The sequence below is a fragment of the Diabrotica undecimpunctata genome, chromosome 5 (assembly GCF_040954645.1).
Source record: "Diabrotica undecimpunctata isolate CICGRU chromosome 5, icDiaUnde3, whole genome shotgun sequence".
NCBI classification, from domain to species: Eukaryota; Metazoa; Arthropoda; class Insecta; order Coleoptera; family Chrysomelidae; genus Diabrotica; species Diabrotica undecimpunctata.
This window is the reverse complement of record NC_092807.1, coordinates 116,367,271-116,439,359: the sequence shown is the minus strand read 5'-3', so window position 1 is coordinate 116,439,359 and position 72,089 is coordinate 116,367,271.

The following is a 72,089-nucleotide window of genomic DNA, read 5'->3' as shown; positions in this document are numbered from 1 at the left end:
ATTGAATTGTGACGTCCATGCAATGAAAACGTACATTCATCGGTGAACAAAACGTTCTATAAAAGATGTACATCTTGATATGACATTTCCATTGCAGTTTGACAAAATTCTAAACGTTTATATTAATCCCCAGGGAATTGATCGTTGGATTTATGAAGTTTATAGGGACGGTATCCATGTCTTTTCAAAATTTTACCTACTCTAAATCTTAAAATTTCATATTGTTCTCCGAGACGAGATGTTGATTGGGTAGGATTTTGCTCAATACTTGCACAAATCAAAGTGTTCCTTAGTTCCAAATCTGGATTTACCTCCTTTCGTCTACGAACTCCTCTTGGAGCGAACACTGATCCATAAGTAAAAAAAAAATACGGATAATAGACTGAATTGTTGATTGTGCTGGAGCCGGCCTATTTGGAAACATATTTACAAATTGTTGTCTAATCATGTTGTCTGATAATCCATTTACACCAGACAACAATTTGCACTTTTTTCTCGACCGTTAAAACCATTTTTACGAATTGTTTTTTCAATAAAAAGTTTCTGTTTACCGTGCAAAAACACTTCTCGATATGTTATTATTTGATGGCTGAAGGCTTGATGATTTTTTTAGCTGTAAAGCAGGCAGATGTTCGCGCGCATCCATTCCAATGTTGTCAATCGTTTTGAAAATCATTACCTGTACAGAGGAATTGATATTATCACTGAGAATTTAGTGATGGATTTGACATTAAACAGTCTTCACCGGATTATTTTGCATTCACAACTGAAGACTGTAAAACTGGAATTGAATTTGAATAATTTGTATTTCTATTTTATAACATTGGAATAAGAATAAATTGTAAATAATGAGTTTTTCGAAAACTTGTTACCTAATATGTATCATATTTTCTATTATTTTTTGATTAAGTAAAACAAAAATTTTATCCTTGGTGTGATTTGAACCCCAACCTTCTTGTCAATAGACCACGTCTCTAACTATTTCACCAATTCCACACACAATAATTGTTTTCAGACAAAACATACCTACCTTTAGTTTAGTAAAATATTTCAGTTGAGTTATTTTTATTATTAACTAACTTAAAGATTTATAATTTAAAATCGCTACTAATTATTGTTTTTTACTATAATATATCTTAATTTATTTAACCATTTTTTCTAACATCAGAAATTAATAAAATAAAATATGATCGAGGTCATCCCTATAATTATGACTGAAGTCAAATAGCCACGTCTAAAACTAGTTTATCTCGTACTATCTCACAACTTAATCTATCTTCTATCGTTTCCGCTATTTTGCCGGGTGGTAAGACACTCATCACTGTATATTAATCCTTTCTTTCTGATGTCCACGTATTTTATATAGAGGCCATCGTATGTACAGAAAGCAACAAAGATTTAATTTTAAAATCTAAAAATGGCAGATTTCGGGATTTAAACATGCACTATTATTAAAAAAAGAATTTATTTTGTTTGACTGTCCCACATTATTTAACCAGATTATTATTATCACTAACATTGCTTTTAGTGTTCAAACATATGTATCTCTAAATGTTGTAGGTAGATTTACAGTATTATAAAAAACGAGAATAAAACGCTTCATTTCACCAGATTACAAACATTATATCTAATAGTCTTTCACGGTTTACGGTTTTTCACATTTGGTAAAAATAATGGAATTTTGTATTCCGTTTTTATATCTTCGAGGAGCAACGTAAACATAAAATTTTAATATTCCATAAAAAAGGATCGTCTTCCACTAGTCCTACGTTTATAATTGACGTATGTTTATGGATCCCCATTCAGTAATCTTCTTTTTATTTTTAGATTGCTTTATCTTACTCCTGTCTGTTCTCTCGAGAATGATCGAAAATTAAAATTTATGTATTTGTGTATGATGGCATATTGTCTGTGACTTTTTTATTTTTATGGGTATATTAGTATATAAACATAGGCAAATTTAAAGGAATGGAATAAATTAATATATTATTTTTATTGGAAATAAACCACAATTTTACTTTAAAAAAAGTTTATTTTGGCTTTTCAATTTTCAATTCGGAAATATTTCTTAAAATACAAAATATTGATAAATAAAAAAAGTTATTGTTACATGGTAAAAACATTCTTCCAATAATTTTTTTTTATCTGACTCATTTACATTGATAATTGAACTATGTATTATAAATTTTAAGTAAATCATGAAGAAAAAATCAGAAAAAAACCTCTTCCTACTATAGCAACAAGTATTTGGTCTTGAATTTGGTTTACTCGCAATATTAACACCAAGCTCTTATTTTTATAGTGTATGTTATTTTAATATACAAATTAATGACATATGCTCGATATGTTATGACTTTTTAATAGTGGAAGTTCCTTTCTATTGATTTCTTCTTTTAATATGGGTAACAGCATCGTACTGCATGCTGCCGCGTATTTTGATATGCAGTTGATTTTATTTAACATAATTAAATCCGCTTTTTCTCTTTTTAAAATCTGTTTTTTTTTTCAGGACTATATTTGAGTTTTTTTTTCATTTAACTTTGTGTTTATTTTCCCATGCGTGTTTATATATTTGAGATCTTTTAAATTTTTTTGATGTAAAGTGAATATTCACTTATTCTAACATTTAATGGCCGTAATGTTTCATCTAAATAGAAATTTTAGCATTCACAAGGTATTTCACGAATACAATTTTTTGTTCTTTTTTGTTAATTGTTAGATTTAGTTTTAGATAAAATAAATCTGAATATGTCTGTTGTTTTGAATGTTGTTGAAGTGTTGATTTTGTTTGCTCTCTTTTTCCGATATTCCTTTTATGTATGGTATTGTTATTTTGCTCTTATTTCGTGTCAATCTTATAGGATCCCTTTCTAAGTTGTTCTGATTATCTCGTTTTATTCTTGAAATCTTCCATATTTATAAACCGCAAAGGATAAACGGATCATCAATAAAACAGAAGTTAACAATTGTTTGTCCTCTAGAAACAATTTAAAGGTAATTTTGGCTCTATCATATGAAAATTTAATGATTTCCTTACCTACCCCTAAAATAACTCTGAACCATAAAAGGTATTGAAATCTATTAGAAAATTAAAAGTAATTTATTATTAAACGCCAAATTATTAATTAGCTTTTTATTATAGCTCAGGGTTCTTATTCTTTAACTAGAGTTCAATGCTAACGTATGAATAGACAAAAATAAATAAATTTCAAGTGATTTCGTTTACCACAATTAAATATAATGGTAAAATCCTTGATATCCCATTGAAATGTTCTTATCTTAAAAAAATTAAATTGCGCAGTAGCCACACTCTTTCCTTTGGCTTAGTTTGTATTTATAATGAATACTGAAAAAACTTAAACTACAATTTCTCCCAATCAGTATTCATAGAGCTAGATTAGAATATATAAAACGGTGATTAGACCGGTGATCATGTATGGGTGTGAGACGTGAACCCTGACCAAAGAAACTGAAAGAAAACTTAGATGTTTTGAGAGGAAAATCCTCAGAAGAATCTTTGGGCCTTATCACGACATTAATAGCAACCAATACCGAATGAGAACAAATGCTGAGGTCAAGCAGATGTATGGAGCGAGCGATATAGTCCAAGAGATTAAATCCCAACGTCTTAGATAGGCTGGCCATGTCCATAGACTCCCTAATAACAACCTTGTCAAATTAATATGGGAGGAAGCACCAACCGTACTTTAAATCTAATACTATGTACCTAGTATAAATTAAATTAATTATAAATAGTCTAAATTAAATAAAAATAAACAAAACTTCACTATGTAAGTCCATAATAAATTGATTTACTTTTAAAATACATAAAAAAACCATATGCAATAATAATTCATTTCTCTAGATGTAGAAATAACAATTTTTTAAAATTTTGGCTTATTTTCTTTTTAACCCTCTTCTAACCTAGAGCTAAGATTCATACTATTACAGGAATTAATATTAAACTCAACAGTCCTCCAGATTGAACCGCGTCGATTATCATTGTGCGCCGAGCTTTCAACATCCTCTTCGATGTCTTCTTCAAGGCTTCCGAGGTCTCAGTCTCTCGAGGCCCTAGACACTAACACACTACTCAGATCAATACATTATTGGCATTGAGAATAGAGGACGAAACATTTATACCGTTAATAGTGGTGTGGTTTGGGTGTCTATTGCCGGGGGATTGGCGCGGGGGTTGGTGCGAACATTTCTAACAGTAGGTTTTTAATTGACGGTGGAGTGGACGGTATTTTCTTTATGAGAGTTCTCTAAGTTAAAGGTAACCGAATGCCGTCATCTCTTTTATTGTGACAATTTGACCTTTTTCAATTTCTATGGCTTGGATTATTGAAGTAGATGGGGGCTATGGTTTTAGAGTTTTCAAAATCAATAAACCAATCTATAAACCGAGAATTATCCCAAAAGTCATAGAAAAATGAAAAATTTTCTCAATAAAAGAGATGACGGGATACGGTTACTTTCGATTTGGAGACCTCTTATAAAGAAATTACTGTCCACTCCCCTGCGCCAATCCCCGCGCCAATCCCCACGCTAGCCCCCACGTTAACCTCCACCCAAGCCACGTCACCATCGCTGGTATAAATGGCCCGTTCTCTATTTCCAGCACCAATAATGCACCAGTTGAACGAAAGCTCGCTCAAAATCCGAAAGACTGTTGAGTTTAGTATTAATTCCTGTAAGAGTATTTATTAGTCTTAGCTCTAGTTTTCATTTTACTTACCGCGGAAACCTTTCAGAACTTTATATATATATATATATATATATATATATATATATATATATATATATATATATATATATATATTGATACGATTGGGGTTTATAGAAAATAATTTATAAGTTATAAACTACATAATATTAGATATAAAAAAGTATTTGATTATTTTAAATAAGTTATATACTAGAGAATTTTATAAAAATATATTTATGTGAGGGCATTTTAAGAAATTAGCATATAATAATTGTAAAAAGTTGTATTTTAATGTTGTAAATAGATTTAAGTGAGCCATGTGACTAGGCAACCAACTATACAGTGAGTAATTGACAGATAGAAATTAATCATAATACGAATATAAGTGGGGTTATAATAATATATTGTTTGAATTGTGTATTTTATTAAATTAGAGTGTTAGTTACTAATTTGAATGTTTATTCTGATCTGAAAAGCCTAAATGTCAACAAAATTATCAATGGAACATTAACGAATTCTCCAGAGTGCATATTGTGACCATTGTTTACGGTCGAACATTCTCGAAATAATGATTATGGCGGTGGATCGAACAGATATTTTTTTCGAGAACATCTATATGGAAGTAATGGAACAAATTGGAACATGATCTCTTACCAGATGGTTCTGGAATATCCAAAAGATATAAATACCCGTGATTTGGATTCAAGATAAAAGTTTTTAGTCAGAAGTCAAGCAGTTTATTATGAAAGTTAGTAGATTAGTTAGTGAAGTCAATTGTTCACAGTTTTAGTAAGTCAGTCAAGCAGTTTAATAAGAAATATGAAAATTAGTTGGAGATAGTCCAATTGTTTAATATAGTGAGTTAAATGAAGATTAAAAATTATGCATATATTTAATGCACATTTATAATTATACACAAATAATTATTGAAGATTATAAAAGTATATTAGAAGAATATTGGATGGACATTGGAAGGAATTAAAATTATATTATGATTGGAGATTAGTATAAATCAACTTATAATAATTGGATATTGGTATATTGAAAAGAAGAATAAATATAAATGGTGTTTGCTGGTTTGCTTGGTGGTGTAGAAATGCTGGTGAAGAAAACTATATCTTAAATTGGTAGAAGCTGATAATTGGAAAAAGTAATTTCAAAAGTACAAAATTTTGTTAATATAATTTAGTTAATGTCATAACAATTTCAATTTTGAAGATAGTTTGTTTAAATTTTACATTGTCTATAGAATTTAATTAGTTTTATAAGAGTATCAATTTAAAGATAGTTTATTTTAAATTTACATTGGCTAGGTTAGATATATATGTGTGTTTCATAATAGTTATAATAAAGATAATTTAAAAAAGTACTTACAAACTAATTCTTTGAGAACCGCGATAAAAACCCTATATTATTAAAAATACTCATTGCTCATCATTCAAACAAAAAACACATCATAACAATTTGGCACCCAACGCGGTGGCTCTCTATTTAAAAGAATTAGTTTTGAAAGATAAGTGCTCTCATATAATTAAATTAATTTTCATTAGAAAATAAAAATTATAGATTTTAATTTTAATTATATTTGAACAAGTAAAGTCTCAAAATGTCTCAAGGAAAGAAAGGTACAAGAAGCAAAAAGAATGAAGAAGATGTGAAAGTAGAAACACAACCTATACAAGAGGAGAGTTTAGTTCAAGTTCCACAAGATACTGCAGAAATGAATCCAGAAAGAGAGGAAAATGTCAATATGGCAGCTTTGATGTCATTAATGATGCAGATGAACAAGACAATGGAAGAGAATTCAAAAGAAATCAAAGAAGACATGAAAAAAATGGAACAGAAAATGGAAGAGAATACGAAAAAATTGGAAGAGAATTCAAAAGAAGTCAAAGAAGACATGAAAAAAATGGAACAGAAATTGGAAGAGAATTATAGAAAATTAGAAAAGAAAATAGAAGATAATAATAATAAAATTGTAAAACAAATGGATAAAAAACTTGAAGCTGCAGAGAAAAAAGTAGCAAATGAAATAAAAAGTATACGGAATGACTACAAGAAAAGGATAGACAATGAGAGGACAGAAGTAAAGAGGATTATTCAAGATAATAAGATAGATATAGAACAGAAAATAGAGTTACAGAAATGTAACTTGGAAGTAAAAATTAACGAAGACAGGAGAAACACAGAAGAAAAATTAGACGATATACAACAAAATATCCAAATAAATTGTAATCAAATAAGAAATGTGGAACAGAGAATAGATGATATTTCACAAATGAGAGACATAGGGAGACCTTACTTAAATTTAACAAATGAGACTGGGATTAAATTCTCTGGTAATATAAAAAATTTGCATCCTAGAGTATACATAAATAGTTTAAAACATAAATTAAGATTTGTGAATAATATTAATGATATTAAAGATTATATTAGAATGACATTAAATGACAATGCAGCAACTTGGTTTGCTAGTATTGAGAATGATTTAGATAATTTTCAAACATTTGAAAATAAATTTTTAAATTATTATTGGGGTGAATTAGAGCAAGCCAAGTTTAGAGAAATTCTATATTTTGGAAAGTATAATCAAAATTTAAAATCAAATATGGTAGATTATGCATTGAAATTGATAACAGTTGCAAAATATTTAGAACCACCACTTAGAGAGGATGAAACAGTCTTAAATGTATCTAGACATTTTGATGCTGATGTTGTGCAAACCGTAACTGTACAAAATATTCAAACAATAGATAGTTTTATTAATTTTATTCAAAGAATACAAAGAGGCAATATGACAAGTAATAATAACAACAGAAAAAACAATAATAACTTTCAATATAATAAAAATGATAATCAACAATATAGACAATCATATAACAATAATACTAGGTATGGTGATAGTTTACAAAATTTTAATAATAATAACAGTAATCCAAATAGACAGAACTTTAATAATAATACTAGTTATAATAGACAAAATTTTAATAATAATACTAATTATAATAGACAACATTTTAATAACAGTACTAATAATAATAGACAAGATTTTAATAATAGAAAAAATACAGAGCGACCTAACTATAACAGACAGGTAAATTGTGTTCGAAGGAATAGAAGCTGCGAAGGCAGGGAACGAAGTAGTACAAGGCAGGAAAATGTGAGTAGAAGTCATAGTAGGGAAAGACATAGGACATCAGATCCAAGTGGTCAGATACAATCTGACAATTCTAATAATCAAAATTTTGTGCAGTAAACTTTCTGAATTACAAGTTAGGCCATTGCTATTATGAAAAACCTTCTGAATTTATTTCTTTAGATGAGGATAAAATTATTGACTCTATTAATTTAATTTATATAAATGCTTTGGCCAAAAATAAAATGATTAAAATTATGATAGATACTGGTTCAGAAAGTACTTTAGTCTCGGAGAATTTTATTTTTAATACATTAAAACTATCAGATATAATAAAGATTCCAAAAATTAAAATTGTTGGTGCAAATAATAAGAAGTTGGGTGAAATTGATAAACTAGCCAATTTTAAAATTAATATTCTTAATAAAGAAATTAATATGCAAGGATTTATTGTCAAGGATTTATGTGTTGATATATTAATGGGAAATGATGAATTGGAAAAGAAGAAAGTAAAGATAGATTTTGAAGAAAAAATGGTAACTTTGGAAGGGCAAATAATTAAATTTATGCAGAAAGATGAGGTGGAAGAAGGAATAAGAGTTGATAGGATATTATTAAAAGAAAATAATGATGTTTATGAAGAAGAAATGTATTTTGATGATAGGGAAATGTCCCAAAAGAATGTAAAGAATAATTATTGTAGTGAATATTTAAGGAATGGAAATTTTAAGCAGATGGATGCCTACGAGGCGGAGTGCGTAAAATTGGAAGCAAGGAATAATGAGTACATAATGAAGAATAATGTTATTTGTAAAGAAGAAGATATGATGAAAGTTGTAAATTGCCCTGAAAAACATAAATCAATAATCGTTTCCATATTGCAGCAACACAAGGGACTTGTCAATAAAGAAAATAGAATTGCACAAAATTATATCCATAGTATAAAAGTTAAAGAAGAAAAAGATTTTAAAACAAAATCATACCCAATACCATATAAATACAGAGAAGAAGTAAACAAAACAATTAATAATATGTTAGAAGATGGAATCATTGAGAAGGCAGACACACGTTTTATTAACCCCATAGTAGTAGTACGAAAAAGATCAGGTGAAATCAGGTTATGTTTGGATGCAAGGAATATTAACAAGATTACTGAAAAGCAATTTGAAGCACCAATGAGTATAGATGGAATACTAGGAAGAATTACAGGAATGTCATTTTTCACTAAAATCGATTTACAGCATAGTTTCTGGTTAATACCTCTAGAAAGAAAAAGTAGACAGTATACAGGATTTCAGATAGATGGAGTAGTATATCAATTCAAAGTAGTACCATTTGGACTTCAATCATCTTGCAGTGCTCTATGTAGATGTCTTCATGATATTTTGGATCAATATGAACATTTTGTAATTCACTACATTGATGATATATTAATTTTTTCTAAAACGGCTGAAGATCATGAGAAACACCTAAAAATTATAATAAATAGATTAGACAAAGTTGGACTAAAAATAAATCAAGAAAAATGTACATTTTTTCAAAAAGTAGTGATATATCTAGGTTATAAACTTAACACTAACAGCTTACTGATATATCCATTTTATTCAATAGACTTGATTTGTTAAATGGTAGATGGTAGATTTCATTATTTTGAATCAATTTGACATCATACTTGTTGAATTTTGTATATATGGAAATTAATTTGTACCCTAAAAATCATAATTTGGGGTTAGACACAAAATTGATACTATAATTGCTATAAAAATGTCTTTCTAATATAATAAAGTAAAAAAAAAACTTACCAATTTATATTGATGAAAGTTATTTTGAATGGAAATAATTCCTAGATTTTGTCTATAAACAAACAGAACACCATATCGATTATATTTTTAATTAAGGTTATATTTTATTCTCTGATATCGCATCCATTGCCCCATTTGACATGACAGTTTGACCATAGAATAGCCGAACTGTGCTCCGTTGTTCTCTGCTTTGACATAGACAGCGAACAGGGATGTATTTAACACATTTTAAATAAAAAAAAATTGATTTATTAAATTTAATAAGGTATGAGAAAATTAATATTTAAAAAAATAATAAGTAAATTATTTATTTTAAATATTATTTTGGGGTATTGATACGATTGGGGTTTATAGAAAATAATTTATAAGTTATATACTACATAATATTAGATATAAAAAAGTATTTGATTATTTTAAATAAGTTATATACTAGAGAATTTTATAAAAATATATTTATGTGAGGGCATTTTAAGAAATTAGCATATAATAATTGTAAAAAGTTGTATTTTAATGTTGTAAATAGATTTAAGTGAGCCATGTGACTAGGCAACCAACTATACAGTGAGTAATTGACAGATAGAAATTAATCATAATACGAATATAAGTGGGGTTATAATAATATATTGTTTGAATTGTGTATTTTATTAAATTAGAGTGTTAGTTACTAATTTGAATGTTTATTCTGATCTGAAAAGCCTAAATCTCAACAAAATTATCAATGGAACATTAACGAATTCTCCAGAGTGCATAGTGTGACCATTGTTTACGGTCGAACATTCTCGAAATAATGATTATGGCGGTGGATCGAACAGATATTTTTTTCGAGAACATCTATATGGAAGTAATGGAACAAATTGGAACATGATCTCTTACCAGATGGTTCTGGAATATCCAAAAGATATAAATACCCGTGATTTGGATTCAAGATAAAAGTTTTTAGTCAGAAGTCAAGCAGTTTATTATGAAAGTTAGTAGATTAGTTAGTGAAGTCAATTGTTCACAGTTTTAGTAAGTCAGTCAAGAAGTTTAATAAGAAATATGAAAATTAGTTGGAGATAGTCCAATTGTTTAATATAGTGAGTTAAATGAAGATTAAAAATTATGCATATATTTAATGCACATTTATAATTATACACAAATAATTATTGAAGATTATAAAAGTATATTAGAAGAATATTGGATGGACATTGGAAGGAATTAAAATTATATTATGATTGGAGATTAGTATAAATCAACTTATAATAATTGGATATTGGTATATTGAAAAGAAGAATAAACATAAATGGTGTTTGCTGGTTTGCTTGGTGGTGTAGAAATGCTGGTGAAGAAAACTATATCTTAAATTGGTAGAAGCTGATAATTGGAAAAAGTAATTTCACAAAAACAAGGATAACCGAAGTACGAAGACATTTAGTGATGATTAGAATCTATATAGTGGAAAACATTTCATTTAGGCATTCAGTGAAAGAAAGGTACAAAATTTTGTTAATATAATTTAGTTAATGTCATAACAATTTCAATTTTGAAGATAGTTTGTTTAAATTTTACATTGTCTATAGAATTTAATTAGTTTTATAAGAGTATCAATTTAAAGATAGTTTATTTTAAATTTACATTGGCTAGGTTAGATATATATGTCTGTTTCATAATAGTTATAATAAAGATAATTTAAAAAAGTACTTACAAACTAATTCTTTGAGAACCGCGATAAAAACCCTATATTATTAAAAATACTCATTGCTCATCATTCAAACAAAAAACACATCATAACAATATATATATATATATATATATATATATATATATATATATATATATACAAAAATTTTTCGTAACAACGGAATTTCTTAACAAATTAAAAAAAAAACTGATTTACAGCAGTAATTTCTATGACGGTCCCGTCCATAATTCTAACAACAAATCAATCAAATATAAAAAACTCCCCTTTATTAATGGTCGTACTCCTTCTGTCATATCGACATTAAAAAATGTTCCTAATGTTAGTATAGCTAAATATAATACCATGAACAGCAAACAACTATTTTCAAGAATCAAAGACCCAGTACTTTATACCTTATGAATATTCAAAATAGCATTCACCTTAATAACAATTAACCGTAATAATGAATCAAAAAAATATCATTCTTCTAACGTTTCTTTTATTGTTATTTTTATTTTTACATGTTACAAGTAATTTTATTTTTTTTATCGTATTGCTGTAACTAACTTGCTTAAGACAATTTACTCTTGACATTCACTACATACCTCAATGTCAGTTTTTATTTGTGAAATATTTTAATTTCTGTAAGTGTTTTTTTTTCAATGTATTTTTACGCCTTTTTTGTATTGGTGAACTTGTTTTACAGTGTACTCCTGATGAAGCTATCAAATAAATAGCGAAATATTGAGTTTCTTAGAAAAAACAAAGGTTTTTTATTAGAGACCATATATATATATATATATATATATATATATATATATATATATATATATATATATATATATATATATATATATATATATCCAATCTACCAATGTAAATGGGTCCTACAGCCTCTGCCGCATCTCACATTTTGATCTCCACGTCTTTCGGTCGGTCTATTTTTTCTTGTTTATGGTAATATCCTTATTTTTCTAATTCCTTCTCTTCGTTCTAATGCTGGTCTTCCTCTCCTTATTTTTTATGAAACACAGTTTGAGGTTTGTTTTGACCATCGTCTTCCCTTCGCATTATATTCTCGTACCATAAAAGTAGTTTGGATTACATTGTAGTATCAATAGAGTGTTATAACGTTATTTCTCTTACGTCATCAGACATTCTGGCTAATACAAACTTCTACCCGTCCGGCCAACGAAGGTGTCCTACTATTTCACACTTTAAGTGGTAGCTACAAAAAGTGCCATCTACTTTGATAGCCATGAAGAAAAACGATTTACTACCATCGCTTTCTATCTATGTGAGCTATACGAAATCTTTAAAAGGTTTACAGATTTCAACAAAAGCTTTGCTATCGTTTTGATGAATTAAAACGCTAAATATATGGCAAATATACGTAGCTATTTTTATTACTATCGCTATTTCAGCACGTTTGTCGAACCCTATTAGTACGGTCGGCAGAGAGTTAAAACCTAAAAATCATACTAACAAGCTGAGTTTTGCAGAGCATTTTAAGTTTGGGACCCCAAAGATGCCAAAAAGTTTACCACTTTTACCCCCGGGCTTCCCCCTAAAACTCCCCTCGCAGTGGGGTAAAAACGCAAAAAAATCGATTTATTAAGAGTCTATACACCGTAGAAAATATTCTTTCAAATAAAAAATGTGGCTGAAATAAGTTTAAATAAGAATATTTATTAGCTTTTTTTGTGTAGAATAAACCGTTCTCTTAAAAACAACGCTTGAAGCGACCGTCGGTTTTTTCATGTCAGTTACGCACGCGGAATTAATGTTCAATAAAATTTGTATCCGCTCGACGGTAAAAATTCGATATCTTTTGATTAAAATGTCCTATTGACAACACTCTGTTATCGAGTGCCATAATCTGTCGACTAGTACGAACTTCGATGCGCATCGCCCCGCCTCGAATTTTCCCATTGGCTCTTGACCTGAAAATCCCTATTTATCGCTCGAACAGCGGATATAAATATTGGCGATTTTCAGGTCAGCCAAGTCAGTCCCTCACGGGCTCTCCGAGAGCTTAGTGCTCTTGCGGCTATGCTTCCTGTATTTTTCCATACTACATGGCTGAGAGTTATTATTTAACTACAAATTTGGTATTATTATTTCGACAATCCTTTGTCATGTAAGAAAATATCTTGTCTTTCTCAAGACAAGCCATCGGAAGATTACAACCAGGTGTTTCATTTTCGACAAAGAATTTGTCATGTAAGAAATATCTTGCCTTTTTCAAGGCAAGACACCAAAGACAGAAATATTTTCAAGTCCATACCCTGAAAATGGACCTAAGTAGAGGAGCTCTTGATGTTTACTCTGAAGCCCTCTACAGAACATCCGGGGATATCAGAATTTGTTCCCCGAGGTGACAACTCGCGGAGGAGCAACTATGCGTTTTAAAGGTAAAGAGTGCAGCTTTCGTGTGCAGTTTTTATAAAGGTGTTAAATAAATTAACGTGGCGCGATTTTTTAGCGTTTATTTATTTAACACCTGTATAAAATCTAAGTTTATTTGCGGTAAAATACAAAAAACTGCATACGAAAGCTGAACTATTTGCCTTTAAAACGCATCTTAATTTTTGTCGATAGGTCACTTAAATAAAAAAATATCGAATTTTTACCGTCGAGCTAATACACATTTTACTGAACATTGATTTCGCGTGCGTAACTGACATGCAAAATTGACGGACGCTTATTTCTAAGAAAACGGTTCATTCTACACAAAAAATGCTTATAAACATTTTTGTTTAAAATTATCGTAGCTACATTTTTTATTTAAAACGTTTTTTTCTACGGTGTACAGATTTTTGGTAAATTGATTATATTGTGTTTTTACCACACTGCGAGCGGAGTTTTAGGAAAGCCCGGGAATAAAAGAGGTTAACTTTTTAGCATCTTTTTTGGGGTCCCAAAATTAATATTTTCAGCAAAATTTAGCTTGTTCGTATAATTTTTAGAGGTTCAGCGGCATTTTTGTCTCTGGCGACTGGAGTATGTTAGATACATAGCTCCACATTCAATTTAACATATCACAAAACCAATTCATCTTTTTTTAATTTTTACCTTTAACCTCGGCCCATACTAATTCAATTAGAGTTAACTCGCAATGATACGGTGGTAGGCGAAGTATTTCAATTCCTCGTTTTTTGGCTATCTTCTCAACTGCATTATATTTTATAATTTTGTTTATTAATTTTAACAAACTCTAATAATTCTGCTTTTGTCATTGTATCGTCAAAGATTAAATTCTTAGAAGTTAACCACATTGCAATTTCATGTTTCCTCCATTGAGTAGTTGGTAAACGTTCAACTAATCTAGAGTGGTAATTTGCATTGTCCATCACAACAACTGAATTTTTAGGTATGAATTCAATCATCTGATCAAAATATTCTTTAAACACGTCTCCGATCATCTGTTCGTGATAATCACTGGTCTTTTTTGATTCATACAAAAGTAAACCCTCCTTAAGAAATCCATTCATACTACCTATGCGGGTAATAATTAATCGTCGACCTTTACCTGTTGGTTCCTTGAAACCAGTTGAATATCATTCCAGAAATGCTTGTCGACATGTTTTTATAGTTTTGTTTTTTCAAACTCTCCCTACAGTATGCCCTTCATTCTTATTTTATGTCCTCATTTTTTTTTTTTTTTTTTGAGGTAGTCTCGTCTCCAACACACAATTTCTTCGAAATCGATAAGCATTGACTGTCTGCCAAAATTTTCATACTTAAAGTTTAACTCATGCAAAACTTTCCAAACTTTGTTTCTACTTATTGTGGGTAAATCGGGATCATCGGTAATGGCTTGTAAAACTGTATCTAAAGTTGGTATTTGTTTGTTAAAAAAAATGAGTGGACCATTCTACGAATTGTATTTTTGAAAAATTCATCATCATTCAGTTTCGACAATTTTGGTCTTCCTGTTCCTGGGTTTGGATGGGGTTATACCAGCTGATTTTTCCTTATTTAAAATGTTATATACAGTTGATTTTGAATATCCCATTACTTTAGATAAAATTTCAACTATAGGTACCATCAACAGTATTGGAAGGATTGTGTTGCTTAAAATAATTGTAGACATTGAGGATAACACCCCTTTCGGTAAGTGATAAATGATTCAACTTTATTTTTTTAACTGGTGTATAATCACACGTTAATTCCATATTCTAAAAACTCACCATTCACTCTTCCAAAAAACAACTGTATCAGATCTCTTCACTCGCTTATAATCGACTGAAAAAAAAAATATTCCGATCTTCATGAATGACTATTATATTAATCATTGGTTTTCCAAACAAAATCGAAATTTATACTATTTAAAATAGCGTTCACATTTATCGGAAACCATCCTTCGCTAATCGACTATTTCTTTTTAAACTATTGTTACGATAAATATTATGACGCATAAAACTGTAAATATATTATTTCTAATTCTATTCTAGTAATTTCGGCGCTCAGCTGAAAGACCTGTTTGACAACTTGAATTTTCAAGAGGGTCGCCGTCCGAAATCGAAGGGATTCTGGAATAACTGTTATTTATATTTAAGGAGGGAATTTTGTTGGAAACAGTTCGCGCCGAGTTTCGAATTGTAACGCGTATTGTAATAAATATAAAATTATATAATTATTAGTGTGAAATAAATTAGTTATATTGTACAAATAAAGACTTTAAATAAACTTGTAAGTGTTATAAATGTAGAACCTTTAAAATAAATAAAGACAATAAATTAGATTAATAAAAATACTACACTATCAAAAGACCATTAACTAAATACCTATTTATTTCAAGAGTTTCTTTATCTCTTGTTATTTAATGGATCATTATCATAACGACAAAAATATAAGTAAGGTTACTAAAATAAACAGATTTATATAAATATAATATGCTTTGAAAATGGTTTAAATATCTAATAAACTGAAACAAATAATGTAATTCCCTTAAAGTACGTGTATAGCCACCTGAATAATCCCTAGCCTACTGTTCTAACAATAGTAGGTAACTAAACTTTACGATAGTTCATGTGATGTGGAAAAATTTCTATCTAAATAGTCAAACCCAACGTAAAATAAGCTAAAATATTGACGTTTTACGAAAAACACACGTACTAAAATATACTTAACAATTTAGTTTTTTTTTTCTGAGAATTTACTCCAGCTTATTTTTCAAATATACTATACCGTTCAATTTTAACTAAGTATTAAAACTTCCATTACTGGAAACAACATCTTTAGGAGGTCGAAAGTCACGATAATTTTAAAACGAGTACTGCAGGAAAAGGTTTAGCGATTCCGCAGAGTATGTCACATTAATAAAATCTCTCGCCGTTTACGTCTACAGTTTTCCGAATCGAGTGAGCCGCATGTATGCGTCATTAGCCGGCTGACGTAATGTCCGGTCAGTTAGTTGGGCGCACAAACTCGGGATACTACTTCCGGTATAGCAGCGTTTGTCATTTGTCCTTGTGACAACCGGCACTCATTTCATGGATATGGAATTAATTTATCGTCCACTGTGTTGCCAGTTACTCGCCGCATCGTTCTACGAGTTTACAATAGCCAAGACTTTGTTCCTATTTTATGACAAAATTTAAAGGGAGCGAACAAGAGAGAGAACATCGATGACACTTTTGGCTGAATTAACACCTCATATTTTATGATAAGGTTTTTGGTCCAGACACTATGGATTTATTTCCGTACAATATGAATATTAATTATGTTTCGGACGTTTTTTTTTTGCTGGTGGGTCTAAAGAGGACTTTTTAGAGTGCCAGGGTACAGAGAACCTCGGCACTTTTGTTAAAATGGCTTTAGTTTAATTGGCTAAAGCTTTGAAAGGAGGTAGCTTTGGTTTTGGTATGGTAAAGAAACTTAGTTCAGGTGGTTAAGAATAAAAAAGATATGACTAATAGAAAGGTAGCAGATCAATCTAAAAATAGAGAGATAACAATTAGATAACGAAATATAAGCTTGACAAAAGAGAAAAAATACTAGATTCTAGAAACTGCAAAACTTAGGGCGTCAATAAGTTTTGACGTAAGAATTATAAACGACTTAAGGAGGGCGCGCATTAGATAAGCTCAGATCAGTTGGCTCGGAACGGTACGATCAGATCTGCAAAGTGTACCGTGCATTGACTCGATCTCCTTGGCACCGGCAGTTTCGTATCGGCAATCGTTGGATACAGTCTTAAATTATTTTAAAAATGAGTTCTAGTTCATCAGAGTCTAAGGAAGATAATATGATTGCATTAGGCAATAAAATATAAAAACAGGAACCAAAATATTGGATTCATAACATTAATTTAAAACGAGAAACTTACGAAGAGTTTTATCATTTGTTTCCCAACCTAGAGAAGAGCGGGGTAATGGCGTCACCTTAAAAGATCATCTTTTTTGTGACTTAATTTTGAGATGATAGAAATATGTAACTATGCTAGCGATCTAAGAACTAAGTTTTTAAATTAGTTTTCAGAAATTTTTCATTCGCCTTGATTAAGCGACAATAAACGCAACACTTTTTTGTGTAACGTGACGGCACTGCCCCAGGCCTAGGGGGTAATGGCGCCACCTACTGAACTGAAATGATGTATCAGCCTTCTCTATAAAACATGTTCTAAACAAATATCTTTATTGAAATTTTATTTGGAAACATAAAAAAATAACAATATAATGAATGATAAATGAAAACATAACCTAAACACAGCCTACTATTCTATTCACAGAAGTCACAAACATAATTTTTGGCACTGTCTTTTCCACTGCATTGAGAACGGGCCCATTTCGAGCAAAGTGTACAGCGATACCAAAGTTCAGTGTCTCCAAATTCTCCACAAATTAAACATTTCTCCTCATCGGCAAACACAGTGGGTAGGGAGATATCATCATTTGAATCATGATCACAAAGTTTGTCGTCATCACGAATTTTGGTCTGATAGTTTTCTTCATTTTCTTTGTTTTTTTATTCTTAGAAAGCTCGTCTTTAGATATAAACGTCCTTCTGTTTTGTTTCAAAGTTTTTTTATTTTTTTCCAATATTTTTGTTATTATCGCAATCTGTAAAATTTCGTTTCACTGCTTACGCTTTTTGCTTCAACTCTCTTTTTTCTTTAGCATCTTGCAGGATATATTTCATTGGTGTCGAAGTCAGGATAATAGCATGTTGTTTTCTATCCTGACCTTTTTGTTTAGGATCGGACTTGTTAGTTGGCATTGTTGAAATGTCGAGAATGTTTTTTGAAAAATCTACTTTTCCTGAGGAAGTCCCCGGTTGACTACGATTAATATTCTCGATAGCAGTAGCAGTAGCAGGACTTTCATCGGGATTAAATCGATTCGATTTAATTCAATAATCAATTAGATTCGTTCCGATAATCGATTCCATCAATCCAAAAAGCATAAAGATGATAAGAACTGTTATATACGCGCATTTTAAATATCAACAAATCAATCGTAGGTTCCGAAAAGACCGCTTATATATGTAAAGCTGCAATATTTGTGTATTTTATCACGGACCTACCGCTTTTTCGGTCACATCCAACTAAATGCGTTAGAAAGAAATCGAAAAACTGTGACGCACTGAAAGAAGGCTCTGAGAAGAACTTTATAGTACATTTTGTGGGTTCTCAAAACAAAGTTTTCAGTACTTTATTGTTTATTAAAGTTAAAGTGCCTTTCTCAAGTGATAAACACATACCAAAAATAGATCTAGACTCACATCCATCTTCGGACAACAAGTTTTGCATATTTTATGCAAAAATTATGAAACTATTCGATAAGGCATTTCCTTTGCAAACGGTGGATACAAGACGATTTTATAAGCAGTCTAAAAATAAGGGCTGATTGACTTCTAATTTAATAAATGAGGGAGATTTTATTAGAGACATTTTCAGATCTATAAAATATTCAGAAAGTCATGAGCTCAGAATACGGTATAACAGTCTAAAAAAGAATCATGAATACAAAGTTAAGTTAGCCAAGCAAACTTATTTTAATAATAAAATGATAAATGCGCAGAATAGTACGGCTGAGGCATGGCGCATCATAAATCGTAACACTGTCGGAGGTAAAAATCGAAACTCTTCTAAATATCCAGGTAAATTTAAAATTAATTTGGGAATTTCTGTTGATGACCCTCATGACATAGCAGAACCTTTCAGTCAATATTTTCCGAATTCCGTAAAAAATTTAATTAGTCAAACTTCACCTGACTATAATCCTAAGAATCTTTCTTCGCCTATATACTCCCTTTTCCTTTATACTGTTAATGATGAAGAAATAAAAGTATAATTAAAGATATCTTAAAAAAATCCTCGGCTGGACTGGATGAGATCCCCTATTCTATGTTAACACATGTATAACATATATAAACAATTAACATTTCTACTAAACCTTTCATTTCAGGAAGGGATTTTTCCTCAAATTTTAAATACTGCTTTAGTTGTGCCTATACATAAAAAAAGTGACAAATCAAAATTTAATAACTATCTAGGCGTATCACTTTTATTTGTGTTTTAAAAAATATATGAGAAGGCATTTCATACACGTGTCCTCTCGTATATTAACAAGCACAACATTCTAGAAAAGTCTAAATTTGGTTTCCGTGAAGGTATAAGTGTGCAAGATGCACTACTAGCGCTGTGCAATCATATTTTATTGAACTTTGATAAGGGTAATAAAGTTATCTGTTTGTTTTTTGAGTTCAAAAGCACGAGCTTTTGAAACTGTAAATAATCCAATACTGCTGGAAAAACTTTATCATAGTGATGTGAGAGGAACTTCTTTAAAGTGAATCCACACCTTTTTATCGAAAAAGTTTTAAAAAATTAAGGTCAATGTGCATGGGAATATAATATTTTCTTCAGAAGTAAGTGTCCTCTCCGGAGTTCCACAGAAAACTATCATTGGCTCTCTTTTATTTTTGATTTTTGTCAATGATTTAAATCAACGGATAAAGGATAGCTCAACATATTTGGTTCGGAATCCATTAGATATATTTTCTGATGCAATAAGTGTTCGAGTAGAAAACGTGGAACTGCAATCAGGCTGTTATGTCACTCAATTTGCTGACGATACCACAGTTGCACTAATTTCCAATAATTTTTTTCATGTAGTACAAAAAGCAAACTGTCTTGTAAAAAGGATGACTCATTACTGTTTAAATAATGCCCTAATCATAAATGGATCAAAGACCAATATGGTAACCTTTTCACCTTCTACTATGCAGATGAGTCCATTAGTAAATTTTGACAATGGGTCAGTGGTAAATAGCCACTTCACTAAGTTGTTAGGTGTTTACCTGGCTTCTAATTTGTCTTGGAGCTTTCACGTTGATTATGTAGTGGGAAGATTGTCTGTGCACTGTTATGTTCTATGGCAACTTAGGAACTGTCTCTCTAGATATCTTAAAACTTTACTATTTTGCTCATGTACAGTCAATTTTGCAATATTGCTTAGTGTTTTGGGGAAATTGCTTACGAATTAATGAGGTGCTTGTTCTTTAAAAAAAAAATATTCGTACCATGACGTTTAGAAGGCGCTTGGATTCCTGTAGACCAGTTTTTAAACAATTAAATATTTGAACTGTAATTTCGCTGTATATTTTCAGTTGTGTTGTTTATGTAAAGTCAGATAGATGCAATTTTATTTGCAGAAATGATGGTTTCGTAATGAGTGGCTACAATTTTCGTTACAGAAATGATTTGGTGACACCTGTTCGTTACTTGACCGTTGTGGGCAAGGGTCCTTACCCAACATGCGTTCGTTTGTATAATAAATTACCTAATTATGTTAAACGGGTCAAATATTTATGTATTTAGGAGAACAGTTAAGGACTTAATTCTGGTAAATACTTTCTATTCGTTAGAGGAATACTTGCAGGCATCTTTTTAACAATTTGTATGTTTCTGTTTATAATTTATATGTTTTTGTGTTAACTGTTTTTCTGTACTTATAGTTTTTACTGATCATAGATTGTATTTAATGCATTTTAATACTTGTAAAAGTCAGATGAAATAAAGAATATTGATTGATTTATTGAGATCACTTGAGAAAGGCGCTCTGTCGAAACAGCTGTAGTGATAATATATAATAAGTTTTCAGTGTTTTATTATTATATAAATTTCTCTATATTTTTATAAAATAATATCCTTTATCGCTTCCTATTAAGTAGTTTGTATCTTACCAAATATGTACTAAACAATTTATCGTGACTTCCATTTTAAAACTCTATAAACGCGGCATAAACGATAGTAATGCTTTGAATAACTCACCATCGTAAGTAGATCCAGGAGATTTATTAATCGGAGAATATCTCCTTTGTATGCAACTGAAATGCATAGGTTCACGATTAAAATTGAAAACGGTCGGCTCCCTTTAAGCAATCAAAGAATAATCATGTTCAAGGGAGATTTCGATTGCTTATTCACCGAACATCCGATTTCTTTGTGAACTGTAATTAGAACACGTGAAATACTATTGATCCTTTTCATCTAACAATCTGTAAAATATCCTCTGAAACTAATAAAGTAAAAGGCTTCCGGATTTCTTTCCCGGTAAGATTACTAGAGCGGTGATCGTAAATACACGTCAATTAGAAGTAAATGGAAAACGGAACCCATGTTTTTTATGGATTATTAAAAGTTTATGTTTACAACCGGAACAAATACTTATTTCATTTTGTTGTTTGCCGTTGTTACACAGGTTATTTCGAAACGTAATTATCTTTATGTCCACCTTTTACGATTGTTACAAACTTATTGTTTGCTATTGGAAAGGTTTTGGAAAAAATCACATTCTAGAATTTACCCTTATATTTATAAGCTATTAATAAGAAAATATTTTTATTTAGACATTTAGTGATTGTGTTGTAGTTTTTGTTATAAAATAACTATTTTTGTTCTTCCGTTACTGTTTTTATCAATTAAACAGCGACGAAAAAGGAAGATGAGAGTAGTATTTCGATCATATTGCACAATTCGAATTTTAAAATTCCAAGTCGTTTATTTTGAAAAAATATGTATTCAATTATTATTTTGGTATTATTACTGTATAATAAGAAAATCAAAGAAAATGACAGTTGAGTCCATGGTTCTTTACCCGTGCGTCATTAATACCTGGAGAGATAAAACAAATACTGTGATATATTAGATTTAAATTATTTGTATTTCTTGTGGTTTGACATGATATATGACAGTGATCACCCCACTACACTGTAATTAGTATTTAAGGAAATTGGATCTTGTATTTGTCTCTTGTTTGTTACTTTATTTTATTAAATAAAATTAGTCCGTTTAATGTCCGCCTTTAATTTTTTTTTATTTAAAAAAATAAAGTCGCATCCACCCAAAAGTTATTAGCGACATTCCTGTAACATTTGTAAGAATATTAAATTTAACATTTGTAACAATGAATTACAATTTGTGAACAATAAAACATTTGTAATAATTAATTAAGTTAAATTTTTGTAACATATTTATACATTTTAAGTAACCTAATAAATTGTTCGGAACTAAACTTTTGTTGAGGAGTGCTTTCAGGTTATTTGGCAAATTGTAAGACTGTCTTTGATTTGCATATTTAGGACAGTCTATCAAGAAGTGCTTTATACTGTCTACTGTATTGCATGTTTCGCATTTTGGAGGTTCACTCTTTTAGAAGAGATAGGCATGAGTATACCTACAGTGTCCAAGTCGTAGACGTGTAATAATAGTTTGGCATCTTCTACTTCTTGCTGTGGACTTCCATAAAAAAATATTACTTTTGATGGTTCTGAGTTTCGAACTAGTCATTCCACTCCCGATTCCACGCACTTAACACCTTATTTTTGAAATAAACTTTTAGATCGCCTGCGATACTCCGACACTCTGTTTCTGATGTGTCACTGGTGATAGCGTTACGCGCACTAGTATCTGCTTCTTCATTCCCTTCTATGCCTATATGAGATGGTATCCATAGGAAGTGGACTCTTCTGAAATTTTCTTGAGCTTTCATTAATTCGGCCCTGATAATTTTCTCAATGGGGTGTTTAGGGTATACATTTTGTATAGCTTTGACTGCACTGAGAGAGTCAGAAAGGACTAGAAAACAAGGTATGTTTTTAATTAATGTTGGCTTAACTGAGATGTGAGTAGATGTGACAGGTTCGTTCTGGAGCGGAAGTGACGTCACACGTCGATCGTCAAGCGTACGTATCCTCATGGGTCAAGGCCACGCCCCCCTCGTGACGTAGGAACGTGCCTAGGGTCTCGAGGCCACGCCCCTCGACCAATGGTGACGTAGGTACGCCCCTTGTCTATAGGCCACGCCTCTCGACCAATGGTGACGTAGGTACGCCCCCACGTAAACGCCTGACCAATGGTGACATAGGAACGCCCCCACTCGTGACCTTAGAAGATATCCTCGACCAATGGTGGCATAGGAACGCCCCCCTCGTGACGTAAGAACATATCGTCGACCAATGATGGCACAGAAACGTCCCACTAGTGACGTTAGAAGATATCCTCGACCAATGGTGGCATAGGAACGTCCCCTTGTGACGTAAGAACATATCGTCGACCTATGGTGACACAGAAACGCCCCACTCGTGACGTAACAACATATCCTCGACCAATGGTGGCATAGGAACGTCCTCTCGTGACGTAAGAACATATCGTCGACCAATGGTGACACAGAAACGCCCCACTCGTGACGTTAGAGCATATCCTCGACCAATGGTTGCATAGGAACGTCCCCTCGTGACCATAGAACATATTCTCGACCAATGGCGGCACAAAAACGCCCCACTCGTGACGTAACAACATATCCTCAACCAATGGTGGCACAGGAACGTCCCCTCGTGACGTAAGAACATATCGTAGACCAATGGTGACACAGAAATGCCCCCAAGTAAACGCCTGACCAATGGTGGCATAGAAACGTCCCCTCGTGACGTTAGACCATATCCTCGACCAATGGTGATACAGAAACGCAACACTTGTAACGTTAAAACGTATCCTCGACCAATGGTGACACAAAAAAACCCTACTCGTGATGTCAGAACGTTTCTATGTCCAATAGCGGCATCATGACATCGAATTGAGTTCATGCTCGTATCTCACCGATCAATGGTGACATAGGAACGCCCCCAATGGGAAAGTGTGCATCGACGTCCAATGAGAACGACGTACATCAATGGCGGAGGCTATTTCCCCACTAGGAGTGGAGCTGTGCCCCCCTCCCCCCCATTCCCCCAATAATAACGAAGATACGCCTCGACAAACACCAATGGCGACAGCCGAAAAGAAGACGAATTGACAGTCGAAAAAAAGAAGACGAATTAACGTTGACAGACAAAGAGAAGAAGTGTGTAATTTTTAATTAACCTCGTATATATTTTATAGACGATGATTAACGTAAGAACTTTTAAATTTTCTCAATTTATATTTTACGAGTAATTTTTAATCAAACTCGTATATATTTTATCCACAACGAATAGTGTAATAGCAAAAATTCGTTTATTTTTCAATTTATATTTTACTAGTAATTTGCGAGTAACTTCGTATATATAATTAAACTTATAAATCTTTATAAATATTCTAACTAGCGGATGTGCATTTCCTTTTAACATTTCTCACACGGTCGCCGAAAACACGTGCAACAATTTTTTCAAGAATCAGCTTGTTAGTTATAGAATCACCAGACGTAATATGATGCGAAATACTGCTAACGAAAACTTTAGCGAATATTATTACATTCCTTTTTAACATTGTCTCACGATTCAGCGTTTTCACAGTCGACAATATCCGGTGCACGTGTGTACAGACAAGATTTGGCTTGCAATTCTCGATAATTTCCAGTCGAGTTACGTCATACCAGCCTGACTATTTAATGAACGGATCCATTCTGTTATACTCAGTCTGCAGTTCACCTTTGTAATAACGTGTTCGTTTTGTGTTACAAAAAAATTTGTGCTACAAGTAAAACAATTTAAAAAAGTAAGTACTATTTTATATATTTTAGAGGGCTTGTATTTTATTTTATACACCATCATTCTAAGTTTGTCATTATGTTAATTTATTTCTGCATTATTTAAAACGTGCAATATTATTTGTAAATATATTTAAGTTTCTCGTTTTTAAAGTAGAACAGTGCATTTCACAGATAATAAAGTAGATGTTGATTAAAAAATAGAAGCACGCAAAAAAATATTTTTATGGTAAATTAAGAAAATACATATTATTGCAGATGGATCTAGCAAAAATTAATGCATCATCTTTGGTTGCAGAACGCAAACCGATAAAAAAATTGGTAGATTTGCCAATTGGGACACCCTTTCCAATTCACTCAGGAAAAGTGGTAAACACAAAATTTGGGGAAGCAGTTCTACTGGATTTAGGTACTGAAGTCGTGTTCCTGCCTCATCGGGTGACCGAAGTATACCAACCAATCATCGGCGAACTTTGTGGAGGAAAATATTCACTAATCTTCGAAGGGAAAGTGGACGTAGGAAAAAACCAGCCTCTGACATCATTTCAAATAGCTGAGCATTAATAAAAATACTGGTGAGTTTTTACATTTATTAATTTTTTATTGTTTATTATCATGAGTGGTGACATTGGTAACCTCAGTAGCGATATTGTACAACATTTAGTTAAGGCGCGAAATATTTTGTTTCAACATTATACACTGCGAGAAGCGAATATTTGGTTAAAACACATCAAGAGACATTTGACTTTGTTTACTAAAGCGATTCGGTGTGGGGGCTTGGAATTAGCCAAGTTACGACAAATACAGAAAAACGCAGGTCATTTAAAGACAATTAAATTGGAAATTAAAAATTTCGGTTTTCGCGTGGGTGGCGGAATTAATAATAAACATCGTAGAGTTAAATGGGAAGATATAAATTCCGTATTTTCGAGTAGAGTCAGAACGGGTATAATTATTAATTTAGGACACAAAGATTTAATGCAATTTTTTGGGGATTGTTTTAAGTTATTTAAAATTCGAGTTAAAAACATCTTAAAAAAATTAAATATGATAAAATGTAACATGACATTATGTGGAGAATTTATTAGAAAATCAAATCAAGGTGATATTAACCAATTTAAATATTTCAACACCAAAAATGCTGTCCTGGACGGAGGAACGGACTTAGTTTTATGTATCAATGCATGTATCAATATCAAAAACGATGATGAAGCATGCTTTTTGTGGAGCATAGTTTCAGCGATTTATCCAGCTAAATGCAGTTCAGATCGTACATCTTCATATCCTCATTATGCGACTGTCTTAAATATCGATGGGCTAGAGACACCTATGACTATAAAGGGTATTTCAAAATTTGAAAAGTTAAATAACATTTCTGTAAACGTTTACGGGTTAGAAATGAATGTTGCTAAAGAGAGAACATTTTACGTAACAACACCGGTAAGGCTATGCAAAACCAAATTAACTAAACATGTAAATTTATTGATTGTGCAGGATAAATATTTTCCAAAATTGAATGACTACGAAGCACCTATGGCTCACGATGAATCTGTAGAAATTAAATATCATTATTGTATGATTAAAGATATGTCTCGACTTATGTCTAGTCAGTTGAGTAAGAATCATAATAAAAAAATTTTATGTGACAGGTGTTTAAATTATTTTTAGCAGTTTTGACAGATTAAACGATCATACAAAATATTGTGAGAAAATCAATGAATGTAAAGTTTCGTTTCCATCATATCAGAATGTTGAATTTAAAAATCATATGTATAAACAAACGACTCCTTTTGTCGTTTATGCTGATTTTGAGTCAATGTTGCACAAAGTTAAAAACACTCCGTTAAAATGCAAAACAATTAAATATCAGCAGCATAAGGCCTTTAGTGCAGGTTATTACGTAAAATGTTCTTACGATGAATCTCTGTCGTTTTACCGAAGTTACGCAGGTGAAGATTGCATGGAGTGGTTTGCCAAGGAAATGTCTGAGTTGGCGGCATTTGTGCAAGGAAAAATTAAAGATATTGTACCTGTGAATGTCACACCCAGTTTTAATGCATCTAATTGTCACATTTGCGAAAAAACGTTTTCAGATAAGGATGTAATTGTTCGTGATCATGACCATTTTACCGGAGATTTTCGAGGATTCGCACACCAAGTGTGTAACTTAAATTTCAAAAAACTTTTCGTTGTCCCAATTTTTTTTCATAATCTTAGCGGCTACGATTCGCATATGATGATTAGAGATCTAGCGAAAAATGGTAGTATCAGCTTACTACCAATAAATAAGGAAAAGTATATTTCATTTACAATATACGATTCTGAGGTCAGTATTAGGTTGAGGTTCGTTGATTCACTGAGATTTTTAAATTCATCATTGGACAAGTTGGCTGCCACATTGCAACCTGAGGATTTAAGATATTTAGCTAGCGAATTTCCAAATACCACTACCGAACAAATGGAATTATTGAAAAGAAAAGGCATATTCCCATACGAATATATTGATTCTTTCAATAAATTGAATGAAACGCAACTACCATCAATTGATAAATTTTACAGCTCATTATCGGGTGAACACATCTCCAAAAATATGTATCATCATGCTTAGAATGTTTGGCAGTCATTCGGTATTAAAAATATTTTGGAATATAGTATGTTGTACATGAAAACTGATATTATGTTACTGACTTGCATTTTTGAAAATTTTCGACAAAAATGTCGAAGTACATACAGTCTTGATCCTGCATGGTACTATACCATGCCTGGATTTTCTTGGGATGCAATGCTTAAATATACTGGATGTAAACTTGAACTGCTGAATGATATCGATAAAATCATGTTTATTGAGAAAGCTATCCGAGGTGGTATAAGTCAAGTAAGTAATCGGTATTCTGAGGCAAATAACAAATACATGCATAATTATGATCCATCAAAGCCTAGTAAATATGTGCTATATTTAGATGTCAACAATTTGTATGGTTGGGCAATGTCTCAATTCTTACCATATGGGGGTTTCGAGTGGGTCGATACCAATATTGATGTCTTGTCTATTCCTGACGATGGAGATACAGGATACATACTACAAGTGGATTTGGAATACCCAGAACACTTGCATGACTTACATCGAGATTTACCGTTTTGTTGCGAACATCGTGTGCCACCAAGTAGTAAGCTTCCAAAACTTATGACCACCTTGTACCATAAAAAAGAGTACACTTTGCACTATCGCAATCTAAAACAAGCTCTGAATGCAGGACTAACACTAACAAAAATCCATAAAGTGTTGAAATTCAAACAGAGCGCTTGGCTTAAGCCATATATCGATCTTAATACAAAATTGCGAACTGCAGCAACTACAGCATTTGAAAAAGACTTGTACAAGTTAGCCAACAACGCCATATTTGGTAAAACCATGGAAAACATTAGGAAACATCGCATTGTAAAACTTGTATCAAAATGGGATGGAAGATATGGAGCGAAAAATTTGATTGCTAGTCCACGATTTCATAATAGAACTGTGTTTAATGAAAATTTAATGGCAATCGAACTTAACAAAACAGAGCTCATTTTCAACAAACCATTGTACATCGGCATGTCAATTTTAGATATATCCAAAGTGTGTATGTACGATTTTCATTATAACTTTATGCTGCCATATATGGGAGTTGAAAATTGTAAGCTAATGTATGGGGACACTGATAGTTTTATCTATGAATTAAAATGTGATGACGTTTACAGAGATGTTATTAAAGCAAATTTATCCAAATTCGATACATCAGACTATTCTGAGAATAATATTTATGGAATACCTCAAGTCAACAAAAAAGTTCTCGGAATGATGAAAGATGAGGCAAACGGTCGCATTATGACTCATTTTGTCGGACTTAGATCTAAAATGTATTCGTTTAAGATTAGTACGACGGATGAGGATCGAAATGCATTGTGGGATAAATACAAGAATAATATGGATGATGCAAATATTGAAAGACTTGCAAATAATTTAGGCGTCACAAAAAAATCTAAGGGTGTAAAATATTCAACGGTAAAAAATGACATTACTTTCGATGATTATGTTAAGTGTTTAAACGAATTTACAACTAAAAGTGTTTCCCAATCAACGTTTCGTTCCTACGCCCATGATCTTTTTACAATAACACAAGAAAAAATTGCATTAAGTCCGTATGACGATAAACGTTACTTGCAACAAAATTCTCATGACACTTTACCTTGGGGTCATTATGAAACCACAATGATTGAGTAAAAACAAAAATTAATAAATGAAAACATAACCAATTTTTTTTATAGCTTTATCAATCTCCACACAAAAATGGGCCGGCTATTTTTAAATGAATATGTAGATCGATAATTGTAATTTTGTTAAAAATCAATTTGTAATCATAAGTAGAAAATAAAAGCTTTAAAAAATTTACATTGTTTTCCTGTAATTTTAAGTCTCAGCTTATCTTTTCCAGCGTTGTGAGACATTCAACGTGAAAATAAAAAAGACATGTTTGCATAAATAGCATTTATTTTGATTATTACATAAAATCATTTACAACTTTAATTTTATAATAATATAAATATTCTCTTAAAGCATTACTTAACAAAGTGTCTGTGGAAATTTCGCAAAACGCAGTTAAAGCTTCAAGTGGTCCATATAGACTGCTTCTGCTGCAAAAGTTTGATTGTATCAAATCGATAACATTTCTATAATAAGCATGAAAGTGTAAATTATCCAATAACGATACACGATGACACACCAGACTGCTGTTTACTTCTAGGATTTGGTTGACATCACTTTCATCTAGATAGTATTCCAGACCATGCTTTTCAATAACAAGAAACTTGGTTGAATCATACACTATTTGTTTAATTTTACAATAGTCTCCACACTGAAACTCGATAGGATTGTAATCATCTTCAGAGGTGCTGTTAAAGAAATCGCTAATCTTCTGCTTAAAAACTCCGATTATATCATCCCACTCGAACGTGTTTAAACTAATTCTTGCATTCTTGTTGTGCTGACACAAAATAATGGCTGATGAGAAATGACGAGCTGGAGAAAGGCCAACTTTGATTATACAGTTGTCAAGCGGAAAGGATGCTTCTAGTAAATAATATGGTTCATTGTTGGCTGCTTCTTCGAATTTCGCCAAAACTCTATCTAATTCAGCATCATAATCGATATCATCTGATGGTGAATCAGCAGCTACCACCATATCGTCTGATGAACTATAACCACTATCTTGAGAACTCATATTGATGAACTGGCAGGAACAACTGGGCATGAGCTTGCAGCATTTATGAAATTTATACTTTTTGTCGCCCCCCACTCATTTAGTGTATATCTACGCGGTGTATGTAAAAGTAGATCCTAAATGATATCTTTAACGTTAATCCAACTATTATGGCTACTATCGAATCCCAACCATTGAACATACATCTTATTTCCACGTCTGCGCAGTACTTTCTCTTCTAAATATATGTCTTTATTTTTTGTTTTCTGTAATTCTTCTTCGTAGAATGCTCCTTTGATAGGCGCTCCAGTCATATCTTCAATCAAGTATGTTGTGGGATTCGTTATTTTAATTTTAGTAATTTTAAACAGTTCTGTTGTCCAATTCGGTTTATATCCCTTATCGAAAATGTGTTTATTTTTACTAATGCGAACCACGTCACCAACTTTCAATTTTCTTGGACCGGCAATTTTCAAGTGAGTATAATATTTTCGTAAAATTTCATTTTCGTTAGATTTATTAACATCAATAGGTCCAAGTCGAATTTTGCTGTGTTTCGTGTTGTTGTACTCTTTTGTAATTTGAGGCAAGATATCAATCCATTTGTAAGTTCCATTAAGACTGAAATACTTGTAAAGTTTTTCCTTCAATGTTCGAATAACTCGTTCACATATGGCTGCTTTTTTAACACTAAAGGTATTATAGTGATTAATACTATGCTTTTTCATGAGATTTTGAAACTTGGAATTGAAAAATTCTGTGCCTTGGTCTGTTTGTAAATTTTTCGGACATCGTCGAGTATGAGCGAGAATATCCGAAAATGTTCGAGTAATTTCCTCCCCTGTTTTCGTCTTTAATGGTCGAGTCCACACAAACTTTGAAAAACAATCAATTACAACAAGAATGAGCTTGTAAGATTTATTTTGACTGGCATAAGGTCTCATCTCAGCAAGATCCATTTGCCACAAATCGTCTAGTCCTTTAATGATTGTTCGTCGACGAGGATAATTTTTTCGTGCAGGCTTGTGTAGCTCGTTAACTAGTTGTATCTTCTCCTCGGTAAATGCCATGTCTAGCTTCCAACGATTCGATTCTTTGAACTAACGCTAATTCGTTGTTCCGTTAGCTTTATTATGTAAGAGGTAATCTTCCATTACATTAAGACGCTTATCTAAATCATGTGAATTAAGATCCGCTGTTTTAATCTTTTTTTCTATTTCCAACGTTTTCATCATAATTTGTGCATTTTGGTTGGCGGCATCTGTAATATTCTTCGTCATTTGTTGTTTAAATATATCAAGATCATTTTTAAATTCATGCATTTGTTTTGATAAATCAGATATTTTCGAAGCAGTCATTTTATTCTCATCAGACAACTCGTTAACTTTTTTACTTAAATTAACTTCTATTTTACTAATGGAGTTTGAGATTTTTTGTTCGAGTTGAGTATCTTTTTGAATTCTATTTTTTTGTATCAAATTAATCTCTTTTCTTAGAAAAGTTTTCGCACGAACAATGCTGTCATCTACATATTTATTATTGGAAAGATGAATACCTGCTACAGGAGGATCTCGTGTAATGTCCTTATGTACTTCATGTATCTGGTTTTGTAAATCCAAAATGGATTGCTTTAAGCCTTCACGTAGCTTTTTAACAACTTGTTCATTAGAACGGTAATGATGACGACCAAACTTGTCAACACTCATGTTGGAAATGATGTTCCAATAATCCAAACATTAATATATAATATCTGCTTCACGTAATTCGTTGATAATGGCAACAATTTCGTTATTGTGTGATGTGTTTCCTGCTTCTTGGGAAGCAACCAGCAATTTGAGTCTGTCGCATAGTTCGTTTGGATCATCCCAATATACATATTCAATAGGATTATCGTTGTAGATCAAATGAGAATTATCGACGAGCCCTGACCCTTTGGAGCTAGATGGTGAAGATAACGATGTTCGAGGAGACGTTGTTATCGATGATGAACGAGTCGTTTTTGCTAAACGAACAAGACCTTCGAAAGGTTGTCTCTTTAATGCAGTAGATCGAGTTTTCGGTGGCGATTTTTTTGTTGTTTCATCGGTAGGTTTAAATAGCGGTTTGATAATATGATGATACTTTTCTCCAGGTACACCTTTAAGACGACCTGTGGCATTCAGATGAGCTCCTGTACTATTTAATAAACTTTTATAGTGTTTTAAATCATTATCATCATAATATTCTGGACTATTATAGAAAATTAGTTGGTATAAACCTGGCGTTCCCGGTACCCATTCTCCTTCCTCACTACCGACACTGATGACTTGTACACTACCTTTGTTTTTGTTAAAGTTTATTCGCCGTTTACCCAACATCCAGCCAATTTCATCATTGTAAATAGGTCCATAGTTTTTATCAATTTTATTATCTTTCATCCAAAATTCTTTTATATACTTATGGCTCATTGGAGGATATTGCTCAATATATTCATCAATAGCCTCTTTCGAAACATTATTAGGATCAAACATTTCATGTTCGTTAACTTGGCCGATTGATACTGCATCGGAAAATACATCGTCATCGCCGGCTTCTTTTTTTATCTCTTCCTCCGTTTTCACCTCTTCTTTTTTAACGTGTCTAAGCTTGTTATTAATAGCATGATGCAACGTTTTTGACGATTGCGCAATATCTGTTAGAGGTTTAGCTATGGGCTTAAAGAGTTTATTTAGCGACTCATCTTGTTCTGTTTTACCTAACTTTAATGCCAAATACTTTTTGCGAATGACACGAGCTAGTTCGGCAACTTTACGCTTGCGCGCAGCTACCTCTTTGTCTGACATATTGTTATACAATGCGTGTTTTTCGATCATACCTACAGTTTTATAAACTTGTCGAAACCTTTACGATATCGTCCGTTAGAAATATCGAAATCCTTAACAATGACGAATGTCATTGTGAAAAAACCGCTGCCTGGTTAACTACTACAGCAATGAAAGCTAAACGAAAACTGGGTATGGGTATGAAACGTGGTAAAGGTGTTGGTTCATTTAAGCGACATGTGTTACAGCCAATTATCAAAACATTGAAACGTGCTCCTCCGTCACCAAATCTGCGTAAATCCGCTCTATTTGCACTTGCAGCAGCTAGAACAGCCGTTAAGAATGTAGGTGGCAAGAAAAATGTACGTGTTCCAAGAATTATTCCATTTGAACCAAAATCTGGTGGCATTTTACCTTTAATCCCAATCTTTGCAGGCCTATCAGCTCTCGGAAGCCTCGCTGGGGGCGCAAGCGCGATAGCGAAAACTGTTATCGATTCAAAGAATGCTCAAAAGAAACTAGAAGAAGATAAACGTCACAACAATGCAATGGAACATCTAGGCAAAGGATTATACCTGCGAAAAAACGCTAAAGGTGGCTTTGGATTATATTTAAAAAAGGCAAAAAACTTTCGCTGAAGCTACCTAATAGACCTTTAACCAATGTGGATTTAAATAGATTTGTTAAACTACTTAAAATTTCAAATTTCCGCGGCGTGTTCATGCGAGATAATTTACCACGTAGCCCTCGTAAACATGAATGTGCTATTATTAATCTCGACATTTCCACAAACCCCGGTACACATTGGGTAGCTTACAGAAAAATAAACAACGATATAGAGTACTTTGATTCATATGGTTGCTTGAAACCACCGCGAGAACTAGTATCCTACTTGAACGGTGTAAGAATTTTCTACAATAACGATCAATATCAAAGTTATAACCAAATTAACTGTGGACATCTTTGTTTAAAGTTTCTCTACAATGGAACCATCTAACGATATATTGGGACGTGCAATTTGCATTTTTATGAAAAATATAACGAGCGTTGTTTGGTATGAACTACCTCAAGATATTCGTCGCGCACTAGAAGATTATTTACCCTGCAAGAAAGACTATGATAGACATGAATGGAGTGATGTTTGCGGCATGTATATGGAAAGTAGATGTGTATTTTGTAATGTGTCATATTATGAGAAAAATTTGTAACAGTATAAGAATAAATATAGGAATTTTTAACATATTTTGCTATTTAATTTCATACACCTATTCAAATGTATCAGTCATGTCTCGATTGTTGACCTTGACAAGTACTTCCAACGAGTTTTCGTTTACTCCTCAAGTACCTCTTGTGCTTGACCCTAACCGACAGTATTATGTAGCAGTGTTGGGATTTCATACATTTAATTCGATTCCAAACATCGATGGCGAAAAGTTTTACTACTACGAGAAAAATGATCGAAAAAAGTTGTGTAGCATCGATATTCCGTCTGGATCTTATGAAATTACCGATACCGAAACGTATATTCATAACGCATTAATCGATAAATATAATTCGATTCGAGATAATGAGTTCATCTTAAGACCCAACAACAATACGCTCAAGTGTGAAATCGTTAGTCAAGATCATGCTGTTACTTTCGAGAAAGATGACAGTCTCGGCAAAATATTGGGTTTCTCATCAAACAGAATATTGGTGCCAGGAAAAATGCATTCTTCGGACCAACCTGTAAACATTATAAAAGTATCGAGCCTACTTTTTGAATGCAACATTACCGAAGGAGCCTTTTACGAGGACAGACCTGCGCACACCGTTCTACATTTTCCGATAAGTGTTGATCCTGGTTTCTCTATTGACGAACGTCCTCATAATCCTATATACATACCAGTAAGCAATAGCATACGTGAAATTGCCAACATTACCGTTAGCGTACTCGATCAAGATTTAAGACCAGTCAACTTTAGAGGAGAAAAAAGTACGCTGCATTTGGATTTTAAGGAAACGATATAGATGGGTTTAATTATAAAACAAAGCTCTACACATCAATATCCATTAGTCTCACGCAAATCTTACAAGCGACGTGACGTGTCTGCTGTCAATAAAGCCTTTCTTGTTTCCATTGGATTACAGCTAAAAGATGTCAAAACGTCAATACATTCGACGACAGGTTCAGGAACCTCAACCACCTATTTTAGATCTGTACCAGAAACCTCAGTTCGACGATACTATTAGAAAAAAAGAATTTCGTACATATACACCTTACATCAAGTCATTTAATAATAGCGATGTTGTCGAGTTTATCATCAATCAATCAGATGCATTTTTTGCCATACACGAAACACTTTTGGAAATTAAAGGAAGTATAAAGAAAGTGGGTACTGGAACTGTTTCTCTTGCACCGAATGCTGGAGCCTTCTTGTTTGATACATGTACATACATCCAAAGTTCACACGACATGGAAATAGTTCGAGATCCTGGTGTAGTTAGCACTATTCGCAGTTTGTTGTGTTACACTCCTGACGATTCCAAGTATCTCAGTACTGCAGGATGGAACTATCCCAATAATCCACATTTATCGGGAGAGAGCTTTAGTTTACTGATTCCGATAAAACATATTTTCAACATTTTCAACGATTACAATAAACTAACCTATGGTCGTCAAGTGTTTCGATTTGTTCGAGCACGTAATGATAGAGACAGTATTTTAGTGGAAGAACCTAATGCCACAACAACAACAACAGTGTCTTTAACTGTTACCAGCATGGAACTGAAGGTCAAACATGTCTTTCCGAATGACGATGTGAAAATTGACCTAATGACTCCGATTAAGAATAATACGCCGATAACTATACCTTTCCGTAAATGGGAGCTCAATGAACTACCTTCACTTACGGCTGGATCCCGACGTGAGATATGGAGTGTAAAGACAACTTCAGCTGTTGAACGTCCACGCTATGTCATTGTAGCTTTTCAAACTTCTAAACGAGATGACATTCACGCCAATCCAACGTTATTCGATAACATTAAGGTGTCCAGCGTACGAGTGGTTATTAATGGTGAATATTGGCCTAACGAGAGAATGCAATTGGATTTTGCGAAAAATGATTATGCTATAGCTCACTACAACTATACCCAATTCTTTCCCAGTTATACTCATTCGTCAACAAAACATCCAATCTTGGATTATAATGCTTTTAAAAAATATGCTTTGTTTACTTTCGACTGCTCCAAACAGGATGATACGTCATTTAGATCGGGAACCGTTGATATTAAGTTGGAAATCGAAGCAGATGAAGGTTTTCCTGCAGGCACTCGAGCGTACTGTTTAATTGTCCACGACAGTCTACTCGAATACTTTCCTCTAACTGAAGTTGTCAAAAACATCATTTAAAAAGATTAAATAAGTTGAATGAAGTGTTAGTAGCAGACAAGCAGTCATCATGAGAGTAGCGTTCGTAGACATACAGGGATTCACCGTAGATGGGCAGTTCGTACCCAAAGAACTAAGTATGGAAATTGGTTTTAAACATTGTCATTATATATTTAAACCTCCACAACCATTTGCTACATTGAGTAATCAAGATAAGAAGACTGCTGCGTACTTAGAGAAAAACGTGCATGGTCTTCGGTATTCTAATGGAGATATTGAATATTCCAAAATAAATGAAATACTGGAATCTAAGTTGTTGTATGCTGCCGACTATATATACGTTCGCGGAGAACAAAAAGCAGATTTTTTAAAACAGAAGTGTCACATTTTTGGAGTTTTCCCCATAATTATCGATGTTTGCAAGTATGATGGTACACCGTGTGCAACAGGAAAATTTGTTGCAGATTCAAATGCTTGTCACACAACTGGATTATTTTCCTGCTCTTCGATAAATGTGGATCGCCTCCGACAATGGTTTTGTGAAAAGATTATACCTATGTAAATTGAATTTTTTTAAATAAAAGATTAAAAGTTTTGTTTTAGTTTTATTTTAACAGTTTTCCTTTTTTACATATTTATTTTAATGCAAGATGATTCGCATTTGCGATTTGCAAAAAATTTTGTAATGATATTAATCGTTAGAAATACATTTATTACTAATATGATTGTTAACAGTATAATCGATGAACCATATTGAGCGATGACACCATTATTAGTTGTACACCATTTTGAATCACTTTCGGTGTTATTTGGGGATATTAGCTTGATCTTATAGAATGCTCCTCCTGACTTTGGTATCGCTTTGAAAAATACTGGAAGCTGTCCATAATTCACCACTTCATGATCCATTAAAGTCCATTCAGTTCGATTACAATCCGTTTTTACATCATTAAAACATATCATCAAGTTCTTAACATTGTTTGGAACGTTTGTATAAAGGACATTGTTAACAATAGCTGTGAGAATGATGAATGATATTGTTAGTTGAGACATCTTTTCGGCTGAATTCTTTTTAGCAGGTATTGTGTTTTTGGTAGTTTTCTGTCAGACAAATGAAACTCTGCAAATCGTTTTTCAATTTTCCTTATATCTTCGTAGCACTGTATATCCACCTTCAACTTTTGTATTTTTTCGCAAAACTCTTCTAGCCTGCACTGTACGAGCGACATCAGTTAAATAAATGATTTTCATTCTAACCCCAATATAAATAATATTCTCGATAATTCCAACTGCTATGATATTATTCTAACCTAATTATTTAGTTGTAATGTTTTACAAATCCAATAAATAATATTTGTTGTGCACAAAACTTTTTCGTTGCACCCTGTATACATAAATATACATTTACTTTACAGAATGTAGTCGTTTATTAAATAGTCAGGCTGGTATGACGTAACTCGACTAGAAATTATCGAGAATTGCAAGCCAAATCTTGTCTGTACACACGTGCACCGGATATTGTCGACTGTGAAAACGCTGAATCGTGAGACAATGTTAAAAAGGAATGTAATAATATTCGCTAAAGTTTTCGTTAGCAGTATTTCGCATCATATTACGTCTGGTGATTCTATAACTAACAAGCTGATTCTTGAAAAAATTGTTGCACGTGTTTTCGGCGACCGTGTGAGAAATGTTAAAAGGAAATGCACATCCGCTAGTTAGAATATTTATAAAGATTTATAAGTTTAATTATATATACGAAGTTACTCGCAAATTACTAGTAAAATATAAATTGAAAAATAAACGAATTTTTGCTATTACACTATTCGTTGTGGATAAAATATATACGAGTTTGATTAAAAATTACTCTTAAAATATAAATTGAGAAAATTTAAAAGTTCTTACGTTAATCATCGTCTATAAAATATATACGAGGTTAATTAAAAATTACACACTTCTTCTCTTTGTCTGTCAACGTTAATTCGTCTTCTTTTTTTCGACTGTCAATTCGTCTTCTTTTCGGCTGTCGCCATTGGTGTTTGTCGAGGCGTATCTTCGTTATTATTGGGGAAATGGGGGGGAGGGGGGGCACAGCTCCACTCCTAGTGGGGAAATAGCCTCCGCCATTGATGTACGTCGTTCTCATTGGACGTCGATGCACACTTTCCCATTGGGGGCGTTCCTATGTCACCATTGATCGGTGAGATACGAGGATGAACTCAATTCGATGTCATGATGCCGCTATTGGACATAGAAACGTTCTGACATCACGAGTAGGGTTTTTTTGTGTCACCATTGGTCGAGGATACGTTTTAACGTTACAAGTGTTGCGTTTCTGTATCACCATTGGTCGAGGATATGGTCTAACGTCACGAAGGGACGTTTCTATGCCACCATTGGTCAGGCGTTTACTTGGGGGCGTTTCTGTGTCACCATTGGTCTACGATATGTTCTTACGTCACGAGGGGACGTTCCTGTGCCACCATTGGGTGAGGATATGTTGTTACGTCACGAGTGGGGGCGTTTTTGTGCCGCCATTGGTCGAGAATATGTTCTATGGTCACGAGGGGACGTTCCTATGCAACCATTGGTCGAGGATATGCTCTAACGTCACGAGTGGGGCGTTTCTGTGTCACCATTGGTCGACGATATGTTCTTACGTCACGAGAGGACGTTCCTATGCCACCATTGGTCGAGGATATGTTGTTACGTCACGAGTGGGGCGTTTCTGTGTCACCATAGGTCGACGATATGTTCTTACGTCACAAGGGGACGTTCCTATGCCACCATTGGTCGAGGATATCTTCTAACGTCACTAGTGGGACGTTTCTGTGCCATCATTGGTCGACGATATGTTCTTACGTCACGAGGGGGCGTTCCTATGCCACCATTGGTCGAAGATATCTTCTAAGGTCACGAGTGGGGGCGTTCCTAAGTCACCATTGGTCAGGCGTTTACGTGGGGGCGTACCTACGTCACCATTGGTCGAGAGGCGTGGCCTATAGACAAGGGGCGTACCTACGTCACCATTGGTCGAGGGGCGTGGCGTCGAGACCCTAGGCACGTTCCTACGTCACGAGGGGGGCGTGGCCTTGACCCATGAGGATATGTACGCTTGACGATCGACGTGTGACGTCACTTCCGCTCCAGAACGAACCTGTCACATCTACTGATGTGTCACTTTCCGCTTCCGATGCCTCACTGCTAATATAATTATAAACTTTTTTCATTATGGACGCGAGTTTACGTTTTATGGATCTTTCCTTTAAATGGAGATAAACTTGACTGAGCATATGGGACAAAGCTGGTAGGTCTGTGGTATATTCTTTAATTGTGGTTATAGGATCTGCTGACCCCGTGATATTCATTAGGAGCAAGATAAGTTGATCAACGTTTAGAGGCAAAGGTAGAGGGTGATTTTCTATGAAGTTTTTAGCAGGGTCAAGTAAGAGAGAAAATGAGCATTCAGAAGTGCTTGCTGAACTAATTTTAGCTTTTTTAGATTTTGCTTGGACTTTAGGTGGTGGAAAAATGTTACATTCTTTTGAAGATGGATCTGCTTCAGGTGAAATAATTTCATCAAAGTTTCTTTTTGGTTGATTAATTATGTGACTGTCCTTATTTGATGAATCTACTTTGTTTGGTTTCTCCGGGATATTAGAAATAGACATTTGTTCACACTGAGAAGGGTTTGTGTCATTGGATGCTTGCAAGGACATATTTGTTGCGCTGGATACCGATGCTTCATTGTTTTGGTTGGGGTTTAGTTGAGCTAGTGGTTCGGAGCACTGTGAAGCGATGTGTCCTGGCTTCTTGCATCTAAAGCAAACTAAACTGTCTTGAGAAATGAATATTCTATATGTCGTGTTGTCAAAAACAAGAGTAAATGACTCTGGTAGTGTTAGATTGTGAGGACTGATATAGATTTGTCTTCGAAAACTAAGGATGTGATTGTACTCAGGCATAGAAGCACTTATTTTAAGGAAGGTCATGGGTGAGACATGAACTATGCCGATTTTTTGTAACTCACTGATTAGCAAGTCGTGCTGTATTGAAGGAGATACGCCGGAGAGCACAAGTCGTTCCGTTGGTGTAACTAACCTTCTTGATCTGACAATTTCACCTTGTATTTCTATTTGACCATGATTATTCATAAAATCGTCCACTATTTGTTTATTGGATAAATACATACATATGCGATTATTAGATAATCTAAAAGAGAAGATTATATTTTTCGGTTGAATTATATTTCCAAGTGGGAGAAGGTAGTCTTGAAGTTTGGTGTTTTCTAAGGCACTAAAGATAATTGCTTGGGCCTTTAAACAAAATTGCACTCTCGACGCTGTCGAAGAGTATGACTGTGATGTGTTTATTTGATTTTGATGGTCTTGTATTGTAGAACTGTTGTGTGATTCTATGTTTGAATTCATTTCGATAAACGTTTGTGAAAAACGTTGTCTTTACTAAAAGCGGTTTTTTGGTGTTAAAACTGGATTTGTTTATTGACAACAATAACAAATAATTGCAATTTGCTGACTTTAATGCTAATTTAACTGGATATTATGTAAAGAGTTTGTACACTTACAGTTTATTTCAATATATCACTAAGATTCACAATTTATAACTTACATTAAACTTTGTTAATGTTAAAAATATTCAAAGCCCATATTGAATACAACATTGTAATTATCGATGCAGAACTGAACCCCGTCTTTTATTTGAAGTAACAACGTCTAGAGCATATGCGTGTATTAGCAAAATAGTGCAGGTTAATACATGACATAATTGGCCACGAGGTAAAGTAATTAGTTATCGCTTAGAGGTTTTAATTTTATTTTTGGCCAAACTATTTCGCAGCAAACGGTATTAAAGTCAATACGGACGCGGGGAAGATGAGAGCTATTTTACCAAACGCTGTGGACGAGGACGCATATCAGCTTATTTTGGATCTGGTAAGCCCTGATAAACACGAAAAAAAAAACTTATAATGAGCTTCTCGCTACATTGGACGGGTATTTCAAACACCAGCAGAGTCCGTTTGCACCGCGATATAAATTTTACAATGCTGAGAAAGACGTGAGAGAATCAGCTAGTGAGTGTCCACAGTATGGACACGAGGAGCACGCACGGTTGCCTACTCCGACTAACCTTCTTCTTCTTGTGCCATTCCTATCGGAGATTGGAAATCATCAAGGCTATCCTGACCTTGTTGATTATGAAAGCTGGTTATGAAATAATAATGTTTAGTAGATTATAATACCTAATTATGTAAAACTGTTGGTATATAGGTAGTTTGGTACTTAAAATTAATTAGAACCGGTTGTTCATATTTAACCGTCGGTTAATACAGGATTTATGTAAATCTAGGACTTCATTCTCCATTTTACACAGAAAATTTTCGCGTATGCGTATACTGAATTTCCATCAATACTGGATTGACTATTGAATGAATTACCGGCCCGTAGAGGTCAGCTAGGATTATATGAATTAAAATTACTTGTATAATTTAATGTATGAATTTAAATAATAGGTAATAAATTTTAAATTATAAAACAAGTATATTGTACTTCCAAGAGATATAAATATACGCTACATAATTATTTTTTTCATATTTTTCCTTAATTGATCATCAATGTCTTCATCTTTTTTTCTTTTGGCACTGGTAAACTGGTTTTTAAAGCATTTATTAAAATACTTGATCCGCATTAGTATCCTTTGTCTGCAGTGTGTTTTTACGAGACAAAGGGGTATATCTGAACAATGACTATAAACATACTCTACAGTTCGATGTATAATTTTCTTACCCCGGTTTAGGTTTTCACCATAAAAATTTTGAAAATATTTTTCCATCATCATTACTTGGTCTACCCATTCCGATGATGCATTTATGAGTCCACCAAACGATAAATGTTGTACCCAGGATGGTATAGAATAATTATGAACATTTATATTTTGTGCCTCATAGCGTCGGTGATACTGCAATTTGTCGTATGTCACAAATACGGCCATTTTCCGTTTATGTATCCATTGTAACCAAATTGCAGTCCTCTACGCCCCTGCAAAATATCGCAGGTGAAAGTTTAACAGTTACCATGATTTTTTATACGTGCAAATATGTCGTAAGTTTTTCTTGACTAAAATGGATACTTCAGTATAGCGTATGTCAGAATCATTCTCTCCGTATGTGGCAACGCCGCACAATTGGATATTTCGATACGGCGTATGTCACTTAAATTGCTCATTAGGTAGTCAACTGTAAACTTAAAAACAGCCGTTAGAAGTGATAAAAGTGAATTTATGTAGGTACATACATACAAAATACATAATATATATGGTAAGTTCTTTGTTCTTTTTTGAATTTAAAATACTAAAACTTTATATATAGTCCAATTTTTAGTTGAGAAACACAATAATAATTGAAAAAATAAATAGTATAACCTCAATTTTTTTCCATAAATAAATTATTTTAATATTTAGGTTCTTATAATGAGATTTACGTTTTTTACACTAATTAGTTGAATAATACTATGCGACATACGACACATTGCATTCAAAATTTAGCTTATTTAGTGTTATTCCTCTTCAAGTTAGGTATTGACATACAACATATTGCATGTTTTATTTTTTCTTTTCAGAGAATCAATAATGTCGAACAGAGCACGGCTGTTGGTGGAATTAGCTTTAAATTCAGCTTCAAGAGCAGACGCCTCTCACCAAGTACCTGAAGACGATAATATCAACATTTTAACATATCAATTGGACGATGCATCAAGTCCTCAAAGAACAGAACGCACGGTTCCAGAGCCAGTGGAAGATCTATTAAAAAATGCAGAATTGGAAGAGAATCCAGTTTTAACACCCCTGGAAGTGGCAGAAATTCCAAAAGAAATATCGCATTCCAAAACCGATATAGCTCCAAAATCATATTATTTGGAACAGAACACAGACAATGATATACCAATAATTGACTATCAGGAAGAAATGACAATAGAAGAAGAAAATATCGATCCATTTCATGAAAGTGACAGTGGCAGCGAGTATCTGCCAACAGAAACTGATACTGACTCAGAAAATTTAGTTGGAAACCAAGAGGATCATCAGATACCGGACGCAAGAGCAAAAAAACGCAGGAGTAAAGGGCAAAGAGATCCATCACAGTGGAAACGAGCAAAAAATTCACAAGCCAGACTTAAAGGACATGCGTACATGGGATTTCAGAAAAATAGTGAAGGAACGTACCAGCAGACAGCCTATAAAGGTAGGCGCCAACTAAAGCCATCATGTGAGGGGCACAAAAATGAATCTAAGGGGCCGCAACAAAAATTTGAATGTTCGCAAATTACGAATGAAATGCGTAATCAAATATTTCACTATTTCTGGGAAATTAATTCTTGGGAAGGTAAACAAATTTATGTAAGCAGTCTTGTACTGCACTCTCAGCCCAAACACAGAAGAAGAAACACTGTCGAAGAGGAGTCCCGAAAGAAAACAGGTTTTAAATATTATTTAATAGCTAGAGATAATAAGGAGTCTTCAAAAAAATATCATGTATGCAAAAAAATGTTTTTAGCCACTTTAGGTGTTAGATCTGTAAGCGAATGGCTTTCAAAGAAATGTTTACCAAATAAAGTGCAAGCTATTAGACCAGTTTTAGTAGAGCCACCGAAGGATTCTGAATGCACAAAAAATGTTAATACATTCTTAGACAGCCTGCCTAAAGTTGAATCGCACTACTATCGAGCATCCAGTAGAAAACTTTATTTGGAACACTTACAGACATTTGCATCGTGAGTTTATTAACTACTGTGAACGTCAAAACATAAGATCTTGTTCTTGGAGACTTTTCTTTCAAACTTTTAAGACAAAAAATCTTGAAATTTACACTTCTCGTAAGGACCAGTGCAACACATGTGTGATGTTTAAAAAGAGAAAATTAAAGTCAATCAGATTATGATAGACATGTTGCCAAGAAAGAACAGGCACGCTCAGAAAAAGAAAAAGACAAACAAAAAGCTATCTCGTCAGAGGCAGAAAACTTAAGTTATGTCTACACTATGGACTTACAAGCCGTTCTTCTTTGTCCATATACCCAAGCCTCTGCCATGTACTATAAACAAAAACTGAAGGGAACATTTTTTAATCTTAATAACAAAGATGTGGCTTGTTATTTATGGCACGAGGGAAATGGAGGTTTAGATAGCGATGTGTTTGTTTCCATTTTAGTGAAGTTTCTTAATGAAGAGATAGAAAGACACAACTCGAAGACAATAATCCTATGGAGCGACGGTTGTACGTACCAAAACAGAAATGTAAATATGTCAAATGGTTTGCTGGAGATAGCTATGGAGAAAAATATTATTATAGAACAAAAGTACCTAGAGGTGGATTCGGTCCACAGTGTGATTGAGAGAAAGTTAGGAAGAAAAAATGATATTGCTGTTCCCGCTGATTATACTAAAGTTATAAAAGCGGCCAGGCAAAACCCATCCCCTTACAAAGTAGTGTCTTTGCATTACAGCGATTTTTTACAATACAGCAAAGGAATGTACACACAAATTCGACCTGGAAGCCAAAAAGGTGATCCTTGTGTCACAGATATTTGTGCATTGCAATATCTTCCTCAAGGACTGATAAAATACAAAATCAATTTTACTGATGAATGGCTCGAACTGCCACGAAGACCAAGTCGTACTAGAACGTCTGTAATTCACGAACCCTTATATTTATCGCCACGCCCAATTGAGGATTCAAAATTCTTACATCTTCAACAATTAAAATCTGTTATAGAATCAGATTATCATGCATTTTATGATAATTTAAAACATACTTGTGTGTCTCTCCAAGTCTGTTCACATATAAAAAATTAATGTGTATGATATTTTCTTCTTTCCAGTTTATTAGTTTAGAATTTTTAGTTTTGTTCTCCGCCATTTAAATAAAATAAACAAAAGGTTTGAAAATAATTAATTGTTTTTCTGAGGTGTACATGCATTACAAAATTGTCGTATGTGACATAAAATATTTAAATATTTAAACTTTCAATGCAATATGTCATATGTAACGGCATTTTGCTTAACATTACACTGACCAAAAAATCGTGTTCCTGTACTAATACTCAAATAAAAGGATACATCATACACAAATAATCGCATTTTCAAATTTAAAAATGGTCGACGAGAAGAGTTTTTTGTCTCTCCTGAAATATTACCTCATTTCGACATACGACATATTGCAGTATCACCGACGATAGGTATGTCTTCCTAAATTCGGAAATTAATTTTTATATTTAAATGCTATGAAACCAGCAATATATCAATTCATCTGTTTCTGATTCTTTTGTTATATTAGCTATTTGTGACACGTCTGAACTACTCCTACTTTGACTTTGCAGATATATGAACACAGTATCTTCACTTGTGGGTACTTTAGGTGGAAACATATTTATCTTTGCTCGTTGAAAAGCTTTTACAACGATATATTCTTCTTTTTCTTGAGTACCATAACGAAAAACGTTAGTAGTTCTTTGCACCATACCTGGATTTTCCCAGTATTATCATTCGTACTCTGTAAAGGGTATTTAGAGGTGTATTCCACCCCTTGCGCTAAACTAAAAATACAAACTAATTAAACGTGTGCTTAAAATAGGTAACAAATTATTTCTTACCTGCGAGAAAAGGTTTTTTAGACAATCTTAGTTTAATCTGCGTGTTAATAAATAAGAAATTTTGTATTTCTCTTTCAAGTAAATAACGATTGAGTAGATTTGGAAGATATTATAATGCCCCTTTGGAAAACTTGTATGGATTTTTTTCCAATGCACACAATTTTAGTAATAGTATCAATTACTAGAGCCAATAATCTATTTTGTTCTTCCAAAATATTCGTTGCATAAGGTCGTTTACATGTAGTTGTAGCAGAAGTAAAGGAATTCATTAAATCAAACCAACTATTAATAAGCTCTATAAACTCCCAAAGTTTTTGTGCTGTGATTTTTTTTTTATCTCAGGTTGCTTTTAAAAATAACGTTTTAAGGATGTTGATGAGATAGTAATTCTGCAGTAAGTGCAACGTTTTGTCTCCGCATTTTTTTTACATCTAAATGATCTGAAGTCAGCTTATATATGGAACTTATTTAAGTTGTTTCAGATTTAATTAGTTCTTCTAATAAATCTTTTTTCAATAGACTTCCATCTTCAAGTTTAAATCCTGTGTCGATTAACCAGTTCCTTGTTAATTTTAGGATATGGGGAGTATCAGCAAACATGTATATATTAGCTTTTGTGACTGGACGTGTAAAATGTGTGATGTCAACTCAAATATTCAATTTTTTCCAAAGTCCGTGATTGCCACATTGTGCAACTCAGTAATTATGGCAGACAAAATATTGTCAGTCATACTTGAACCAAAGCCAATGTAGACTAATTGCTTCCATTTATCAAAAAGTCTTCTTGCTATGACTACTTGTATGTACCTATGAGGGCCAACCACTTTATACTCTTTTTGGTCATTTTTACTCATGGTTATGGTTACTCTTTGTAGTACAGTTTTTGATTTTACAGCAATATGCATCACCTGAAGTACATCTTGTAGGAGGCCAGATCTAAAATTAATCTATGCAGCCCATTTTGTCATGTTCAACGTAGAGACGTTAATCACCCAATACTAAGTATTGCTGATCTGCGCGTTCCTGGAAGTAGTAGGAGAGAAAGACCAAAAAAGACCTGGTGGGAGATGCTTAGGCAGGGCATGTCGGGATATGGTATTAATATTGATATGACCCAAGACACACACTTATGGAGAAATGTAATTAGGGAAGCCGACCTCGCATAGGGATAAAGACAAAGAATATGAGGATGAAACTCTATATTTGTTGTGATAATTACATGATCATAATTGCCCAAAGGAGTGCATATCACCGGTTCTGTAAGTAATTGGTCATTTATAAAAACCAAATCTAACATTAAAGCCAAATTTTTTATTCTGACACGAGTTGGATTCGTAATCAATTGGTGTAGATTAGAACTTTGAACAAAGTTTATAAATATGTTTCTAGCATTAGTTAGTTCACTGATTTCAATAACAAAGGCCAAGAGATATCGGCAAAATTGAAGTCACCAAATAATAGAAGGTTGAAAGAATTTCCATTTTTTCCATCAAGGACCATATAGGCACGCACGGTGAATTTCAAATGAATTAGAGAAATTTTCAGACATAAAACTTAATAACAGGGACATCCAAATAAGCAACAGAAAGAGTCTCAGTAATTTCTAAAGACAGGTAGATGTACACTCCTCCCCCTCTGCGATCAAATCTGTAAAGAGAGTATCCATTTATAGCATATAAATTGTCAGAATTTTTTGTGTTAGCCGTGTTTCGGTTATTAGTAGTATTTTAGGTTTTAAGTCTTGACTATAACATAAATATTTATTAAATTTAGAATGTATTGTCGCTAAATTAGTATAAAAGCAGAGCCTGTCGCAAAAGGCAGTTATTTTAATATTATTGTCGAAAATTGGTAATTTTTGGTATCTCTCTCTCCAATGGCACTACAGCCCAAATCGGGCTTTGGCCTCCTCCAAACTATGCCTCCAACCTTGTCGGTCCCGCGCCGATCTTCTCCAGGTTCTCACGTCTAGCAAATTTTGTGCGTCCGCTGCCACTTCATCCTCCCATCTTTTCCGTGGCCTTCCTTTTGGTCTTGCGCCTTGCATTTTACTATCTAGGGCTCTTTTCGTCAATCTTCCTGTCTCCATTCTTACTACATGACCAGCCCAACGAAGTCTCCAAAGTTTAACAAATTCTGAGATCGGTGTCTCTTTGAACAGTTAGTAGAATTCATGGTTATACCTGAATCTTCATATTCCGTTTTCGTTAATAGATCCAAATATCTTTCTTAGGCTTTTCTTTAGAAGATTTCTTTCTTTAGAAAACTGGACTTTCTTCTAGTATTCTTTTTGTCTATTCTGTTATCACCCATGTCTCGCATGCATAACATACTATTGGTCTGATAATAGTTTTTTAGAGCCTGATTTTCGATCTACAGTGTGTGTTTTTGAAGCGAAACACATGATCGAGTGGGAAATAAGCTTTGTTTTCCTTTACTATTCTTCTTTGGATTTCTGGTTCTTCTGTTCCATCCGTATTTAATGCAACTCCTAAATATGTGAAACTTTCTACCGTTTCAATATCGTCCTCTAATTCAACTGTGCGTCTGTTTCCTCTAGCTCTTGCCTGTGTAACTTTTTTGTCTTTTGAATATTTATTTCTAGTCCGGTCTCTTTTGCCTTTAATTTTAATTGTGAATATATTTCTGCCGCCTCTTCTGTTCTGCCAGACATGATGCTGATATCATCGGCATAGGCAACAATCTGTATTGATTTATTTGTTAGGAGATTACCTCTTCCTATATTCAGCTGTCTTATCACATATTCCAAGATCAGGTTTAATAGTGTCGGTGCCAGCTCGTCTCCTTGCTTTAATCCTTGGGCTATCGAAGTTTTCAGTGAGCTCATTTTGGACTCCATTGACGAATCTATTGTTGTTTTTACCAGTTGGATGTATTTTTGGGGAATATTAAAGCTCTGCAAGATTTGATATAACTTGTTCCTATTAATTGAGTCGTAGGCTTGTTTTAAATCTATGAATATGTTGTGGACGTCAATGTCGTATTCCCACGACTTGTTTAAAATTTATTTCACTGTGAATAGTTGGTCAGTTGTAGATCTTCCTTGTCGAAAACCGGTTTGATATTCCCCGACAATATTTTCAGTTAGTTGTTGGAGTCGTTTGTTTAGTATGTAAGTAAAAATTTTGTAAGCCGTGCACAAGAGGGTTATGCCGCGATAATGTTCGCTATTTAGTTTATCCCCTTTTTTATAGATTGGGCATATAATCCTGGTTTTCCAATCATTAGGAATATTTTCATCATTCCAAATCTTGTTCATGAGCACATGCATTTGTCCTACTAGGTGATCGCCACCTAATTTATACAGCTCAGGGGGACGTTGTCAATACCTGGAGCCTTATTGTTCTTTTGTGCTTGTATTGCCTGTTTTACCTCTTCGATCGTTGGGGGTTCTATATTTTCGGTGTCACCCTCATTGTGATGCATGTCCATCATTGTCCATTGTTTTCCAGACTGATTTTATTTTTTTTGAATCACTGGTAATTTGCCCTTCTTTATTTCTGCATAGATTTGTTCGGGGTTTGTATCCTTCTCTTAAATTGCGTTGATATCTGTACGCCTGTCTTATATTGTTGCTTTGAAGATTTTTTTCCATTTTCTGTATATTGCCGTTTTCGTATTTTCTTTTCTATGTTTGGCATATTTTATCGGCCCTCCGTCTTGCATCTTGGTAACTTGCCTTTCTTTCTCTGGTTCTTCTTTCCATATTTTTCCATAATTTTTGGTATACCACGTATATATTTTATTGATAAATTTTTCTCGTCGTTTTATTTTCTACTCTTTAACTCAGATCGTAATTTTTTTTAACAATTAACTTGCATATGTGTCTTATCATTTATCATCAACAATACATTTTGCTGTTCTTGCTTTTTCTAAGAGTTTCCTTTTATTTCATAGAATTTCGTAGAATAACCACTTTATTTATTTATACATAATTTTCCTTTGCCTTGTGGCTTTTTTAGCATTTTAAAGTTATATTATAACAACTAAAAATTAACCCGCTAAACACTACTAAATTTTGCGGAATATGGTAACATTAATATTTAAGTTTCGTGATTTAAAATTTAAAAATGTCAAATAAAGTTTATTTATCAACGGAGATAAATTAAAATTTTTGTACTTGTATATTTCCTCGTACAAAATACGTAAATAAAGTTATATTTATTCTTGGAATAAACAGTCATCATTAATTTTAAATCAAAGAGGTACATTTCCAGGATTGGTTAATTTTAATTGACGTGTTTTTTCCTCCCTATCATCTTTATATATATTTTTAGGGCAATTTCGATTGAATAAAAAGTCTTGTTAGTAAAATATTTCCAATAAAAACACTGATGTAAAAGTAAATTTACTGACCAAAGAGGAATTCAAAAGCATGGTCGGTTTTATTTTATTTAATTATTCATTTCAACATAAAGATGAAGCAAATAAAAACCTTTAATGCTCGGGAGGTGAACTATTAAGGTTCGGGATAGACCAGATCGAACCTTTTTGCGATGCATATAAGAGGATATGAGAATTTTTGTAAAAATAGTTACTTAAATAATGATAATTGACGTATACTCTCTAAAATAGGCAACTTTAACGTGGCTAATAATAATAGCCAAGCAACTCTAACATGGCTAGAGCCATAGTTTAGCCATGTTAGAAATATTCTCAAGACAGGAAAGATTTATTTTCACGTTCAGAGCGTCTGGGAATAGCCGTCTCTGACGATCCCTTTTACGGTGAAATACGTATAAGTGGATATACAGACGCACTATACGTGAAATAAAATCTTAACTGTCTTTTTCCTTTTATTCCGGTATACTCTTTATGAGTACTAGAAACCAATTCGCTAAGGATTTTTGCTTAGTTGAGGAGATATGTTGTGGAATGCAGTTTTAGATTCCCCATGTCTCTAATATCATCTTTATCAACGTCTGTTCTGTCTTTCAATTCTTAGAAGGAGGCACAGATTAAAGCATAAATCTGAATTTAATTTCGAAAAATTAGTTTACGGGTTTCTATCCTTATTTGTTGCTTAGAAAGTTGCAAAATAACTCAAAAATTTCGGTTTTTGATTAATGTTAATAATTTTTTTTAAATAAACATAAAACCTTTATATTACACGCAGTTTTGGGTCTTGTGGTGCTTAAAATAAGGTCAAAATTTCAAGTTGATCAGTCAAAGAGTTTAAAAGTTATTTCATTTGTTTATCACAAATTAAATATTTTTGCAAAAATACAAGCTAGAAAATTAAATAGCTATGTAAAATATACGAATAAATTCTAAAAGAAGATGATTTATTCTATTATTATTATTAAAAAAAAAATGAGTAAAAATAATTTTAAATGTTGCAAAATAACTTGGCAAAAACATGTCAATTTTTTGCTTATAAATAATTAGAATAACTTATTACCATTGACTGAAAAAACTGATTTGTTCATATTTTATTAGCCTGAATTTTTTTACAAATTTAAAAGAAAATAAAGTTGACCTAGGACAATTTGGGACAAAGTTAGTGAGGAAACAATATACTTGAAGGTTTTAACGTGAAAAATTCGAAAAAAATTGGATTTTAATGGAATCGTTTACAAAGCTTCAAAATTCTGGTCCTCAAAATTGGCCGGCTTTGAAATTAGTGAGAGCGCAGAAGGGGGAAGGAGCTGTTAACTGTATCTTTGTTATTTGTTTATAGATTTCCATGTTTCTCTTTTTAATTTGTATGTACTTTTGCGTACATTACGAATATGTATTATTTAAATAATTAGGTTGTTACATAAACCATCTAATTTGTTTAAACAATTTTTTTTTCAGTTTTTTTTTTAGGAATATTTGAGTAAAAAATAAATATTTATGATTGATTTTAAAACATTTATGAGGCCGCCTAGATAATTTCATAAAGTGCGTTAGATGGATAAAGTGTTTTTTATGAGTTAAAAAATTAGCAAACATCTATTATGGTCTAGCTTTTATTGTGCAAGATTTAAAAAAATTTAAATTAAAAAAAAATTGATTGCAAAATTATTTTAATCGATTGTAAAGAAATTTGGTGGGCTGTTGAAACATTGAAAAAGAAAAGACTTGTTTCCCTCTTTTGGCGGGCTTGTTTCAAAAAGAAGTAAAAACTTCTTTTTGAAAAATGGTATAAATTTGTTAAATTTAAAAAAAAATTAAAATTTAAAAAAAATTTTTTTTTAAGTTTTTAAAACTTATATAAATTTTTAGAACATTTTCTATTCTATCTGATCATTTTCAGTAAAAAACGTCTACATAATAGTTGGAACTAGCCACATGATGAGATCAAAAGACCATTAAATTACATAATTTGAGTAATTAACCTTATAAATTGTAAGACACTACGTCGATGATAATGGATTATAGTTTTTAAGGAAATGTACAAATTTCCCAGCTCGAAAAAGGGAAACTTATGGCCTGAGAGGTAGCAACCAACTGAACTAACAACCAAAAATTTAAATAAATTTATATCATTTTACAAAAAGCACCTTTCACATCCAAATTAAGACGTTTTTTTTTTCACAGATTCAACCTGGTCTAAGATATCATATAGGACGCAATATTTTTGTGAGCGATACAGTATTATGGTTGATTTTTTTGACGTGACAACGTCTTAAATTAGGTTGTGGCTCGGAGTCATTCATGAAAAAGTGTAACGCCCGCTCACGTCTGTTACGATGAGTCACTGAACGAGAGAGAGGCCCGCCGGACCGGCGAATGCCTTGCGTCTCTCTCCCACTCAAACATGATCGGTCCGCTGCGCGCGCAGCACTAGAGAATTAGGCGCGTTGAATCGGTGCGTGCTTGTGTCTCTGTCTTTCTCGAGCGTTCTTGGCGTTCAAGACACATTACAGCAGAAACACTTCCTTTCATTTCATATTTCTCCTATCATCGTCCTATCCTCAACAAAATCACTCAAATAGAAATTACTTAAGTTTAAGTTTACATGTACAATGTTTTAGTAAACAAAATATATTTCTATAGTTAAAATTTGTGCAATTCTTATTTTCATTCAATTCCTTGTTCCTATTGTGCAATTTAATAATATTCATATCAATAAATATTCTACCGAGAAAAAGACGTTGTCACGTAAAATCTTCGCCCGTAAAACCGACTTTACAGGCAACCGATTTTTTTTTAATTATCCTGAAATGTTTCACACCCAAAAGGGCGGGGGCGCAAATACAAACGAAAATCAAAGTCAAAGGCTAAATACGAAATTTACAGAATACTTATATAGAAAAAGAATATCAAAGATCGATGGGAATAAAATATTAGAAAACGATAACATCTAGAAAAAACAACAGAATCACTTGGAGAAAGGAAAAAAACATGGAGAAGAAACAGAAAGAAACGCTATGGTTTAGAAAGGAAGTAACAACAAAATGTGAAGAAAAGAAGAAATCCTTTTTACAAGATAGAACACAACAAACACAACAGGCATACAATCACTATAAACGAATCAGAAAAGAAACAAACACTTTAGATAGACAAATAAAAACTGGCACACTGGCAAGGCTTATCAAAACAGATAAAACACGACTTTTACGAAACACAAAAAGAAATACGGAGAATGATCAGAGTACAAAGAAAAGAGATAAACCAACTTATAAAAACGAAACGCATCCAATAGGAAACATGGACAGACTGCTTTTGATGCATATTTGCTAAAAGTGACAATAGTGAACCACCAACGCCAGAGTTGACGACAAACGAAGAAATAAATATTGAGAAGAAAAAGGTAAAGGAAGTATTAAGAAAATTTAAAATAAGACTAAAGTACAGAGGACCAGATCTGACCAAACAACTATTAAAACTAATAATAATAAAAACTAATAATAATAATTAAAACTAATAATAAAAATATAAGAACCAAACAGAATTTCTCGAGAATGGAGATCAGCATCCTGTCATTTTTTTAAAAAGGGAGAAAAATTGAACCCGGAAAATTACAAAGGAATTTTGTGATAACAAATAAACTGAACTAAATTATAACACTTGCAAAAGCAACAACAAGGGTTTAGGTCGGGAAAATTATACACCGACGCTATATTTATAAAGAGCAAGGGTAAGAGAAATCATTAGAATACGATAAACTAGCAAATCTGTTTCGTGGACCTTAAGAAGGCATTTGACCCGGTCAAATTAAAGGACATTATCCACTTATTGTACGTAGGAAAGAAGAAGAAAAAGAATTTTCATTTTTAGAGACCAAGTGGAGCTAGTTTTCATAGTTCTTTTATTATTTTTGTTTGCAATATACAGTATATGCGCTATACATTATTGTTATAATTATTATAATATTAAAATAAATATATTTTAAAAGTATACTTTTAGAAATAAATTATTTATGAAAAAAGCGAGACCGAATTTTTTTTTAATATTCGTGGGAAGTGTCAAACAAATGCATATAGTTTGGAACTTTTTAATGAGTAATTTAGTTTCTTTAAAATGAAAAAGACAGCAAATATTTGATTTCACGTTCAAAGCGTCTATGTATCTGTTGATACGTATTTCGACTTAATAAGTCTCATCAGAACAGTTATTCATAGCCGTTCTTAACGTGAAAAATAATCTTCTCTATCTTTTAGGAAGCAACAATAAAATGGCTTCGTTATGGACGCAATAGCGACATCTGATAGAAAAATCGGTAAGATAGTTTCGAAACAAATTCAGATTTCTGCTTTAATCTGAACCTTCTATAAATGCAAGGTATAACAGACGTTGATAAAGATGTTAATAGAGACATGGGGAATCTAAAATTATTAGTTTCTTTACTTGTTTGATCAAATATAATTTTGTATAACTGTATGGCCAGGCTAAGCGATACAGACTGGATCGCTGCGACATATCGTCTTTGTGCCACGGGGATAATGCAATACTGTCTAATGTCTGTGTGCCCGAGCCTTTAATTCCTACGTGAATGGGTGGTATAAACGTACCAATACCGATTTAAATTCATTTCAATCTATATTAACAGAAACTAACTTTTAGAAACAAAACTGTTTCTAAAATATAATTAGAAGAAATTTTACCTAAGATATTAATATGTAAAGTTGTACACCTGTACATCTGCCTAAGTTTTTACTTCAATAAAAATCTTGAGAAACGTCTACAGTCTACTCAATTTTATATCCACGTTCTCGTTGGGATCACTGAGCAATTCAAGTTATGGGAGCACTGCATGGTGCCATTGAAAATTAGCACGAAGAAAAAAAGAAATGACCTAGAAGATGACAGACAGTAGCGACTCTTTATTCTATATATAAAAATATAAACGACACGATCACAAAAGCGACTATTAGCACAGCAGGCAACTTTAGCAGAACCTACTGTTGCAATAATATTGTTTAATTTTTCCTAAATACAAGAGTCCTAAGTATCCCATCGTCAAATTAAAAGTTTGCCTAATGACGGCAAAGCTTATGTATACAGGGTGTTTCAAAAATGGTAACCTCGTCTCTAGGGTAGGTAAAAAAGTGAAAAATAATTGGGATTTGCTTAGTAAAAAATTTTTGTAACGCCATCCGTTTTCAAGATACAGGGCGTTGAAGAAAAAAAAATTCTACGCATTTTTTACGATTTTGCCGAAACTACTGGCAATATTGTAATGAAATTTTATATCAATATGTTTTGGAAGCTGATATATCCCATGAATTTGTTTTTATATCTGATTCTCATAGAGGGCGCTAGTTACACGGATCGTACTAAGTATTAGTCAATATAACTTTTTTAGGAGTATAATTATTATTTAAAATGTCAAGTAAACTTAAACATCATTCAATTTTACACGAAAAAGGTACTCTTGGTAAAACTCGATACTGTGTACCGTTTTCGGAATATTTTGATTTGAAAATTATGAAGTAATAATTAATGCTGGTAGTAATGATAAAGTTCTCATAGGTATACCTCTATTTTCTCCAAGTATGCCATGGAAATCTGACATATATTGATTGTTATGACGATAAATCAACAATAATTAGAGTTTTGAAACCTTGTTATTTGTAAAATCAAATCAAAATGTACTCAAATGTTGAATACACTGACATGTTATTAACCTTAGGCGAATGTTTAGGATGTTCTAGTGCAGCTGTGACACGTTATGCAGAAAAGTTTCCTAGAAGAAACTTACCAAGTAAAAAAACATTTAGAGCCGTTGAACGACGTTATCGAGAAACTGGGAATGTGAGACCAAATAAAATAAATTCTGGTAGACCAAGAACAACAAGAACAATTAATAAAGAAAATAATATTTTAAATTTACTTGATCAAGATCCAATAGTTAGCGTAAGGAATATAGCAAGGCAAACAAATACTTCTTCTTCAAGTACTTGGCGGATAATGAAAGAACAGCAATTACATCCTTATCATTTCAGACAAGTCCAAGAGCTCTTGCCAGATAATCTACCGGTTAGAGTGGATTTTTGTGAAACATTGCAACAAAGGACAGCCCACAATCCAAATTTTTTAAAATGCATTCTTTTTACGGACGAGGCCACCTTTACGCGATAAGGTATGTTTAACTCCCATAATGCACACTACTGGTGTGATGAGAATCCACAAGTCAAAAGGGTATCACATTACCAACACTCATTTAAAGTTAATGTTTGGGCAGCAACTTTAGGTAACAAATTAATAGGTTATCATATTCTACCTGGAAATTTAAATGGTGATATGTATCTTGATTTTTTAAATAATTCCTTATTCGAGATATTAGAAGATTTAACGCTAAACGAGGGAAGATCTTTATTTTTTATGCACGATGGAGCTCCACCACACATTGATAGAAGGTGTCGTAATTGGTTGAGTAATCATTTTCCGAATCGATGGATTGGTAGAGGTGCAGAAGCTCCGATTCATTGGCCTCCTCGGTCATGCGATTTTAACCCTTTGGACTACGCAGTTTGGTCGTATATTAAGGAAAAAGTCTATGCTACAGAGGTAAATTCACGCCAAGAATTGGAAGAAAGAATTCAACGTCAATTTAATGACATCATAGCTGATCCCCGGAGTGACTGACATCATCGAGAAGATAGCCGGGCTAAAATGGAGATGGGCAGGACACATAGCCAGAATGACAGATGGGCGCTGGACAAAGAGGTTATTGGAATGGAGGCCAAGGGAAGACAAGAGAAGCGTCGGTCGACCACCTACAAGATGGACTGACGATTTAAGAAGACTCAATAAAAACTGGATGAGAGCGGCGCAAGATAGACGGGGTTGGAAACATGAGGAAGAGGCCTATGTTCAGCAGTGGACTCTTGAGGCTGGATGATGATAGCTGATCCCCTACCGTTTAGAAGGTTAATGGAATCTTTAGAAAAAAGAATAGATTTGTGTATTCGCGAAAACGGAGGGGATTTTGAACACTTACTGTAATTGAATTTTATTTTATGTTCTTAGGGCCGGTTTCACCAACGACAAATAGCTGTCTATTCAATGAATAAAGTTATTCGACCAATAAAACTGACATATCTGCGTTTCACCAACGTCAAATAAGACTTATTCTATGAATAAACTCCAAATAAGTTATTAGTCCAATATCGGCCAAATAAATATTTATTCTTCCAATAAGTTGACAGCTAACCTCACTTTAAATATCAATAATAAAGAAAATTCATTAGTTTAACTTGAAATTATCAACAATGTATTGCAGGTAAACGTAATTATATCACACAATTTGAATTTTGTATACATAAATCTTTATTTTAGATTATTATTTTCATCATCATCATCCTCTGATGACGGAAATGAGCAGCAAAGGAAAAGGCCACGCTTGCAGCTGCAAAGAAGAAACCCTTTTGCTGAATTTGATGATGTGGACTTTAAAACTAGGTTTAGAATATCAAAGTTCTCCATTTCTTTCTCTAAATAAATTTTGCTCCTCTCGCGTTTTTTGTCCATTTGCACAAGTTTCAGATTCACAATAATTTACAATCACAACAAACAGATTTTTTTTATATAAATTATGTATTGACATTGACAATTATTATTATTTTGACAAATTAATCAATCAATATCAAATATTATAGATTATGTATATGATTACAGTGAAAAATAGTGCGATGCGCTTGGCCAAGCACCTAAGAGGTGGAGGCCAAGAGAGGTGTCAACGAGTACAGTCTGTGGAAAATCATTACACTTTGAACTTATTCGACGAATAACTAACTGTGGATTACAAATAGTTATTGAAACGGAATAAAATTTATTCTACTAATAAATTTTATTCGACGATTAACTATTCAGTGATTTATTTGTTGTTGGTGAAACCGGCCCTTAGTCATTAATTTAATTTTCTTCTTGTGAGTTTTGTTTAATTACTAACTATTTTATACCAGCATCAATTATTACTTCATAATTTTCAAATCAAAATATTCCGAAAACGGTACACAGTATCGAGTTTTACCAAGAGTACCTTTTTCGTGTAAAATTGAATGATGTTTAAGTTTACTTGAAATTTTGATTAATAATTATACTCTTAAAAAAGTTATATTGACTAATACTTAGTACGATCCGTGTAACTAGCGCCCTCTATGAGAATCAGATATAAAAACAAATTCATGGGATGTATCAGCTTCCAAAACATATTCGTATAAAATTTCATTACAATGTTGCCAGTAGTTTCGGCAAAATCGTAAAAAATGCGTAGAATTTTTTTTTCTTCAACGCCCTGTATCTTGAAAACGGATGGCGTTACAAAAATTTTTTACTAAGCAAACTCCAATTATTTTTCACTTTTTTACCTACCCTAAAGACGGGGTTACCTTTTTTTAAAACACCCTGTAGATGATTGGACATAGTCTCAAGGACTTGTATCATAGTTAGTAAAAGTTTTTTTGTTAGCCGTTTTATAAACCGGTCGTATTTCAGAGAGTTGATACATGTACATCTTTCATTTCCATTTAGTTATGATATACGATAAGGATTCTGGTAATCTGTACCACCTTGTACTGGTCAAAAATATGTCTTTCATATATTTTTTTAAGTCAGTAGTATCTAAAAACTATTTCTTACCTGCGATTGAATGCATTGAGTCGTACAAGATATAGTTAATTTTTTCAGTTCCTCTGCTAAAGAATCTGGGGCTTAAGCCTCCGTGAAACAACCCTATTGTATGCAGATGTATTTCTGCATACAATAGGTAATAAAGCTATAGCAGCAATAAAGCTACATGTGCTTTCTGTGGTTTTCCGGGTTTGACTCCTCGTTGAATAATTTTGGTTTTATTAATATATAATATTATTATTATTATACAATATTATTTTTACTTAAGTATATTGTTTAGTATGTTGCAGTAGATATTACTTAAATAGTTGGTGTCTGTTTTATAATTGATAGATTCAGGAGGATTATTAATTTGTACCATTTCAAGGAGAAGTCGATTTTTATAATTATCAAGTTGTTTCAAGATTTTTACATTTTTAAAGTCAAAGTTATGTCCTGTCTTCAAGTGATGGTCCACTAAGGCACAAGAGTTTTTTCGTATGTTACAGTCACTTTTGTGTTGACGTTTTGTGTTGTTTTGAGAAACACGTTGTTTAAGCCATTGTTGACTTTGACTAATATAACAACTTTGACATTGACTGAAATTTATTATTTATATTGGTCAAAGTTAACAGTGGCTTAAACAACGTGTCACTCAACACAAAAGTGACTGTAATATGCGAAAAAACTCTTGTGCCTTAGTGGACCACCACTTGAAGACAGGACATAACTTTGACTTTTATAATGTAAAAATCTTGGAACAAGTTGATAATTATAAAAATCGACTTCTCCTTGAAATGGTACACATCTATCAATCTATCTATAATCTATCAATTATAAAACAGACACCAACCATTAAAGTAATATCTACTGCAACATACTAACCAATATATGATATGATAAATTTTAACTTTTAAAAACAAACTCAGTAATCCTCTACTAACTCTATCTATAATTTTATTTCATTTCTAAATATCAGTATAACAGTAACTCACTACGTAGCATCAATTACATTTTATAGATCAATTTACCACGTTCCTGATTCTTTCTCAATTCTTTACTATTAATTTCATCTTTCCATTTTATAATATGGATAATACTGTCATAATAATTGTTTATTTTAACTTATTCATCAAAAATTGTACGATGGGTATTCACTCTATAAAATATTGCGGTTACCATAACTCCTAAATAAAAATCAATCAAAAATGTCATTTTACTTAGATATGTTAAAAAAATTTAAATTTTTACTCTTATAGTTGTAAGTATTGAAATATTCACTTTGTGTATATATAATAATTATTTTTCTAATAAACTTACTGTTTTCTCCTGAAGAAGTCACAAAATTGTGACGAAATATTGAGACATAGAACAAATAGAGTTTTATTTCCTACAGAGCGAATATATATAATATATATATATATATATATATATATATATATATATATATATATATACATCTGTTACAGCATTTTATACGAGTTGTTTTATGTGAAAAATACGATGCGCAAAATACTTTATATCATAAAACTGGATGTGTACATTCAACCCCGTACTAAACAAATTTATATTCCTTTTGAATCATGATTTTGTTTTTATCATAGTTTTGGATAAAAGCTCCCCATAGTTCCGAAAGAAACTTTTGCGAAGTAACTTCTTGATGTTATAGGTTAAATTTCATGAAATATTTACTATCAACTCTTCACCCTTGCCTGACCTCATTTTGGTTCATCAGTTTGTTACAGCTACGCAAACTAATTCTTTTTAAAAGTTTTGCTTGTATATCATTACTAAAACGCTTCATGTTGATGTCGATTTTATTTTATTTAGTTGAAAAGTTAGTTAACATTCCGAAATAGTATAAACGCTTCTAGTAGAATTTATGGAATGCTACCAACGGAATATGGCAAGCGATATGAAGTGCCTGAATATAAATCTCCTCCACTGACCCCTTAATAGAGGGACGTGGCCGGTATATTTCATAGTATACCCGTCCGTTTTCCATTCCATGACTTTTATACCCTATTCATAAACCTATGACTTTTATCGAGTTCGTATGCGAGCTTTCGCTGCCATTGTTACAAATTATATGCTTATTGGATAAATGCAAATGTTCAATTTCTGTATTTGTACAGGAATAAATCGAGCAGTATAGCCATTGGTCTTATTGTAACAATAAAACACGCAAACTATTTTTATACCCTATTTTTAAACAATTATTGCTACCACGATAGTACTGTTGATAACAAGAAATTCATATTTTGGTGGAGTTCAAATTTATTGTTTCGAATTTTATTTTCGTGGGTTATGGAATTGACGCTTCTTCCATTTTCAAATGAAAAACTAGACGACATTTCTTTGTGCTTTTAGTATATAAAGTGTCCCATCGTGAGTAAAATTTAGGAAATTTCTACAAAAAAAATTTTTCATCATAAGATAGCTGCTAAATTACTAAGCAAAAACCTTTCAGACCATTTTTGTTATTTTCATTGTGAGAACTGCTCCAGCACTTTTGATAATTTTGTCAGTTTCAACTTTTCAAGAAAAAAAGTCGATAGAGTCAACGATAATATTTTTTATTCATGAATTTCAGCTATTAGTACTATATATATATATATATATATATATATATATATATATATATATATATATATATAGGTATATATATATATATATATATATATATATATATATATATATATATATATATATATATATATATATATATATATATATATATATATATATATATATATAATAGCGGATTTATTACGGCTGTCGCCGCTTCTCAGCCCCCAATTTCCATCTTTTTCTGTCATATGCAGTTGCCTCTTTTAAGTCTCTTGCCGCTATTGCTTTATAAATATCGTTGCGCCAACTTTTCCGTGGTCGTCCTCTCTTTTTTCTTTCAGGAGGAATCCATTTCAGTACGCTTCTAGGCCATCTGTACTCTGGCATTCTTTTAACATGTCCGAACTAGATTAATTGTTTTCTTTCTATGTCATCATTGATATTTCGCTCCATTTTCATTTCGTTTCCTATTTGTTCGTTTCTAACTCTCTCCAGCTTCGATCTACCGCAGCTTCGTCCTTCCGCAGGATTGCACGCCTTCCAAGACTAGATCACACATTTCATCTGTTCCCACTGAGAGATATTTACATTTTGTCATATTCATGTTTAGACCTGCCACCTCATATTCTTATTGCAGTCCTTTCACCATATAGCTAAGATCGTCTTCGACAATTACTACCTGGTCATCCGCAAAGAAAAGTATATATAGCTTGTTTTCTTCCACCATTATTCCCATGTTTCTACATTTTTTTAACCATTTCACTAAGAATCTGTCCAAATAGATTTTAAATAATGTGGGTGACAGACAGCAGCCTTGTCTTAGTCCCTTTGTTGTTTGAAAACGAGAGGTGATTTCTTGTCCCATTTTAATTCTTGCAAAGTTTTGTTCGTAATATTTTTGAGTGGCGTTAATAAGAATTGGGTTTATTTTCAAGTTACCCATTTCTATCCATAGTTGGGATAATATTAGTACTATATAAAGAAAAAAGAAAAACAGTCAATATAAACTGAAAAATGATATTTACAAATTAAAGAATAAAATAAAAAAATCTCTGTGAACGATAGTCTTTCTTAGGATCAAATTTAAGCATCAAAAGACATTGAGCTTATTCTTGATAAAATCTGTATCTCCTCTGTGGCCCTCAGACAGTAGTACTTCCTTAACTAATTTGACACGCTTTTAAGTGGATTGTATGTAACACGGAGTTTTTCTAATATTTCATTTTTCACAAGCTGTGGCTCTATGATGGCCTGAGATATTATTTCTGTACTGATATTCTTCGTAAGTGGAGGTTCTGTCTTGGTTTTCCAATCTATCATATGAATATAATCATTAGTATTCATATTTAAAGTAGGTACTTAAAAAAATACGTAAAGCTCCGATTTTTGATGTCTCTCTAATCTTCAATATTCTGCGGAGTGCAAGTTCTTTGACGTACTGTCTGTTGTCGGCTAACATTCTTAGTAATAGATTCTCTGAATGTCCATAGAATCCAGTTTTCTGTATGACTGGGCCAATAACATTTTTCAAATGGTTTGGCAAATAGTGCTACAGTTTTATCGTATCATATAAATATTTATAGTAACTACTGTTTTAATGGGAATAAGCCACAATTAAAGTTTAAAATAAGTTTTTGTTAAAATCCTTTATAAAAGGTATATACAGTGATGAGTGTCTTACCACCCGGCAAAACAGCGGAAAGGATAGAAGACAGATTAAGTTGTGAGATAGTACGAGATAAAGCTAATTTTTAGACGTGGCTATTTTACTTCAGTCATAATTATACGGATGACCTCGAAAATATTTTATTTTAATAATTTTTGATGTTAGAATAAATGATTGAATAAATTAAGATATATTATAGTAAAACATTAATTAGTAGCGATTTTAAATTATAATTCTTTAAGTTTATTTAATAATAGAAATAACTCAACTGAAATATTTGACTAAACTAAAGGTAAGTATGTTCTGTCCGAAAACAATTATTGTATGTGGAATTGGTGTAATATTTAGAGACGTGGTCTATTGACAAGAAGATTGGGGTTCAATTCACATCAAGGATAAAATTTTTGTTTTACTCAATCAAAAAATAATAGAAAATATGATACATATTAGGTAACAAGTTTTCGAGAAACTCATTATTTAGAATTTATTCTTATTCCAATGTTATAAAATAGAAATACAAAATAATTCAAATTCAATTCCAGTTTTACAGTCTTCAGTTGTGAATGCAAAATAATCCGGTGAATCTCAGTGTTAATATCAATTCCTCTGTACAGGTAGATTTACAGTTCTCTATCCTCTGTACAGTTTATTTTTGTAGAATTTTTACTTATTTAAACATTCTTTAAACGTTCTTTTAATTTTGAAGAATTTTTACTTTATTTTCGAAGTACAACGATACTGTTTTTTCAATCAGATATTTATGTTTAACTTTAAACACTTCTAATACTAGTAACGAATGACATAAATGTTTAGTGATTCAAAGCAAAACGATCTCTGCATAATTTCAAATTATTAAAAAAAAAAAGAAAACCACAATGTGGGTTTTGAACTCTAATCGTCTGCGACGTCTGTGTCGCAGTGCCGAATTCTTACCACTAAGCCACGAAGGATTCATAATTATTTTGTGACAAGACTGTATAAAACTCCTCAAATCATAGTAGAAATTATTCTTGGTTAATAATTTAAAACTTTAGATTAAATAATCACTATTAATTAAATTATTTCATTCACATTTTTGCTTTATTGTGGTCAATCAGTTTTTACTTTATGCCAAATTAAAAATGGAAATACGTCACACAAACGACGTTACACATAATTATGACCGAGGTGATTTAGCTCGAAGCTAACGTCTAAAGGTGTGAGACTATCGATAGTGGTAATGTAATGTAATGTAAATTATAGGTTTCTACCGATTATTTCCCACCTCTACGAGTTTCATCTCTTTTTATTTCGCAAGGTAACTGTGTTTTCTATCTCTTACGTTAAACCGGGTTAGCCGGATGGTAAGACACTCATCACTATATACAAAAACCCAAACGGGCTATATCATGAAGACAAAACGTTTTCGGAATCCATATTTCATCATCAGTGTCTAGGTGAACATGTTTTGAGTCACTAAATATCTGGGTAAAAACCCGTTAAAAGTTATATGTTACAATTTAGTTTACATTATTTAGTCCTATATTTTAGAATGTTAAAGTTAAAGTGAAAGTTATATTTTAGGATGTTGTAGTTTAGGATGTAGTAAAATTTTTTGTGATACATGGTATACAGCCAGCTACAGGAACTTAGTTCCCTTGTGGATTTTAAAATAAGTTTATTGATATTTCAATTTCCACTTCGGAGATCGTTTTCAAAATACAAACATTAATGTTTGTGTTTCTTCTTCTTCTTCTTCTTTTTCTTTTTATATAGACATGACTCTGTCTGTTTTTAAATGTGCCTCCAGTTAGTTCTCATTCCATCGTTTTTGTGGTCTTCCTACTGATCGTCTTTCTATTGGGGTACCGTCTCTTGCCGTCTTTACTACTCCATTTGTTGTCATTCGTCTTATATAATCGTTCCATTCTACCATTATATTTTTGACTCAGTTCTTGATGTTCTCCACCTTGGATCTACGTCGTATATTTTTATGCTTCTAGCTCTGTCCCATAGTGTCTTACCATCAATGTTACTAAGTGTTTTCATCTCTGTTGTTTCTAACATCCTTTTTGTCCTTTCTGTGTCAGGACTTGTTTCTGCCCCGTATGTCCTTATTGGTCTGTTGACTGTTTTTTAAATTCTGCCTTTAGTTTCTTTCCCGATATTTTTATTTCTCCATATTTTTTCATTCAGGCATTATTTGCTCTATTCATTTGATCTTCTACTCCAGTTTCGAGATTTCTTTAACTGGATAATGTAATGCCTAGATATTTAAACTCCATCACTTGTTCTATTATCTAACCTTCCAGCTCCAATTTACATCTTAGTAAATTTGTTGTTGTAGCCATGCATTTTGTTTTTTTTTTGGGGAAATTAACATGTTAAATTTTCTGGCGGGTATATTAAATTGAGAGAGTAGTATTGATCTTAATCTTTGAGAGAGTAGTATTGAGTCGTCTGCATAGCAGATTATTTTATGTTGTTTTTCTCCCATTTGGTATCCTTTTTTAGTTCTTACTTTTTTATTATTTCATCCATAATCAGGTTGAACAATAGAGAACTCAGGGAATCTCCCTGTTCTATCCCATTGCCAGCTAAAACTATGTTGTTCTTCTGCTAGTGTTATTATTTCATTCAGTTTATTTGTTATTACTTTGGTTGTTAATTTTAGTGTTGTGTTTAATAAATTAATTCCTCTGTAATTTTCCGGGTCTAATCTGTCTTCTTGAAGAGAGGTATTAGGATGCTTGATCTCCATTCGTGGGGAATTCTGTTTTCTTCTATTATTTTTTGGATTAGTCTTAATAGTTATTTGTTTGGTCAGATCTGGTCCTTCGTACTTTAGGGGTTCGTTCGGTTTTCTGTCCTCCCCTGGTGATTTTCTATTTATTAATTTCCTTAATGCTTCCTTTACTATTTCCTCCTCAACATTTATTTCTTCGTTTGTCGTCATCTCTGGTGTTGGTGGTTCATTATCATCATCTTTAGCAAATAGAGCTCGAAAGTAGTCTAGAAACTAGTTTCCTTCTGAACATGCTTTGTTTTTATTTGTTTCATCTTTTTTCTTTGTCCTCTGATCATTCCCCATATTATTTTTTGTGTTCCGTAAAAGTCGTGTTTCAACTGTTAGGAGTAGCTCTGCCAGTGTTGTCTTTTTATTTGTCTAACTAAAGTATTCATTTCATTTCTAATTTGTTTATAGTGGTTATAAACCTGTTGTATTTCTTGTGTTCTGTATTGTAAAAAGGATTTCTCCTTTTCTTCACAGTTTATCTTCACTTCCTCTCTAAACCATGAGGTTTCCTTTTTTGATATGTTAGTGTTCGTTACTTACCTCCCTCCAAGTGATTCTGTTGCTGCGTTAATTATAATATTTTTGAGTTTTTCCCAGCTTTTTTGATGTTATCGTTTTCTAATATTTCTATCTCTATCACAATTTCAGTTCATGAGAGTGTAGTGGACATATGAGCCATTGAAGTGGACGTCGAAACTTGATTTTCAATAAACGAATAACGCCACCTTTAATTTCTGTATTAACGGCGGTACCATCACAACCAGGAGCCATTATTTATTTTGCATCGATAAACTTGCAGGAAAATAATATCAGAATAGAGTTGAAAATCGTTTTGGTGTTACCAGTTTTCAAAGAAATATGGCCTATGTATTCAGAGTCCGGTTCTTTTAATATGGTAATAGGCTCCTTCTGAATTACTCTTTTACGACCATCTTCGGTATCAACGTTTTATCTGTTATACTATCGTTAAATAATCCGATGATGTCTGCACCAAAAATTGCAAGTTCATCTGTCAATGTAGCCCTAGCTTTGGAACAAACTCGTCGAACTCTACTTCTGTCTATAACTGGTGATAAATCGTTTTCAGTAATGATCAAGAATCAAAGAGTACCAAGATCAGTAATGAGATCAATGTCAAAAACTGCAAAATTGGATTGAAACTCCAGCACGATCTGAAACCTGATAACGATCCAATGCTCTGGAAATGTGACATCAGTTTTTGTGAGTGAAGAAGTGAAAAAAATCGACTGCGATTGGTAAACCTCAATTTCACTATTTTTCTTTAATATGTTTGTCTGTTAAACATTAAATCGTATCTTTAAAGTTGCAGCTGATTTAGAAGTACTAGGAATGTATTCCACCTCTATTTGCAAGGCTATTTGTTCTTTACGTTGTTTTATTGGTGTAATCTATGTAAATTCTTCTCAATTTTTTTGGTTGCTTCACAATCTAACCTATGAGTCATTATTTTATGGTTAGTCCTTTAGTCAATTAGAAAATTTTATTCTGGTATTGGAATTATTTTTTTTTCTAGGAGAGTTGCAATCTCTGAACTTTAAACATTTGTAAATAGAAATGTCAAACAGTTTCTTGCTATTCTCACCAAACTTGAACAGCTTCTCTTCGTAACCATCTTTGTTTTTCCTGACTTTATAAGGTTTCAATAATGTTTTATACTTATCGTGTTAACTAAGCTATAATTCTAGCTAATATTGTTTTGTATCTACGATTGGCAATTAAAGTTCTGCGCCACATCTCTACTCTTTCAGTCACAATTTCACCAGTTTTATACTATTTTTTATAGCTTTGAGATACCAATATAAAGCTTCATCAAATTTTTGTATGTAGGTAACATATTTTTAGGGAGCTCACTGCCAGAGTATTGGACAAGATACTTCACTCCGGGTAATGCCATAGTTTTAATCTAAAACAACTCTAAACGAATTCACACAAAATTTGTCACAATACTAAATCTTGACTATTAAGCTTAATCTTATAGAAAACGGTACTAAACCCAGCGTCTATCGAAATAGTACTGAATAATGAATATCTACTTAGAATTGAAATTGAGTGGGAGAGTGAGGTGTTTGACTCCTGTGACAGGTCATAACTGATTGGTTACACCCGTTGGTTAATATGGATTCTGATGGAAATAGCAAGAAGTTTTTTCGATTCAAATCCTAGAAGTGGATTGATACCGCACCATGTGTATGTACAAATGAAGCGCATTGATTGCGCACTCGAAAAATTAGGTCTTAGTTCAAGTATTTTAAAATCCATTAAATAAAATTAATTTTATTTGAATTGATATAAGGTTGAATGCCCGAATAAATGAACTTTGAAAAATTAAAGGCAAATATCGAGCACAATTTTAATAATCAAATCTTGCCCAAGTACTTTCGCTTTCTACAGCATCATCAGGGGCATTTCGTCAAATTTGGGCTATCCAGCAAACGCAGAATGTAATAAACATGAAATTGAAACATAAATTGTACATAACACTACACTAGAACAACGACAAACAGTTTAAAATTATTTAAAAAGATTCTACGCTACATTATTGTCGGCAACAGGAGAGAGGTATTTAACGGAAATTCCAAAAGTGGTAGTCGATGCAAAATTAAAAAGAAGTGACATGAAATATCTACAAAGTAATACAAAAGTTGTTATCGGAAAATGGAAAGATAAACAGGACGTTTTGTTTTTAACGACCAAGGATATTCCTTTGATGATAGATGTTCAAACAAAACGTGGACCTGTTCGCAAACCATCGACCATTGTTGGCTTTAATTCTGCAAAATCTTTTATCGATATGTCGGATCGAAAGGCTGCATATAATTCCTTGTTCGACGAAGTATAAAGTGGTATCGTAAACTGGCTGTGGAATTACCAACAAATACCGAATTGTGAACTCCTTAGTTCTCTACAAATCTGTTACCGGCAAATATCTCTCAATTACTGAGTTCCGTGAACAGATTGTTCAAAGTCTTTTAATGCCACAAACAACTTCTGTAAACACTTTAACAACTCTGCATACGTTGGACGAGAAAAGGGGAAAGGTGTTCAGTATCTTATAAGAACTTTTCGAACCGTGAAGGAAGAACATCAGCGATGAAGAATGCCAAAAGGGTGTACACTTTTTGTTCGGTATGTGCCGTTACTACCGCATATATGTGTGTTAAGTGTTTTGTTAATATTCATACATGTTCTTTGAAAAAATAAATTGTTTTTATATTTTTAAATTTAAAATATCTTAGGGAAAAGGTATTTGATTATCTTGCTTGTGTGAGCCAATATGGCACACATGGTCCACATTAAAACAAATTACAAAAATAATTATAAATAGACCGTGTATACCGTGTTGGCACATGCTGTTTTTTACTTAAAAAAAGGTATTTTTTTTATTTTAGAATAAAAATAAATAACTATACACATTCTTATTTCAAAATTAGTAAAAAAATGTTCCGGTCTGACAGAAAACTTATATCATGATGGTCCGGGACTTAACGTGTTCAAGTTTATTGACGTTTTAATTTACTAATCTTTGTATTTTGAGAACGATTTCCGAAATGGAAATTGAAACGTCAATAAACTTTAACCTTTAATTGTGGCTTATTTCCATTTAAATAGTAATTAGTTTAAAATGCTACAAGAAAATAGCTTCAGAACTCTATAGCTTAGAAACAATAAATATTTAATGCGTTATTATATTTACGCGTTAACAAGCACTATAAGATCAAATAAAATTATCACAAATTGATATAAATAACTAGATTATTATTTAAAACTACACTATAGACGGTATTTTTCTTACAAATAGTACAACCCTGGCGACATATTTCCTCTCTGAAAACAGATGAATGTTACAAACCACTCAGGCATCCTTCAGCAGCCTTTACCCTCGATTTGTTTACGTGGTGATAATATACGAAATTACGTCTCTGGAGACTGGGATAGATACATGTCGAGCGAACAAACCGACATAGATGATGCAGTGGGAATGGTGTTTATTCAACCCTCTGGATAATGATGTGTGAGTTTTGCAAATTGATTTTGCCGGATACTAACTGTGTTGAAATTTGCGTAATATATTTGGTGCTCAAAGGGACGTTGAGCGGTTAAATTGTACAGAAAATAATGCCAAACTACCAATAGTCTGCTAAAAGGTATCATGTTGAAATTTATCGAGCCTGTATGGTTGTGATATACAATTTGCCAGAATTTATTTGCATCATTGCGCAGAAACTTTCTTTCTGTAAATTATATGGGTAAACTAATAACTATTTAGCAAGAAAATCATAATTACTGGAGGCCTTTTACTGGAATATTTAGTCATTGTTACAAAACAAATTTAAAATAACTATTACACATACATACACACATATATATTTAGTTAGTTATTTTCACTTAAAGATCATGTTTGTGTGGTGGATCATCCCATTCTAGATTTGTTTTTAAGGTTTCTTATGTGACTTTGCTGTTTTCACTACTTTTCTCCCTTTTTTATTTGTTCTTTCTATATTTGTAATTAGAATACTCCTTAAGTCTTCTTCCAGTTGTTGTCTACATCTCAGTTTAGGCCTGCCTCTAGTTCTTTTACCAGGTGGTATCCATTTCGTTATGACTCTTAACGGATTGCTCTTCTCTCTTCTTATTGTGTGTCCATACAATTAGTTCTCTATGTTCTCTGTTCTTTTATAGCTGTAGTTATGTTCTCTTGACCCATATATTCTTGAATTTCGTGAATTATCCATTTTCCTGCTTCCTATACGTTTTTTTTTCTTTGGTCCCAGTATTTTTCGCAAAAGCAGGCTTTTGTGCTAAACGCTCCACTATTGACCACATTTTTGTACTGCAAGAATTATCTTGAAATACGCTAGCGAATGGCAAAAAATATAAATATTGTTTATTGATTTTGACAAGGTTTTTGTTCGTATAAACAGGGGAGCAAGTGTGAAAGATTCTGAAACTATATAGACTATCGATAAAATATGTACATAAAAATATTAAACATGCATAAGAAATGATATAAGTTATAGCTATACAAAGTTGAGTTAACCAATGCTAACTGTCTCCCACACTTTTCCTAATCATAATAAATTAGATCGTGGAGATTGTAAGGCGATAAAGAAACAGGTGTTAGGTAAAACTTGCACAACTAGTTGAAGGACTTTAAGTTCGCAGACGACATTTGTCTTCTAACCAAACACAGCAACCAAATGCAGAAGAAGATTGACAAGCTTGCAAAATACGCTAATTTAAACAGAAACAGAAATATTACAAGATATAGCTATACAAATTAGTTAAACAATGCTTACTGTCCCCGACACTATTCCTAGTCTTAACGGATTGGATCATGGAAATTTACCATCTATTTTGGACTTGGTGTTCTCTAATGATCCCCATTTTTTAACATATCCCATAATAAGCTCTATAGTAAATAACTCAGATCATGCAGTCATAACGTTTCGTATTTAGTTTAACAACTTACAGTGCTGTACTCCTAATTCTAATGTTAATAAAACGGTATATGAAATAATTGATTTTGAAAATGCAAATCTCCAACTGGCTGATATTGATTGGAATGATGTTTTGCGACATAAGGAATCCAGTTGTATTCTGGGATAAGTTCTTGTTGTTACTTTCTAGAAAAACCAAAATACTTAAAAAAAGCCATATACAAAAATAACATAAAACCTTGGAATATAGGGGAA